A 72,089-nucleotide genomic window follows, 5' to 3' on the forward strand; every position below is an offset into this window, starting at 1 on the left:
CAATTTCTCTTAAATATGAAGAGTGGCCAAAAATTTCACCTCCTTAGGGCTCCAGTGCTACTCTCAAAGAAGGGGCTGTCCTCTTCCTTTTGGTGAAAAAGAGATTAATTGGTCATTCCTGAATTATTCTTTAAATATGTCTTCATGGTGGGACATCGTAAGTTCTGAAATCTGCTCTCTAATTCGTGATGCAATAGGGAATATGCTTTGGGGTTTTACAGCTACCTTAAGCGTGCAGAGTGCTTCCAATAGGAATTATTGGAATATCAAGTAGAATTAGATAAAGAATAAGAACATAAATTTTTTTAATTTTATTATGTTGTTAGTCGCCATACATCATTAGTTTTTGATGTGGTGATCCACGATCCATTATTTTTGTATAATACCCAGTGCTCCATGCAATACGTGCCCTCCTTAATACCCATCACTGGGCTAACCCATCCCCGCACCCCCCTCCCCTCTAAAACCCTGTTGTTTCTCAGAGTCCATAGTCTCTCATGGTTCATCTCTCCCTCCGATTTCCACCCCCCTTCATTTTTCCCTTCCTTCTCTTAATGTCCTCCATGCTATTCCTTATGTTCCACAAATAAGTGAAACCATATGATAATCGACTTTCTCTGCTTGACTTACTTCACTTAGCATAATCTCCTCCAGTCCCATCCATGTTGATGTAAAAGTTGGGAATTCATTTTTTCTGATGGCTGAGTAATATTCCATTGTATATATGGGCCACATCTTCTTTATCCATTCATCTGTTGAAGGGCATCTCAGCTCTTTCCACAGTTTGGCTATTGCGGACATTGCTGCTATGAACATTGGGGTGCATAGGGCCCTTCTTTTCACTACATCTGTGTCTTTGGGTAAATACCCAATAGTGCAATTGCTGGGTCATAGGGTAGCTCTATTTTTAATTTTTTGAGGCACCTCCACATTGTTTTCCAAAGTGGCTGTACCAACTTGCATTCCCACCAACAGTGTAAGAGGGTTCCCCCTTCTCCACAACCTCTCCAACATTTGTTGTTTCTTTCCCTGTCCATTTTTGCCATTCTAACTGGTGTAAGGTGGTATCTCAATGTGGTTTTGATTTGAATTTCCCTGATGGCTAATGATGATGAACATTTTTTCATGTGTCTGTTAGCCTTTTGTATGTTTTCTTCAGAGAAGTGTCTTTTCATGTCTTCTGCCCACTTTTTGATTTAATTATTTGTTTTTTGGGTATTGAGTTTGAAGTTCTTTATAGATCTTGGAGACCAGCCCCTTATCTGTAGTGTCATTTGCAGATATCTTCTCCCATTCTGTGGGTTGCCTCTTTGTTTTGTTGACTGTTTCTTTTGCTGTGCAGAAGCTTTTTATCTTGATGAAGTCCGAAAAGTTCATTTTTGCTTTTGTTTCACTAGCCTTTGGAGATGTATCTTGAAAGAAGTTGCTGTGGCCGATGTCAAAGAGGTTACTGCCTATGTTCTCCTCTAGGATTTTGATGGATTCCTGTCTCACATTGAAGTCTTTCATCCACTTTGAGTTTATCTTTGTGAATGGTGTTAGAGAATGGTCGAGTTTCATTCTTCTGCATGTGGCTGTCCAATTTTCCCAGCACCATTTATTGAAGAGACTTTTTTCCATTGCATGTTTTTCCCTGCTTTGTCGAAGATTATTTGACCATAAAGTTGAGGGTCCATATCTTGGTTCTCTGTTCTGTTCCATTGGCCTATGTGTCTGTTTTTGTGCCAGTACCAGGCTGTCTTGGTGATCACAGCTTTGTAATATAGCTTGAAATCGGGCAGCGTGATGCCCCCAGCTTTGTTTTTCTTTTTCAACATTTCCTTGGCGATTCGGGGTCTTTTCTGATTCCATACAAATTTTAGGATTCATGACCAAGTGAGATTTATCCCCAGGATGCAAGGGTGGTTCAACATTCGCAAATCAATCAATGTGATAGAACAGATTAATAAGAGGAGAGAGAACCATATGGTCCTCTCAGTTGATGCAGGAAAAGCATTTGACAAAATACAGCATCCTTTCCTGATTAAAACTCTTCAGAGTATAGGGATAGAGGGAACATTCCTCAAGTTCATAAAATCCATCTATGAAAAACCCACAGCGAATATCATCCTCAGTGGGGAAAAGCTGAGAGCCTTTCCCTTAAGATCAGGAACACGTCAAGGGTGCCCACTCTCACCACTGTTGTTCAACATAGTACTAGAAGCCCTAGCAACAGCAATCAGACAACAAAAAGAAATAAAAGGTATTCAAATTGGCAAAGAAGAAGTCAAACTCTCTCTTTTTGCAGACGACATGATACTTTATGTGGAAACCCCAAAAGACTCCACCCCCAAATTACTAGAACTCATCCAGCAATTCAGTAATGTGGCAGGATACAAAATCAAAGCACAGAAATCAGTTGCTTTCTTATACATTAACAATGCAACTGTAGAAAGAGAAATTAGAGAAACAATTCCATCTACAATAGCACCAAAAACCATAAGATACCTCGGAATAATCCTAACCAAAGAGGTAAAGGGTCTATACTCTAGGAACTACACAATGCTCATGAAAGAAATTGGAGAAGACACAAAAAGATAGAAAAATATTCCATGCTCATGGATCGGAAGAATAAACATTGTTAAAATGTCTGTGCTACCCAGAGCAATCTATACCTTCAATGCCATCCTGATCAAAATTCCAATGACATTTTTCAAAGTGCTGGAAAAGACAAGAACATTTTAAGGATTAAAAATATTCAAAATGTGTGCCAGCTAAGGCCCCACAAACTCATGTCAGCATTTTTTAATTTATTTATTTGACAGAGAGCACAAGCAGGGGAAGTGGCAGGCAGAGGGAGAGAGAGATGTAGGCTCTCTGCGGAGCAGGAAGCTGGATGCGGGGCTCAATCCAAGGACCCTGGGATCATGACCTGAGCTCATGGTGCCCCTCATGTCAGCATTTTAAATTTGACATTTTAACATTGATGGTGATAATGGAATGACACACATATTTACCAAGCATAATGAAAATAGCCTGGAGAGGTTATTTCATTTCATTTTTTAAAAGATTTTATTTTTAAGTAATCTCTGCACCCAACATGGAGCTTAAACTTAAAAACCCTGAGATCAAGAGTTGTTGCTCTATTGGCTGAGCCAGCCAGGTGCCCACTAGGGAGGTTATTTTAGATCTTTCTTACATAATTCATGTAAGTGATGAGAAGGTATTGATGTTTGTTTGTTTTTTTTTAAGATTTTTATTTATTTATCGAGAGAGATAGTGATAGAGAGCATGAGAGGGGGAGAGTCAGAGGGAGAGGCAGACTCCCCGCTGAGCAGGGAGCCTGATGCGGGACTCGATCCCGGGACTCCAGGATCATGACCTGAGCCGAAGGCAGTCGCTTAACCAACTGAGCCACCCAGGCGCCCCGGTATTGATGTTTAATAAGAGGTTAAGTAGTGTGACTAAGTCAATGGTATATGTTAGCATCTGAATATTTTGGATGCAAAAGAGGTAGAAAGAGAGCATATTATGCTCAAAAAAGATTTTTCAGGGATAATTCACCTTCAATAAGGAAACTTTAGGGTGTCTTAGAGACTGTTTCTTTTAGGGAAGTGCCCTGTCAAAGAAGAATTACTCTATTTGATCTTGGTATTTATAGTTACTTACTTTTTTTGATATGTAATTCCTGTGTTCTGCCATAGCAAAATGAAGGTCTTTCTCTTTTTCAACTAAGGAATATTACATAAAGAGAAGAATACTTAATCATACAAAAATCCATTTCACTTAGTTTCTTTGTTATACATTAAAAGGGAAGCTGGGGTCAATTTGAGTCATATTAAAATTAAGGTAACAAACTTAAATTTTACAAAAGAAATACAATATACAGTCAAATATACTTCCATTCAAATATGTCCAGTTCAGCCAGAGGTGTAGCAGGAGATGATGAAAAGTGGAGAAAAGAGGTAAAGGGATGGAGATAATATTGTTTGCAGTTCTCTTCTAAAATATTCTAATGAATATGAAAGAAAAATAGAAAAGGGACACAATTCAAATGCTCTCTGGCAGCTAAGTGTTCTTAGCTAAGGTGGACAAAACCTGTAGTAAGATTCTTGGAGATCCTATTTTCCAGCCAAGATTCTACTAGGCATTGTCTCTAGTGTTTCTGAAGACTTATCAAAGGGGCTTGGAGCCACAGCATTGATTATTCTTTATTCTGAAGTTATTTCTTTCATGAAGTTTCTTTCTGTTTGTTTTTGCCAGTTGGAGGGACTGTCCTAGGCCATCCATGTTTTCTCTAAAATCTTTTGAAAACAGATATAAGTATTTCTTCTTAGGTTCTCTCTGTTCCTAGATTTTATCACACACAGGATTAAAATAATCATCTGGTGCTGTCAATATTCTGTCTACAATATTCTTGAGCCATGTCTTTAAGGAAGTTTATACATTTTCCATATTCCATATTTATTCTGAAGATACTTCACCAAACATGTCACTATTATATGCGAGGCCCTTCTCTTTCCATCCTCCAATGTCAAGTTCCTCACTTGCTACTCTGGCCCCTCTAACTGTCTCCTGGCTGACATTCCAAACTCTGCCTTTGCTGGTCCCAAAGCTGCTGCCACATGTTTTTGGTTTGCAGTATCCCAATACAGGTACCTATCTCCATTTGTTACAACTGTATAAAGACTACCCTGTAACCTAGTAGTTTAAAACAATGATAATTTGTTGTTTATTCATGATTCTGGAATTCAGGCAGTGTTTCAGCAGTGATAGCCAAGTCTTCTCCATGTGGTGTTGACTAGGTTGGTCAACTGGGCGCAAATGATCTAAGATGATTTCAGCCATGTCTCACACGGCAGCTTGTGTATGACTGGGCTTCTTATTCCATGTGCTCTTTCAAACTTCAGGACCTCTCTTTTCATTTTGACCTCTCATTTTAATGAAGGCTGCCATGGGCTTCTGTACAGCTTGGTGTTCTTGGATGTCTGAGGACATGAGAACAAGTTTCAGTGACCTTAAGCTTAGAAATTCCATAATGGTGGTTCCACCACATTCTATTAATCAAAGCAGTCCCAAAGGCAGCCAAACTTCAAGGGAAGGGAGAAATAGAATGCTCCTTTTGAATATATACCCCATTGCAAAGAAGCATTCATATAGACAAGAGAGAAATTTATAATACAAAGCATTTTTGTTGCATTCCATTCTTCTAATGAAAAGGTAAAACCAGACCAGATACAAGGTAGGGGAAATGGACTCTACCTTTATGGAAATAGCTTCAAAGAAATGTAGCCATTTTTTCCAACCTACTGCAGTTAAATATAGTTTATTCTTGATTTCTTCTAAAATATTCCTTAGAAAGAATATGTAACTAAGCTATTCCACTTTATTTATAATTATTTGTCTGAAGACTTTTCATTTCGGTAGCAGTTTTCCCAGATATGAAATCTTTGGGTTATGTTTTCTTGCCTAATGGATTATTTTAGGTTTTGTTCCACTTCCATCTGTTTAATAGTGGGTAATTGGTTTTCTGGAGCAATGCATGAGAGACCAACTAGATTGCTACCCACTGGGAACTGTATAGGTTATATCTGTCCAAATCCTAGTAATGAAAAAGCCTTTTCTCTAGGATGGTTTTATTTTCTTATTTATCTTTTTTCATGTTTTCAACTTCAGTAAAATGAGCTATTTAAGTTTGAAATTTAAAGAAAAATCGTATCTGTTTTGAAAAATAAACTATCTCAATTTTACAAGATGTGATAGCACACTATCTTTTATATTCAGGTTAACAAAGAAGGAATGACTAGATAATGAGATTTTAATATTTTAGGCAAGTCATAGAGGTCTTGATACTGTATCACAACCTGTGACTTAAAATCCTTTTTTTTAATTTAATCATAAATTGCTGATAATGAAAGCTGAGGAAATCAGTAGCTTGGAAAAAAGAAAAAGAGAAAGGGAGAGAAGAAATCCAAAAAGATTTAAAGAGGCGACAAAGGAAGCAAAAGAGTTGGTTGGTACGTTTGGTATTTCACTGGCAGGTTTAGTGGCTGCAGTGGAGGCTTTTACAGGAATATTATAGGAATAGCTTGAGGTTGTTCTCTGATACCTATTTCCCCTGGGCTACCCTGCCTTATTAAAGCTTCTACTCCAGCCATGTCTCCATGATTCAGACTTGCTCGCTGCTTTCTAACATTCCAGGAGTTTCCTTCTCTTTTAGCTCCTAAATCCATGTTATTTTGAACTTAGTAATACTTAATTACTTTTAGTTATGTATGTTTTTGTTTAGTCCAAATGAAAAGTTTTAAGAAAATATCCCTGTGTAATACCAGTGCACTGCTTTCAAAAATTATTTCAGGCAATGGTCTCTTTCTAGTAACTTTAACCCTAGTTATATGAAATATAGGGTGATAAAATAGAAGTCAACTTGCTTCAGTACAGAGATTTGATGTTAAGGTACAGGACAAAAATAGATACCATCATTTTATTATTCATGTATATATATTTTTTCTTCTTTCTCTCTTTTCTTTCTTTCTTTCCTTATTAGATGGATGTTTGATCCTATGGAGAAGTCAATTATTTTATCATTTCTAGGCAAAGAGGAGTCAATTCAGCATTCAGAAATCATAACTCAAAATCAGCCTTCAAATTCTTGAAACAAAAGCCACATTACTATTAACAAAAAGAACAGATCATCATTGGAGATAATTCAATATAAAAGGAAGAACGCTTTGCATTCCACCACCTTGAGAGGCAAACTAACTTCTCAATTAAAAATTAGAATATTTTTAGATGAATAGAACCTCTGGAATACTTCTTATTAGTCATTCAACTTTATTTCTAATGAAACTATGATAGGAATCTGTTTTCCTCAAAAACTTGACACGTTACCTTGTCAAATAAGAAGATTAAAGCTCTATCTAGTCATGTGAAATGACCTATAACTTTGATGACTATGTTTCTCAGTTTGAACTGAGAAGTTGATATACACACTTAATAGAAAAATGTAGACTAAAAGTCAAATGTTCTAAACTATGTTTCTATTTGTAAAATATGTCACATATTCAGGTGTTATTGCCAGGGAAAAAGAAATTAGGTAATAAATAATTTACTAGTAAATCAGATTATTTTGCTGGAAGGAACATATAAACTGGAAGATACTGTTAATTATAGGGTATTGCTAGTTTAATTTTAACACATGAGGTAAAATTAGAGACAAATAGGCCACAAAAATTCAAAAGACAAATTTGAAATTTAGAAAACAACAACAACAGTGAACAAATAGCAAGATATCTGTTAAGCCCAGCCAACCTAGAATTCCTGTCTCTCAGGCCTACTTTTACCTTGGAGCATGTAATTAGACATTGGCTGTAAGAACTTACAACTGGCTAGAGATCACTCAAGGGAGGAAAAAAAAAAGGTTTCTGGTAAAGAAACAAAGCAAGATTTTGCTCTATAATAATTAATATCATTCCACAATGTGTCAAAACGTTTTCTTTTATTGCCAGTACTGTTGAAAGGATACCATCCCAAATACTACTATAAACCCCTCTATTTATTGTTTCTGTTGTTCTTTTTTTTACTAACCTGTTTTTAATTTCCTTTATGATATGAGAAATATCTTATAGATATTAAGATGAACTTATCTTAAATGTATAGATTGAAATTTTTTTTCCTATGCATGCATCTATGAAACTACTACACTTACCAAATTATAAAACATTTATCACATAAAAATTTCCCTTGGGCCCCTTTGCAGTAACTATTCACTATCAGAGCTAATGACTATTCTCATTTCTGTCACTAAATACCAGTTTTGTCTATTTTTAAATTTCATTTAAATAAAATCTCACAATATGTACTGTTTTGTTTTGAATGTCTTCTAATGTTTTAGAGATGTATCTATGTTGTTGCATATACTAGTTTAAAAATATTTTTAAATTTTATTACCGAATGGTATTCTACTATGAATGTACTCTAATCCTCTTTAGGATGACAGATTCTCAGATGACCTAAACTAACATAGGTGGTACTGGGGAGTGATCTGAGAAAACAGGTGATAAATGGGGATTGTGGTGGGTTTACTCACTACCTGGTTTGGGAATAGGATTCCATTAGAAGTGGTAGATGGGACACAGACAAGTCCTGCCATAATATAAATGCCTGATTACTTAAGACTTCAGTGGTGGTGGGGTGTCTGGCTGGCTCAGTCAGTGGAGCATGCAACTCTTGATCTCTTGATCTCAGTGTCATGAGTTCAAGCCCCACGTTGGGAGTAGAGCCTACTTAAAAACAAAAAGCAAACAGACAAAAACCCTAAAGATTTCAGTGATGGTGACCTGGGGAAACATCTTGTGGGAAAGCAGTACTATTACAAGTGAATGATCCAGTCATTTGAAATTTAAGGTGAGAAAAATTCCTACGAATAGTGGAGTTATTTGCTTATTGCTAAGTTGTATTGGTGCCTTGGAATAAGAAACGGAAGACCATAACAAGCAATTATAATTTAAGCATAGGGACCTAAGGAACTCTTTTATAGTTTACAAAGATGTCCTTATCTCCTGTAGTAGAAGTGCCATAGACAGGAGTAGACTGAAGATCTCACAGAGTTACACAGCTCCAACAAAATATAAATACTCAGGCAAGGCATGTGTGTTATGGTAAGGTCAAGGCAGTGGAAGGAAAAATCTAGGACCCTAAAATCTAGGATAGGTACATCTGGATAAATGCCCCTGAATACTTTGGCTCTGCAAACTCCTTGATTTTAGTAAGAGCTAGAACTTCCTCCTGCTCAAGAAGCTTCAGAGCCTTTTTTTCTGTCAGGCAGCAGATGACTCTTTAGGCCTGGCCTAAGTTCCTCTCCAGTGAGATAACTAAAGTCCCAGCATGATCCTTGGGACACACTGGGCCTGATAAAAGAGGAAAGAGATTGACACAATTTCAAGAATGAGCTTTCATGTATCAGCAGAAGCCAGGGGACTATTATTGAAAGGGAGTATTGAAGTCTCCTTTACACATTGTTCTCTTGACCTCAGTAAGCATCTTTATGATATTTGTTTTAATTCTCTGTCAGGTAAATCATATAAGTTCATTTTATTAGGGTAATTTTCTGAAGATTTATCTTGTTCCTTTTTTGGAACATTTGGCCTGGTTCTCCATTTTCTTCAATTCTCTGTGTTGGTGTTTGTACATTGGACAATGCAGGTACCTCTCCCAGTCTTCACAGATTGGTCTAGTACAGGAAGAGATCACCACCAATAAGCCTGGCCAGGGATTCTGGGCAGAGGTGGGGGAGGTCCTGCAAATTTCTCTCTCCCCAGGAAGAAGCAGGCAGCTTCTTGTCAGTGGTTTTTGTTTTCTCGCTCTGGGCTGAGCTTGGGGTAGGGTGTAGGGGAAGCTCTGGCATCTGTCAGACCAAGCTGTATCTCCATTCTCTCCCAGCTGCTTAGATTATGTGAGAAGCATCAGAGCTTCAGTATTGGTGAGAGAGAAACTAGTTCTTTAGGAAGCTCCAGAGAAGTTAGGGTGTTGGATGCATGGATCAATTCTTATACTCCCCAGGGAGAAGGTGAGAGCTGGGATTTTTTTAATGTACCCACTCTGTGCTGAGCAGTGAGGAAGCTCAGTGGTATCTACTAGCCCAGACTACTGCCTCTGTTCTCCCTCAGGCAGCTAGAAGGTGCCAAACATGTCAGAGCTCCAAAACTCATAAGACAGAATCTAGTCTTCAGGAAGCCCCTTCTGAAAAGCTGGGACACTAGACATGTGAACAAACTCCTTTCCTCCCCTTGGTGAAACTGGGAGCTAGGGGGTCGCTTCCTGGTCCTACGACACTGTGACAGAGGCAGGGTCTCTGGTGAAAGGGTATCCTGAATCTCCTTAAATGCTTCAGTGAGCCTGGTTTTGCGTTCTCCTGGGGGTGCAGGAGACTTTCATTTAGTTTCTGATTGTTCTCAAAAGGAATTTTCCCATGAATTGTGGATGAATTGGTGTGTTTGTGGGGGGGTAAGGAGGGATTTCCTACTCTGCCACATTGCTGATGTGGCTCCTAGCATTAAGTATTGATGCATGCTGCTATGTGGTTGAATCTTGAAAACATTAGGCTAAAGGAGAGAATTCAGTCACAAAAGACCACATCCTTATTCCCCTCCCCCCACACCTAGGTAACCATTAATCTACTTTGTGCCTCTAAAGATTTGCTTATTGTGGACACTTTATACAAATGGAGTCATGCAATATGTGGTCTTTTGTGCCTCCTTTCTTGTACACTGACTAATTTTTCAACAGTCATGCATGTTATAGCATCTGTCAGTACTTGATTCCTTTTTATTGCCAAATAATATTCCATTGTATAGATATACCACCTTTGGTTTATCCATTCATCAGTTGATGAATGCTGGGGTTTTTTAAATTTTTTACTTTTGTGAATAAAGCTGCTGTAACCATTCATGTTCAATCTTTTGTGTGGGCATGTGTTTTCATTTCTGTTGCATACATATTTGGAGTGAAATTGCTAGGTCACATGGTAACTGTATGTTTAACATTTTTTTAAAAAAGATTTTATTTATATTTGACAGAGAGACACACAGCGAAAGAGGGAACACAAGCAGGGGGAGTGGGAGAGGGAGAAGCAGGCTTCCTGCAGAGCAGGGAGCCCGATGCGGGGCTTGATCCCAGGACCCTAGGATCATGACCTGAGCCGAAGGCAGACGCTTAATGACTGAGCACCCAGGCGCCCCTGTATGTTTAACATTTTGAGGAACTGCTAGAATTTTCTCCAAAATGATTGCACCATTTTACATTCCACCATTAATATATGAGGTTCCAACTGCTCTGTGTTCTCATCCTTTTTGATTATAACCATCCTAGTGGATACGAAGTGGTATCTTACTGTGATTTTCATTTGTATAGCCCTACTGACTAATGATGTTAAGCATCTTTTCATGTGCTTATTGCCCATTTATATATCTTCCTTGGAGACTTTTTTACTTAGATCCCTTGCCCATTTTTTTTTAATGTGTTCTTTATGTATTCTGGACCCCTGTCTCTTATCAGATTCATGACTTACAAGTATTTTTTTCTCCCATTTCATGCATTGTCTTTTCACTTTCTCCTGACTGTCATATTTGCTGGGATGTTTTTATTTGTTTGTCTTGTGATTTTTTTTGATTGTGAGTTTTTTTGTAAAACCTTTCTGTGAGAGTTCAATGTAGCCTATTTTCAAGGAACATTTTTTTTTTCAGTGAGTATTCGTTTAATTTTGTCAAATGCCTGAGCCTACACTCTTAAGTAGCAAGTTAAAAGAAAATTCTCACACTGATGTTTGGGAACATACAAAGAATATGATGATAAGCCCAACCTTTGGGAATGACCCATTGATTTTCATCTACATCCAGAATCAAGTTTGGTTAACATTTTTTTTCTTGCTGTCTGCTTCTGCTAGCCAGGCTTTCTTCTAATATTCTCTCTCTCTCTCTCTGTCTCTTTTTCCAGAAAATATGTGCACAGAGCATGGCCTCCAGTCACTCTCTATCCCTGTTAGGGCCCAAAGCCCAATCCACAGTACTCTCCCAAATTTGTATGATCCCTAGGCAACAATATTCTGTAGGTGTTCTCAGAATGGGCAATGGTTCAGTGCTGGCTTACCCTCCTAGAATGGAGCTGAAGCTTCAAACAGCGCCGCACATGTGACTTGTTTACTTTCTCTTAAAATCTGTAATTGATTTTAAAGGTTATTTTAGATGATTCTAGCAGTTTTAGGTGTTTGGTCAGCAGAGTGGTTTAGGATTTTGAGTGTACTAAACTGAGAGACACAAAAATCTTATGTAACATTTTATCATTTGGAGTGTAATCCCATCCACCACTGGATGTATATTTTACCTTATAAATGGTTATCATTTATTTAATATAGGGTGTGTTATAATGTAAGACTGACATTTTATATTTACTGTGTAGAGATAGAGTTGAATATAATTTTCACAGCAAATATTCTGAACTTGCTTTATTTATTTTCTTCCATTTGCCTAAAATTTTTAATTTCTTCCACATTCCTTTTCTTTAATAACAAGGCTCTAATCCATATAATTCAATTACTAAAATATATGAGCAATATAAACCCTTATGTACTCTAATTTATAACATACCTCACGGTAGAAGTGCATGTATTTCTTAGTTGTAGGTCAAATTGAATAATATTCTGCTAGAATACAGCTATTTCATGTTTTCTTTCTTCATTCAATAAATATGTATGAACTGATGGGTGCCAATATGTATGCTAGATATTGGAGATACATAGAATTTATTGCTAAAGACAAAGCTGACATTAACTTATAAGTGTGCAAATAATTATTGCCATATTTTATGCAAAGGATGGAAATTGCAGCATCTGTAGATGAGTAAAATAAAGAAATCTAAACTGGCCAAGGACATATAGGAAAGGTGTTCTAAAATGTAATATTGGATGTGGGTTCTGGGTGAAGAAGTAATGGAAGATCATTCTAGGTGAAGGAAACAGCCTGGGAATAGTTCTCTATTAAGATTCCTGATACTCCGGAGAATTTGAAAGATATAAACTGAAGGGGAAGAAATCAGAAAGGGATACAAACCATGAAAGACTCTCGACTCTGGGAAACAAACTGAGGTTTTCAGAAGGGAGGGGGTGAGGGGATGGGGGGTGATGTATTAAGGAGGACAGGTGTTGTGATGAGCACTGGGTGTTATATGCAACTAATGAATTGTTGAACTCTACATCAAAAACTAAGGATGTACTATATGTTGGCTAACTGAACTTAATAAAAAAAAAATAAATGAAAGGCAAATACACAGTAAAAAAATGAACCCGGCAGTCTTAAAAAAAAAAGAAAAGAAAGTCAGTATAAATCTGGCATTATGAAAAAGTAGATAAATAAATATTGTTAAAATGTCTGTGCTACCCAGAGCAATGTACACATTGAGCAATCCCTATTAAATGCCATCGACATTTTTCACAGAGCTTGAACAAATAATCCTAAAATTTGTATGGAACCAGAAGAGACCCCTAATAGGCAGAGGAATGTTGACAAAAAACCCAAAGGTGGTGTCATCACAATGCTGGTCATCAGGCTCTATTGACAAAGCTGTAATTGTCAAGACAGTATGGTACTGGCATAAAAACAAACACATAGATCAGTGGAAGAGAATAGAGAGCCCAGAAATGGACCTTCAACTCTATGGTCAACTAATCTTTGACAAAGCAGGAAAGAATATCCAATGGAAAAAGAGTCTCTTCAACAAATGGTGTTGGGAAAACTGGACAGCCACATGAAGAAGAATGAAACTGGACCATTTTCTTACACCATACACAAAAACTCAAAATGGATGAAAGACCTAAATGTGAGACAGGAATCCATCCAAATCCTAGAGGAGAACACAGTAGCAAACTCTGTGACCTCGGCCACAGCAGCTTCTTGCTAGACACTTCTCTAAAGGCAAGGGACACAAAAGCAAATTGAACTATTAGGACTTCATCAAGGTAAAAAGCTGCACAACAATGGGAACAGTTGACAAAACTAAAAGGCGACCTACAGAATGGGAGAAGATACTTGCAAATGACATATCAGATAAAGGGCTAGTATCCAAGATCTATAAAGAACTCAAAACACCCAGAAAACAAAGAATCCAGTCAAGAAATGGGCAGGAGACATGAACTGACATTTCTCCAAAGAAGACATACAGATGGCCAACAGACACATGAAAAAAATGCTCCACATCACTTGGCATCAGGAAAATACAAATCAAAACCACAATGAGTCTGACACCAATCAAAATGGCTAAAATTAATAAGACAGGAAACAACAGAGGTTGACAAAGATGCGGAGACAGGGGAACCCTCTTACACTGTTGGTGGGGATGCAAGCCGGTGCAGCCACTCTGGAAAACAGTATGAAGGTTCCTCAAGAAGTTAAAAATAGAGGGGCGCCTGGATGGCTCAGTCGTTGGGCGTCTGCCTTCGGCTCAGGTCATGATTTCAGGTCCTGGGATCGAGCCCCGCATCGGGCTCCCTGCTCCGCGGGAGGCCTGCTTCTCCCTCTCCTACTCCCCCTGCTTGTGTTCCCTCTCTCACTGTGTCTCTCTCTCTGTCAAATAAATAAATAAAATCTTAAAAAAAAAAAAAGAAGTTAAAAATAGAGCTACCCTAGGACCCAGCAATTGCACTACTAGCTATTTACCCAAAAGATAGAAATGTAATGATCCTAAGGGGCACCTGCACCCCAGTATTCATAGCAGCAATGTCCACAATAGCCAAACTGTGGAAAGAGCCAAGATGTCCATTGACAGATGAATGGATCAACATATATATAGATATATGATGGAATGTTACTCAGCCATCCATGAAAGGATGAATATTTACCATTTACATCAACGTGGATGGAAGTGGAGGGTATTATGCTGAGGGAAATAAGTCAATAAGAGAAATACAGTTATCATATGGTTTCACTCATATGTGGAATATAAGAAACTGTGCAGAGGATCATAGGCTTACTGAAGGGGAAGTAATCAGAATGGGTGAAAAACCATGAGAGACTCCTAACTACAGGAAAAAAACTTGAGGGTTGCTGGAGGGGAGGCAGGTGGGGGGATGGAGTAATTGGGTTTGGGGCATTAAGTAGGGCACATGATGTGATGAGCACTGGGTGTTATACATCTACATCTGAAACTAATGATATTCTATATGTTGGCTAATTTAATTAAATTTAATAAATCACAACAAAAAACTCCCATCTTTATAAATTTAATCATTCTTACAGAGGCATATAAATTGAAAGACTGTCAAATTGCTCAGTATATTTCACTGCAGTCTGAAAGTACATGCAAAAAGTTCAGATGAGTTAGGTTTCCATGGTGGTTTTTCCCCCCGCTGGTTTTCAGTCTGGAAACATGCATCCAAAAATCTCCATGCAAAATAGTAAATGGGAATAAACAGGGAGAGAAGAGAGTTTATTCATTTCTCTTAACTTTAACTGTTTTTTTCCAAAAACTCATTTGAAAACAAGGTTTCATTGGTCATTGTTTAAGTCTGAAACACTTTTATGAAGAGTCTGAAGATGTTCAAATGATACCATCTACCAAGAAATTTTTCCCATTGGCAGTACAGTCCAGTGATCACATTATCCCAAGCTCTTATCAGTAGAAAAATATTTCACATAACACTATATCATACAAAGTTTTACTTGTCTAAGAAACTATTTACTAATCTATGCATCTATGTCTTTACCTTAATAATATGAAGGGTCAAACATCATCATTCTCATTCTGACCAAAATTGTGGTGAAAATCCATTCTAAAATCAGTAAATCAATTTAATAATTACTCATTTTAAAGAAGCCATCACACACTAATTAAAAAATAATTCAGAATTTTTCTAGATTCATAAAAATTATGAGCAGTGAGGAAAACAATCCCTGGAGACTTGAATAAATATAAAAATCAATGTGGTTTTCTAATGGAAGTTGCTTTTTTAAAAATCTCTTTTAAATTTTTCAAATGATAAGGTGAAAAACAGAAAATAGAAGTTACTTTTAATTTTCCAAATTAATCCTGATACACACTAATTTTATATGTACATACACACAAATACTGAAAATTTATAAAATAAAAATTTACCTTTCAAATTTCAGATTTACTCTCCTAAGGGAGAGTATCAAGGCCCTTAAACAAAGATAGCCAAAGTTGATCAGAACAATAGTACAATAACATTTGTTGAACATACATGCTTTATATGAATGACTTTCAAATAACTGCTGTGTTAGTACTATAATCATCTCCTTTTACAGATGAAGAAACTGAGGCTAAGGGATATTAAGTATCTTGCTCAAGTTTACACCACTAACAAATAGTAGAATTGGCATTTAGCGCTGATAAAAACATACCTGAGTCTAAGACTTTTACCCCCCTACACTCAGGGTGGGTCCAGGTTCTGTAGAATCTAAAGTCTGTCTAGTCTCAGGGGACTTCTTTAAGAAAATAAAAAGTCAAAATTGTGAGTAAATGGTTGTTAGGGTCCATTCCAAGACCTTGGAGGAAACACATGCAAAGAAGGGGGTCTAAAACAGGCTTCAGTATAAATCCACCATTACACTCTATCGTATTCTGAAATTTTCCTCAAATATTTTTGGAGGTATACATCATGAACAGTTCTTATTGCCATTGCATATATCCAGTTCCTTCATATATTACTAGTTACATTTTATCATTTCATCTAGACTTGATTTTTAATATTTTTCACCTGCATTTGATTATTCTGCTTAATTTTACAAGACATTTTTTTTTTAATTTTGAAAGCTCCTATGTTTGTCATTGTGAAGCTTCCCAAACACCTAAAGAAGGAGGGAATTGTTTGTCAACAAAGTCTTCTTATAGATTATCCTAATTGCAATACTCTCTCAATTGTGTCACTGGAAATTGAGACCATTTAAAGCCATCCTCAACCTGGTATGTTTCTATTAGCTGGTTTCTGTTCATCTAGAATACTTTGAAAACATTAGTTCTGGCTTTGGATGCCTTAGTGGCAAATGGCACCATCTTTACTACTGCATAGGGAGCCCATGCCCTGTCACTGTACTTACTTACCCTTGTATAAAAGAGTGTCAGCAGGGTGATGAGGACATATGGTGATAAAATAATCTACCTGGAGCTCCTAATTGAGATTTAAGTTTTATGTAATACATAGAGATTGGTTGTACATTTACTGTTCATGCTGAGCCACCAGGCAAGATAGTAGGTAGTTCCCTTTACATATGGAAGTCCTCCAGAGGCTATCTATGATCCTTTTCATTCTCAGCTGCAGCCTTACTATAATTCTAATTAATCAATCTCATTATTGACTTCCCTTGCAGAGTTGTCTGCTGATCAGTTGCACCTTTGAGGGTTTTGGCAAATGTCCTTGAGTTTTATCATTCTCCACACAAGTACTGAAGATTGATGACATTCCTTTGAAAAGCCTTGACAGTTTTATCTTGCAAAAAGTGGTTCATTAAAAAAACATATTCCCTGTTCAAGTAAATGTATTATTTGAAAGAATTATTTATGGAATTTATAAAACACAGGTTAGAAAATTTCTACATAAATGAATTTCTTGATCCTAAACATATTTGCACATGTAGCTGAAAAGTCACTCTCTTTCTCTCTCTCTCTCTCTCACACAAACAACGCATGCAAGCACACACACACACATCCTGAATTGGTCCCTTTGTATCCCTATTTCAAGTAGAATTATGCTATTATCTTGTGGATATAAACACATTTCAGGCTAGTGTTAATACTGTAGACATTTTTACCCAACGATTTCAACCATTCCTATGTTTTTAACACAATAATATCACACATTAGTAACTGTAAATGGGTTTCCTTATTTAACACATTAATAAAAAAACACACTGATGAAGAAAAAACACATTTCTCCTATCATTTGGCTTAAAATGAACAGTTATGAATTTCCTTTTCTTGACTTCTCTCTCATCATTGATAATTAGAGCATATATAATTCTTGGTGTTTTCTATTTACTCAATAATGCCAAAGAACAACTTGGTATTTATCAAATACTGTGGCTGTAACAGATATTTGCTTGTTCATAAAAGTTGGATAATATACTGAACACTGTAAGTATCATTTAGTCAATTTCAAATAATAGTTCTTTCATGTTTGCATCATTTAAAGATGATTTAAGCATAAAAGCAAGGCACAGAGGAAAATTATTTCTCGACTTTCAACACTTGCAATTCCAGTAACTACCAGCATGTGGAAGTGATAGCTTGTGTACCTTAAAGCTAATTTTTAACCTTTTTAAAACTAAAAAAAACCTATTTGTATAAAGAAATATACTTATCACATTGGCAGTGTATTACTAAGCACAGATTTCTTATTTTTACAACCAAATATTAAAAGGAAAAATAATTTAACCAAGCTGTAAATCAGTGCAATACTTTAAAATGAAACCACAGGCTCTCCATAAATTGTTCTTTTAATTTAATTCCAGTTTTAACTTCCCAGACATTAAGCTGACATAGCACCTGTATGAAACAAAATGCAGTGCTTTGAAACTCATTTCATAATATTTTCTAATTTACAGAATTCTTCAGCCTATGTATTCATAATGCATTATCAGAAGTTGTCATGGCTGTATTTCTTGGCTTACTAGATAGAAGTGAGTGGTGGAGACTCTTCTACTTATGCATTGGCTTTGGACATCATCATCATTCGTAATGAAATATGTCTAGGGTTTTCTTCAATAAAAAAGATTACACATTGTTTTAAATGTTAAGTAGGAATGATTCAGGGACAGATGTAGGAAATCACTGCCTGTCAGAAGATACTCCTATAGCAGTATAGAGTTTCTAAGGCTTATAGAAATCTTACTAATTTGCCATACTTTAGGGACAACTCCCTAAGTAACTCAGTGATTAGTTGCTTTGTTTTGTTTTTTGTTTTGTTTTGTTTTTAGAGAGAGAGGGAGGGAGAGAGAGAGCTGGGGTGAGGGGGTTGGTGAAGAGAGGGAGTGGGAGAGAGATAATCCTAAGCACACTCCGTGCTGAGCATGGAGCCAAACACGGGGCTCTATCTCATGACCCTGAGATCATGACCTGAGCAGAAAGCAAGAGTTGGAGGCTTAACCGCTTAACTAACTGAGCCAGCAAGGTGCCTCTCAGTGACAAGTTGTATATAAATGCTATTATCTTCTAGTTTCCCTTTAATACTTCCTCTTCATACTTTTTGTTCATCTTTTCCAGTGACTAGATTATTAATATTGAATCTCCTACCTGGAACAGGGACTCTTGGCATTTTTATAGAGAGTCTCTGCTTCTGGAAGAAATTGTTTCTGTCAATTTGCTTTTCCAAAATCTAACATGTATTTTAAATATATGAGAGTAGTTTTAATATTTACAATTTGATTGCAATTTGATTCAATTACGATTTGGTGAGAACTCCAGAAGTAAAAGCCTAGTCACAATGCTGTGTACACAAAAACTGTGGTATACAATGCCTAGGAAGTTAAAACTAGAGCTAGAATTTAAGACTAAAAATAATGCAAAGGAGTTGTCTTGTTGGGACTTAGAAGCCTATTTTTCAGTTTCCTCATAGCTGTCCTCACTTCTTGATTCCTTAAGGTATAAATTATTGGGTTCAGAATAGGCGTAAAGATGGTATAAAACACAGACAGGATCTTATCTATAAGGAAACTGTTTAGTGGCCACATATAGATGAAGATACATGGCCCAAAGAACATGACGACGACAATGAAATGAGCTGTGCAGGTAGAAAGGGCCTTATAAGATCCTTTTGAAAAATGATGCTTGATAGTAACCAGGACAATAACATAAGAATTGAATAAAAGCATAAAGCAGGATAAGGCAATTATGCCACTAGATGAGATCATAAAGAGGCCCAGAACATAAGTATCCACACAAGCCAGCTGGAACACCACAGGAAGGTCACAGAAAAAGCTGTCTACTTCATTGGGACCACAGAATGGTAGTGTGAGAGCAAATATGACCTGGCTCATTGAATGCATGACTCCCACAACCCAGGAAGCCACCATGAGGGCAACACACACCCAGGGACTTATGATTGAAGCATAGCGGAGAGGCTTGCATATTGCAATATACCTATCAAGGGACATGGCCATAAGTAAAATTATTTCAGTACCAGTAAAAAGGTGTAGAAAAAATATCTGGGTGATACAGCCATCAAAGGAGATGGTTTTGTGTCCAGTGAGGTAGTCTGTAATCATCTTAGGGGTGGCAAAGGAAGCAAGTGACATATCAATGATGGAAAGGTTAGTAAGCAGGAAATACATAGGAGAGTGTAGGTGAGAGTCAGCTATAACCGTGATGACTATGAGGCTATTACCAACCATTGTTGCTACATAAAACAAGGAAAACACCATGAAGAAAAACAGCTGCAGTTCCCAGGAATTAGAGAGTCCCAGCAAAACAAATTCAGAAACAGACTTATTGGCCACATCCATTGTCCTGATAGATAGGTGAAAACCTATATAAAAAAAAAAAAAAAAGAGAGAAAGTATGATTCTATTTAAACAAAAGGTACAAGAATCCACTTTCATAGACTTTGGTTTCTCTATGAAAACTTATCTTTACTATTCTTTCCATCTTCATTGGTATGTTGGTTTGAAAGATAATTTTGGATATTAGAGATCATAGCAAAATACCCCTGAAGTCATAGGTGTTGAAAATAACACTTTCTTTTTTGGTATTAAATAGCAATCAAACTGAGATTATATCATCCAGAAGGATCTACTTACCTACGTATTTGTCCATCTGTTCATCTATATAATCTTAAAGATAATAGCTAACATTAAGTAAGCACTTACTCTGGGATGACGATGTGTTAAACACACATACACACACACACACACACACACAATTTAGTCATTTAGAACTCATCCCTAAGAATATCCTTACTGAAAGAACATATAAAAGTTATATCACAGGGCACCTGGGTGGCTCAGTTGGTTAAGCAACTGCCTTCGGCTCAGGTCATGATCCTGGAGTCCCAGGGTCGAGTCCCGCATCAGGCTCCCTGCTCAGCAGGGAATCTGCTCCTCCCTCTGACCCTCCCCCCTCTCATGCTCTCTCTCTATCTCATTCTCTCTCTCAAATTAATAAATAAAAAGTCTTTTTAAAAAAAGTTATATCACATATAAGTGACGTTATAGAAAGATTTCAATGAACGGTTGCAGAGCTTGTAAATTTCCAGAGAAGATTTTTAATATATTCACAGATAAATTATCTCGTTGAACCCATCAGAAACAGAGAAAATAAGTAAGAATCCAATGTAAAAAGACTGCTTTATTACCAAGTTTACTACTATATAGTCATATAGCCCAGGGAAAGGCATTTAACTTTTCTTCATGGTTTCCTTTTGTTAAAGTATGAGTTTGTTCCTCTTACAAATATTTATAATCCTATGACTTAAAATTTTACCTTTGTCCCCTAAAGACTATATCACATCATTTTTAATGGAAAGAGCTCAAAGATTAAGTTCTTTAGTCTCTCCCTGTTTGAATTCTCCCTTCGTATCTGCCAACATATATAAACTGTTTTATTTATCTCAGCTCCAAGGAATAGGGTTAGGAGATTGGAAGTAGGAATGGCAGAGATTTAAAATCTTTCAGTAGAAATCATTTGTAAAACACTTAAGCTTACCAGATCTACAGTAGAATCAGGGCTTTAGGTTATTCAGTGTTAAGTAGGCTCTGATAGCATATAGGAGGTAATTTTAAATATAAAGAAATGACCTAGTTGAATCATTAGTTGTTTAGCAGCTCTAGATAAAATGTATGTTGTAGAACTTGGGGATTGACCAAGAAAACATCTTGCAATGGGATTCATTAAATAGCAAAGTTGGTGTTATTTGGTTCACAACAGGAATATATATTAAGAGTCTTTTGGGAATTTACAATGATTATTTTCACCTGGACCAGAGAGATTCAGGGATTGGAAGTTGGAAAAGCCACCATTTAAGAGGTAGCCAGAAATATCAAATCAATGAGTTTTGATAAGCACTTCTGATTATCTAACCCTGTTCTGGAGGCAGCAGAGAATAAAATCCAAAAATATTCACCTCTGCTTCAAGTAATTTATTATTTGTTTGGAGATACTGAATACCCATCAGTAAAATAATTAATGAAAAAATACAGACAAATAAATCTAATGTTCACACAATTCTCGGAGATCATGAGTGAATGGAATTTTAGGTAAAGGAAAATTTATAATGTGCTTAATTAATCAAGAAAATGTTCTTGCAGAAGAAATATCATGAGCTTGACCTAGAATGAAAACTAAAATCTTGATTGGTAAGAGAAAAAAATGCACATGTGGAATAAAACAGTGCAAGTTATTTGCCGGAGCAAGATAACTGATTAGCATGTTGAAAGAAAAAAAAATGCAGTTGTCCTAAAACGAAAAGCTTAATTAGAATATACTAATGTAGGGCGCCTGGGTGGCTCAGTTGGTTAAGCGACTGCCTTCGGCTCAGGTCATGATCCTGGAGTCCCAGGATCGAGTCCCGCATCGGGCTCCCTGCTCAGCGGGGGGTCTGCTTCTCCCTCTGACCCTCCCCCCCTCTCATGTGCTCTCTCTCTCTCACAAATAAATAAATAAAATCTTAAAAAAAAAAAGAATATACTAATGTAAATAAATATGTCCACAATGTAATCTCAAGTGAAAAGCAAACTGAAGAATAATGTGTATTATATGATCTTGATTTTGTAAAATCAAACAATAACAAAGCAAACTAGGCTATTAAAAATTTGTTACCTCACAAAGAGAATGGAGGGTAGGGAGATGATGCATTTTCTTATTTATATGTATTTGAATATTTTTCACTTCTTTCTATTTTGTACTCTTTTTGTGTCAAAAACTTATACACAAGTATTCATAGCAGTACTATTCACAATAGCCAAAAGGTGGAAACATCTATCAACTGATAAATGAATGAACAAATGTGGTACAGCCATGATTGCAATGGATTACTACTTAGCCATAAAATGAAATGAAGTATGAAGAGTGATACATACTATAGCATGGATGAATCTTAAAAATATCCTCAGTAAAAAAAGTCTTTTAATATATGTGTGGGTGTGTGAGTGTGAAAGAACAGAACAAAATCACAGCAAAAGAGCTTAATTATAAATGGAGAAAAGCAATATGCCTGATAAAGGTTTCAAAGTAATGGTCATAAATATTCTCACTGGACTTGAGAAAAGAGTGGAGAATCTCAGAAAAATCTTCAACAAAGAGAAAGGAAATATAAAAAAGAACAATCAGAGATGAAGAACTCAATAACTGAAATTAAAAATACACTAGAGTTGGGCGCCTGGGTGGCTCTGTTGGTTAAGTGACTGCCTTCGGCTCAGGTCATGATCCTGCAGTCCCAGGATCAAGTCCCGTATGGGGCTCCTTGCTCAGCAGGGAGTCTGCTTCTCCCTCTGACCCTCCCCCTCTCATGCGTGCTCTCTCTCTATCTCATTCTCTCTCTGAAATAAATAAAGTCTTTAAAAAAAAATACACTAGAGTGGGGCACTTGGTGACTCAGTTGGTTAAAGAGGCTGGCTCTTGATTTTGGCTCAGATCATGATCTCAGGGTCCTGGGATTGAGCCCCTCACTGGGCTCTACACTCAGCAGGGAGTCTGTTTGAGAATTCTCTCTCCCTCTGCCCCTCCCCCCCACTCATGCATGTGCTCTCTTTCAAATGAATTAATCTTAAAAAAAAAAATACACTAAAGGGAATAAATACTAGGTGAGAGGAAACAGAAGAATGAATCAGTGAGCTGGTAGAGTAACGGAACGCAACCAAGGAGAACAGCAAAAAGAAAAAGTATAATAAAAAATGAGAGTAGGTCAAGGTAATTCAACAACATTATCAAGCAAAATAACATTCACATTATGGGGATTCCAGAGGGAGAAGAAAGAGAAAAAGGGACAGAAAATTTATTTGAAGAAATAATAGCTGAAAACTTCCCTAATATGGGGAAGGAAGCAGACATCCAGATCCAGGAGGCACAGACAGCCACCAACAAAATCAACCCAAGGAGGTCCACACCAAGGAACATAATCATTAAAATGGCAAATGGACTAAGTCCTGCAGTCGAAAGATGAAACATAAAAAAATAAAATAAAAACAAGACCCATCCATATACTGCCTACAGAGACTAATTTCAGACCAAAAGACACATGCAGATTGAAAGTGAAGGGATGTAGAAACATTTATCATTCAAATGGATATGAAAAGAAAGCTGGAGTAGCAATACTTCTATCAGACAAAAGAGACTTTAAAACAAACACTGTAACAAGAGACAAAGAAGGATACTATATCATCATTAAGAGGACAATGCAATAAGAAGATATAATAATTGTAAATATTTATGTAACCCAAAATGACAGCACCCAAATACATAAAACAGTTAATAACAAAGATAAACTAATTGATAGTAATACATTAATAGTAGGGAACTTTAACACTCTACTTATATCAATGGACAGATTATCCAAACAAAATCAACAAAGAAACAGTAGCTTTGAATGATACATTGGGCCAGATGGATTTAACAGATATATTCAAAATATTCATCCTAAAACAGCAGAATAAACATTCTTTTCAAGGGTACACAGAACGTTCTCCAGAGTGGATCACATAGTAGGCCACAAAACAAAGTCTCAACAAATTCAGAAAGATGGAAATCATACCATGCATTTTTTTTCCATCCATCTTTTCTAACCACAGTGCTATGAAAGTAGAAATCAACCACAAGAAAAAATCTGGAAGGACCACAAATACATGGAGGTTAAATAATATGCTACTAAACAATAAATGGGTCAACCAAGAAATCATAGAACTCAAAAAGCACATGGAAACAAATGAAAATGAAAATACAGTGGTCCAAAACCTTTGGGACACAGCAAAGCGGTTCTAAGGGGGAAGTTTATAGCATTACAGGCCTACCTCAAAGACCAAGAAAAATCTCAAATAAACAACCTAACCTGACACCAAAAGGAGCTGGAAAAAGAACAACAAATAAAACCTAAAACCAGGAGAAGGAAGGAAATAAAGATTAGAGCAGAAATAAATGATATAGAAACTTAAAAAAAAAAAAGGAACAAATCAATGAAACCAGGAGCTGGTTCTTTGAAAAAATTAATAAAATTGATAAACCTCAGGGTGCCTGGGTGGCTCAGTTGGTTAAGCATCTGCCTTTGGCTCAGGTCCTGACCTCAGGGTCCTGGGATCAAGCCCTGCGTTGGGCTTCTTGCTCAGCAGGGAGTCTGCTTCTCCCTCTCCCTCTGCCCCTCTCTCAGTTCATGCTCTCTCTCTCAAATAAATAAATAAAATCTTTAAAAAAATTGATAAACCTCTAGCAAGACTCATCAAGAAAGAAAGAGAAAGTGCCCAAATAAACACAATCACAAATGACAGAGGAAAGCTAACAATCAACACAACAGAAATATAAACTGTAAGAGAATATTATGAAAAATCATATGCCAACAAATTAAACAACGTAGAAGAAACAGATTAATTCCTAGAAACATATAACCTCCCAAAACTGAAGCAGGAAGAAATAAAAAATTTGAAGACTGGGGGCACCTGGGTGGCTCAGATGGTTAAGCGTCTGCCTTCAGCTCAGGTCATGATCCTGGAGTCCCAGGATCGAGTCCCGCATCGGGCTCCCTGCTCAGCGAGGAGTCTGCTTCTCCTCCCTCTGACCCTCCTCCCTCTCCTGCTCTCTGTCTCTCGTTCTCTCTCTCTCAAATAAATAAATAAAATCTTTAAAAAAAAATTTGAAGAGTGATTACTAGCAAGGAGATTGAATCAGTATTCAAAAAACTTCCAACAAACTAGAGTTCAGGACCAGATGGCTTCATAGACAAATTCTACCAAATATTTAAAGAACAGTTAATACATATTTCTTCTCAAACTATTCCAAAAAAATCAAAGAGGAAGGAAAATTTCCAAATTCATTCTATGAGGCTAGTATCAACCTGATACCAAAACCAGATAAAGACACCACAAAAAAAGAGAACTACAGGCCAATATCTCTGATGAACATAGATGCAAAAAATCCTCCACAAAATATTAGCAAACCAAATCCAACAATACATTAAAAAAAAAATCATTCACCACCATCAAGTGGGATTTATTTACAGGATTGCAAGGGTAGTTCACTATTTGCAAATCAACCAATGTGATACATCAATCATATCAATAAGAGAAGGGATAAAAACCATATGATCATTTCAATAGATGTAGAAAAAGCATTTGACGAAGTACAACATTCATTCATAATAAAAGCCCTCAAAAAAGTGTGTTTAGAAGAACATACCTCAACAGAATAAAGGCCATATATGGAAAACCCACAAGTAACATCTAACTCAATTAAGGTCAGGAACAAGACAAGGATGTCCACTCCCACCACTTTTATTCAACATAGTAATGGAAGTCCTAGCCACAGCAGTCAGACAACAACAACAAATAAATATAAAGGCATCCAAATTGATATGGAAGATATAAAACTTTCACTATTTGCAGATGACATGATACTGTTTATAGAAAATCTTAAAGACTCCACCAAAAAACCCACCTAGGACTGATAAATGAATTCAGTAAGGTTGCATGATACAAAACCAATGTGCAGAAATCTGTTGCATTTTATACAGTAATAATAAAGCAGCAGAAAGAGAAATTAAGAAAACAACCCCATTTACAATTGCAGCAAAAATAATAAAATACCTAGGAATAAACCTAACCAAAAAGGTGAAAGACCTGTACTCTGAAAACTATAAAACACTGATGAAAGAAATCCAAGATGACACAAAGAAATGAAAAGACATTTCATGCTCATGGATTAGAAGAACAAATTTTTTTACAATGTCTATATTACACAGGTGGAGGAGTTAAGCTGGTGGAGGAGTAGGAGGATCCCGAGTTTGTCCCTCAAACACAGCTTAGTTATCAAATTATTCTGAACACCCAAGAAGTCAATTGGAGGTCTGAGAGAACAAAAACTGCAAGTCTGTAAGTAGAAAAGCAACCACCTTTTGGAAGGAAGGAGGTGTGGAAGTTCACTTGGGAGTATAGCTATGGATGCAGTGGTGGGGAGAGAGCCTGCTTATGGAGGCTACCACAAACTTTAGAAGCAGCGGAGCACAAAATCTGAACTTTTTAGTTGGTTGCCTTGGGGGACATGCCTGGATTAAAGGTGCTCACATGGTGAAGTGGGGCAAAATCCCAGGAGTGACAGGGTGGTCTGAGGATCCCCTGGGTTGCAGGAAGAACAGGTGACACCAAGGCGCTGTGGTGTTCCCAGGCATAGGAGCTGGGAAGCTGGCTGAGGGGAGTGGATCTTTGTGCCAACTTTTTGGTATAAACTGCGAACCACAACACAGTTGTGCAACTGCTTTCCTTGGACCAGTTGGCAAGCCTGGCAAGCCCCTACTCCAGAGAAACAGTGCAGGTCCGTGCCACAGATGTCCCTAAAAATTGGAATTTTGAAACTCATTCATGCGCCTAAGATAAAAAGGCTCAGACATGGCCAAGGTGAACATAGGGTTCATAGGGAAACCAGAAAAAACAAATAGGGTGATTGATTGCTTTTCTGTGAGGGCTCACTGAAGAGTAGGGGGCGTAAACTTTCACCTCCCAGGCTAGAGAGCAGGGCTCAGCCATTTTCATCCTGCCCATCAGTGCTGAAAGCCTTCAAGGAGGAAAACAGCACCACCTAGTCGTGGTGGGAGGCACTTACACCAAGCCCCGCCCCAGCTGTGCCCTGGAGGAGCATTTCCATTGAAAGAAGTCCACCTGAGAATCAGCCCCAGACCCCTCCGAGAGAGGACCAGCATAAACAACTCACTCACACCAAGTTTATTGATCATAGAGTGCTGGCAAAGCTTCAGTGCTAGGGGAAATAGGATTGAGCTTCCTTTTTACCTTTATTCTTTCTTCCTTTTTTTTTTTTTTTTTTTTTAAGATTTTATTTGAGAGAGAGAAAGAGAGTTGGGAGAGAGGGACAAGCAGACTCTGCACTGAGTGCAGAGCCTGATGTGGGGCTAGATCCAGGACTCTGAGATCATGACCTGAGCCAAAATCAAGAGTCAGAGGCTTAACTGACTGAGCCACACAGGTGCCCCTATTTCTTTTATTTTTATTATTTTTTTCATTTATTTTCTTATATTTTCCAGTACCTTTTTAAATTTTTTATTAATTTTTTAGATTTTTTAATATATTCTTTTCATATATTTTGGTTTTGTTTTTTTTTGGGGGGGGGGGTGAATCTAGATTCTTTTTAACAAGCAAACCAAAACACACCCAGGATCTAGATTTTGTTTGTTTTCTTGTTTTGTGTTTTTGTTTTCTTTTTCTTTTTGCTTTGTCTTGGTTTTTTGTTTGTTTCTTTTTGGTTTTGTTGTTCTTTTTTCTCTTTCTTCTTTTCTGGACAAAATGACAAGATGGAAGAATTCACCCCCAAAAAATGAACACAAGGTAGAACTCACAGCCAGGGATTTAATCAATACAGATATAAGTAAGATGTCCAAACTAGAATTTAAAACAATGATTATAAGGATACTACCTGGGCTTGAAAAAAAGCATAGAATGCACTAGAGAATACCTTGATGCAGAGATAAAAGAACTAAAATCAAGTCAAGCCAAATTAAAAATGCCATAACCGAGATGCAAACATAAATGGAGACCTTAAAAACAAGGATGGGTGAAGCAAAGGAGCAAATCAGAGATATAGAGGATAAAATTATGGAAAATAATGAAACAGAAAAGAAGAGGGAAAGAAAGGATATGGACCACAAAGGTAGACTTAGAGAACTCAGTGACTTAGTAAATCATAGTAACATTGATATCATAAGAGTACCAGAAGATGAAGAGAGAGATAAAGGAGCAGAGGTTTATTCAAGCAAATTATAGCTGAGAACTTCCCTAATCTGGGGAAGGACACAGTAATCAAAATCCAAGAAACACAGAGAACTCCCATTAAACTCAACAAAAGCCAGCCATCACCAAGGCATATCATAGTCAAATTCACAAAATATACAAGGAAATAGGCTAGGAAAGAATCCTGAAAGCAGCAAGGGAAAAAAGGCCCCTAATCTACAAGGGAAGACACAGTAGATCTGTCCAGAGACATAGCAGGCCAGAAAGGAGTGGAAGGAAATATTCAACATGTTGAATGGGAAAAATGTGCAGCCAAGAATTCTTTATCCACTAGGCAGAGGGGAAGTGGGTACAGGGATGGATTAAATAGGTGATAGGGATTAAGGAGGGCACTTGTGATGAGCACCAGGTGTTTATGAAAGTGTTGAGTCACTATACTGTACACCTGAAACTAATATTAGACTGTATGTTAACTAACTGGAATTTAAATAAAAACTTTTAAAAAATAAATAGATTCCTCCCTTGGTGTAAGGTTAAAAAAAAATAAATTAAAAATTAAAAAGATTATATAAGGTAATAATTGTAACAGTATAACATTTATAGGTATAATGTGTGTAACAATAATATCACAAAAAAGAGGAAAAGGGAATAGAGCTATATAGAAGTACTGTTTCTAGTTCTCACTGTAATAAGGTTGATATAAATCTGAAGCTGATGCTGATGAGTTAAGATATACAGTAAGACCTGGAACAACCACTAAGGAAATAATTGAAAAATAGGGGTGCCTGGGTGGCTCAGTCAGTTAAGCATCCAACTCTTGATTTTGGCTCAGATCATGATCTCAGGGTTGTGAGGTCCAGCTCTGTGTTGGGCTCTGCACTGGGCATGGACCTAAGAGTCTCTCTCCTTCTCCTTTTGCTCCTCTCCCACCTCTTTCCCTCTCTCCCCCTCTCAAAAAGAAAAAAATTAAAATCATTAAAGAAGCTTAACTACATTAAAAATATTCAATGCAAAAGAAAATAGTAAAGGTGAAGTAGAAGAATTAAAAAAACATGAGACATAGAGAAAATAAAAAGCATAATGGCAGATGTAAATCCAGTAATATTAATACCAACTTTAAATGTTAATGCATTAAATAACCCAATCAAAAGACAAATTGTCAGACTGGATAAAAAGCAAAATAAGATACAGATATATTCTGTTTAAAAGAGACACATTGTAGATTCAAAGATAGAGATTGCAAGTTAATCAATGGAAAATGATATATCAGGCAAACAACAACCACAGAAAAGCTGTAGTGAGTATACTAACATCAGACAAAATAGACTTTATTTTATTTATTTATTTATTTACTTATTTATTATCAGAAAGAGAGCACAGGCAGGGGGAGAGGCAGGCAGAGGGAGAAGCAGGCTTCCTGCTGAGCAAGGAGCCTGACGCGGGACTCAATCCCAGGACCCTGAGATCATGACCTGAGCCGAAGGCAGATGCTTAACCCACTGAGCTACCCAGGTGTCCCAGACAAAATAGACTTTAAAACAAAAATCTACTAGAGATAACAAGAGACATTTTATAATGATAAAAGGGTCAATCCATAAGGAAGATAGAACAATCATAAACTATAGGAGCCTAATATCAGAGCACCAATGTGTGTGAAGGTAAAAGTGACAACAATGAGGGGAGATATAGACAATTCAACAGTAATAGTTGGATCATAGTTGGAGACTTCAATACCTCACTTTCAAAAATGGGTAGAACAACTAGTCAGAACATCAAGGAAATAGAAGATTCGAACAATAGTATAAACCAACTAGATCTAATATCAATAGAATAGTTCACCAAACAGCAGTATATATGTTTTCAAGTGCATATGGCTCATTCTTCAGAATAGACCATATACTAGTCCATAAAACAAATATCCATAAATAGATTGAAATAGTAACAAATGTGGTCTCTGAACTTAATGGAATAATAGAAATCAATTAAAAAAAAGAAATTTGGTAAACTCACAAATATGTGGAAATTAAACAATACACTTCTAAATAACCAACTCAAAGAAGCAATCAAAGGAAAATTAGAATATCCTTTGAGGTGAATTAAAATGAAGACTCAACATACCCAAACTTATGGGATACAGCTAAAGCAGCACTGTTTACAGAGAAATTTACAGCTGTAAACACCTATATTTATAAAAAGAATAAAGATCTCAAATCTATAACCTAATCTTCCACTTTAAGACACTGGAAAAAAGACAAAACTTTTAATGCAAGCAAAAGGAAATAACAAAGATTAGAGCAGAAACTGATGAAATAGAAAATATTAAATTAATAGACAAAATGAATGAAACCAAATGTTCTTTGAAAAGATCAACATAATTGACAACCTATTACCTAGACTACAAAGAGAAAAGGAGATAAGAGTCAGATGACAAACATAAACTCAGCAAGGATTACCACTACTGACCTTACAGAACTAAAAAAGATTATAATAAATACTCTGAATAATTGTATGCTAATAAATTACGTAGGTGAAATAAATTCCTAGAAATACACAAACTACTTAAATTGACTAGAGGATAAATAATCTGAGTAGACCTTAAAAAAAAAGAAAGGGAAGATGAGAAATGTGAAATAATTGAAATGGGATCAAGAAGTGCCACTTTTCTTTGATAGATCTCCATTGGTTGATACTAGATTCTTGGTTAGCCTCTTTTTGACCACTGTATTTTTTTTTAATTAACATACAATGTATTATTTTTTTCAGAGGTACAGGTCTGTGATTCAACAGTCTTACACAATTCACAGTGCTCACCATAGCACATACCCTCCCCAAAGCCTATCAACCAGCCACCCCATCCCTCCAACCCCCCTCCACTCCAGCAACCCTCAGTTTGTTTCCTGAGATTAAGAGTCTCTTATGATTTGTCTCCTTCTCTGGTTTTATCTTGTTTCATTTTTCCTTCCCTTCCCCTATCATCCTCTGCCTTGTTTCTCAAATTCCACATATTAGTTGAGATCATGGGATAATTGTCTTTCTCTGATTGACTTAATTCACTTAGCATGATACCCTCCACTTCCATCCAAGTTGATGTAAATGGCAAGATTTCAATTATTTTGATGGCTGCATAATATTCCATTGTGTGTGTGTGTGTATATATATATATACACATATACATATACCACATCTTCTTTATCCATTCATCTGTTGATGGACATCTTGGCTCTTTCCATAGTTTGGCTATTATGGAAAATGCTGCTATAAACATTGGGGTGCACATCCCCTTTGGATCACTACATTTGTATCTTTGGAGTAAATACCCGGTAGTGCAATTGCTGGGTTGTAGAGTATCTCTATTTTCAACTTTTTGAGGAACCTCCATACTGTTCTCCAGAGTGGCTGCACCAGCTTGCATTCCCACCAACAGTATAGGAGGGTTCCCCTTTCTCCGCATTTTCACCAACATCTGTCATTTCCGCAGTTGTTAATTTTAGCCATTCTGACTGGTGTGAGGTGGTATGTCATTGAGGTTTTGATTTGGATTTCCCTGATGCTGAATGATGTTGAGCACTTTTTCATGTGTCTGGTGGACATTTGGATGTCTTCTTTGGAAAAATGTCTGTTCATGTCTTCTGCCCATTTCTTGATTGGATTATTTGTTCTTTCAGTGTTGAATTTGTTAAGTTCTTTATAGATTTTGGATACTAGCCCTTTATCTGATAGGTCATTTGCAAATATCTTCTCCCATTCTGTCAGTTGTCTTTTGGTTTTGTTGACTGTTTCCTTTGCTGTGTAAAAGCTTTTTATCTTGATGAAGTCCCAATAGTTCATTTTTACCCTCATTTCCCTTGCCTTTGGTGATGTTTCTAGGAAGAAATTGCTGCAGCTGAGGTCGAAGAGGTTGCTGCCTGTGTTCTCCTTTAGGATTTTGATGGACTCCTGTCTCACATTTAGGTCTTTCAACCATTTGGAGTCTATTTTTGTGTGTGGTGTAAGGAAATGGTCCAGTTTCATTCTTCTGCATGTGGCTGTCCAATTTTCCCAACCATTTGTTGAAGAGACTGTCTTTTTTCCATTGGACATTCTTTCCTGCTTTGTCGAAGATGAGTTGACCATAGAGTTGAGGGTCCATTTTTGGGCTCTCTATTCTGTTCCATTGATCTATGTGTCTGTTTTTGTGCCAGTACCATACTGTCTTGATGATGACAGCTTTGTAATAGAGCTGGAAGTCCGGAACTGTGATGCCACCAGCTTTGCTTTTCTTTTTCAACATTCCTCTGGCTATGCGGGGTCTTTTCTGGTTCCATACAAATTTTAGGATTATTTGTTCCATTTCTTTGAAAAAAGTGGATGGTATTTTGATAGCAACTGCTTTAAATGTGTAGATTGCTCTAGGTAGCATTGACATCTTCACAGTAGTTGTTCTTCCAGTCCATGAGCATGGAACGTTTTTCCATTTCTTTGTGTCTTCCTCAATTTCTTTCATGAGTATTTTATAGTTTTCTGAGTACAGATTCTTTGCCTCTTTGGTTAGATTTATTCCTAGGTATCTTATGGTTTTGGGTGCAATTGTAAATGGGATTGACTCCTTAATTTCTCTTTCTTCCATCTTGTTGTTGGTGTATAGGAATGCGACTGATTTCTGTGCATTGATTTTATATCCTGCCACTTGACTGAATTCCTGTATGAGTTCTAGCAGTTTTGGGGTGGAGTCTTTTGGGTTTTCCAGATAGAGTATTATATCCTCTGCAAAGAGTGAGAGTTTGACTTCTTCATTGCCGATTCGGATGCTTTTTATTTCTTTTTGTTGTCTGATTGCTGTGGCTAGGACTTCTATACTATGTTGAATAGCAGTGGTGATAGGGGACATCCCTGCCATGTTCCTGACCTTAGGGGGAAAGCTCTCAGTTTTTCCCCATTGAGAATGATATTCGCTGTGGGTTTTTCATAGATGGCTTTTATGATATTGAGGTATGTACCCTCTATGCCTATCCTCTGAAGAGTTTTGATCAAGAAAGGATGCTGTACTTTGTCAAATTCTTTTTCTGCATCTGTTGAGAGGATCACATGGTTCTTCTTCTTTCTATTATTAATGTATTGTATCACATTGATTGATTTGAGGATGTTGAACCAACCTTGCAGCCCAGGGATAAATCCCAATTGGTCATGGTGAATAATCCTTTTAATGTACTGCTGGATCTTATTGGCTAGTATTTTGGTGAGAATTTTTGCACCCATGTTCATCAAGGATATTGGTCTGTAATTCTCCTTTTTGATGGGGTCTTCTGGTTTTGGGATCAAGGTAATGGTGGCCTCATAAAATGAGTTTGGAAGTCTTTCTTCCATTCCTATTTTTTGGAACAGTTTCAGAAGAATAAGTATTAATTCTTCTTTAAATGTTTGGTAGAATTCCCCTGGGATGCCATCTGGCCATGGGCTCTTGTTTCTTGGGAGATTTTTGATGACTGCTTCAATTTCCTTAGTGGTTATAGGTCTGTTCAGGTTTTCTATTTCTTCCTGGTTCAGGTTTGGTAGTTGATACATCTCTAGGAATGCATCCAATTCATCCAGATTATCTAATATGCTGGCATATAGTTGCTCATAATATGTTCTTATAATTGTTTGTATTTCTCTGGTGTTGGTGGTGATCTCTCCTCTTTCATTCCTGATTTTATTTATTTGGGTCCTTTCTCTTTTCTTTTTGATAAGTCTGGTCAGGGTTTATCCATCTTGTTAATTCTTTCAAAGAACCAGCTCCTAGTTTCGTTGATCTGTTCTACTGTTCTTTTGGTTTCTATTTCATTGATTTCTGCTCTGATCTTTATTATTTCTCTTCTCCTGCTGGGTTTTAGCTTTATTTGCTGCTCTTTCTCCAGCTCCTTTAGGTGTAGAGTTAGGTTGTATATTTGAGACCTTTCTTGTTTCCTGAGAAAGGCTTGTATTGCTATATACTTTCCTCTCAGGACAGTCTTTGCTGCATCCAAAATATTTTGAACAGTTGTGTTTTCATTTTCATTTGTTTCCATAAATTTTTTAAATTCCTCTTTAATTTCCTGGTTGACCCATTCATTCTTCAGTAGGATGCTCTTTAGCCTCCATGTATTTGAGTTCTTTCCAACTTTCTTCTTGTGATTTGAGTTCTAGTTTCAAAGCATTGTGGTCTTAAAATATGCAGGGAATGATCCCAGTCTTTTCGTACTGGTTGAGACCTGATTTGTGACCTAGGATGTGATCTATTATGGAGAATGTTCCATGGGCACTGGAGAAGAAGAATATGTATTCTGTTGCTTTTGGATAGAATGTTCTGAATATATCTGTGAAGTCCATTTGGTCCAATGTGTCATTTAAAGTCTTTATTTCCTTCTTGATCTTTTGCTTAGATGATCTGTCCCTTTCAGTGAGGAGGGAGCAAAAGTCCCCTACTATTATTGTATTGTTGTAGATGTGTTTCTTTGCTTTTGTTATTAATTGGCTTATATAATTGGCTGCTCCCATGTTAGGGGCATAGATATTTACAATTGTTAGATCTTCTTGTTGGACAGACCCTTTAAGTAGGATATAGGGTCCTTTGTCATCTCTTATTATAGTCTTTGGTTTAAAATCAAATTTGTCTGCTATAAGGATTGCCACCCCAGCTTTCTTTTGGTGTCCATTAGCATGGTAAATTGTTTTCCACCCCCTCACTTTCAATCTAGAGGTGTCTTTGGGTCTAAAATGAGTCTCTTGCAGACAGCATATTGATGGCTCTTGTTTTTTTATACAATCTGATAGCCTGTGTCTTTTGATTGGGGCATTTAGCCCATTTACATTCAGGGTAACTATTGAAAGATGTGAATTTAGTGCCATTGTATTGCCTGTAAGGTGACTGTTACTGTATATTGTCTCTGTTCCTTTCTGGTCTATGTTACTTTTAGGCTCTCTCTTTGCTTAGAGGACCCCTTTCAAGATTTCTTGTAGGGCTGGTTTCGTGTTTGCACATTCCTTTAGTTTTTGTTTGTCCTGAAAGCTTTTTAATCTCTCCTTCTATTTTCAATGACAGCCTAGCTGGATATAGTATTCTTGGCTGCATATTTTTCTCATTTAGTGCTCTGAAGGTATCCTGCCAGTCCTTTCTGGCCTGCCAGGTCTCTGTGGATAGGTCTGTTGCCAATCTAATGTTTCTACCATAGTAGGTTAGAGATCTCTTGTCCCAAGCTGCCTTCAGGATTTTCTCTTTGTCTCTGAGACTCGTACATTTTACTATTAGATGTTGGGGTGTTGACCTCTTTATATTGATTTTGAGGGGGGTTCTCTGTGCCTCCTGGATTTTGATGCCTGTTTCCTTCCCCAAACTAGGGAAGGAAACAGGCATAGAATTTGCTATAATTTGCTCCAATATACCTTCTGTCCCTCTCTCATTCTTCTTCTGGGATCCCAATTATTCTAATATTGTTTCGTCTTATGGTATCACTTATCTCTCGAATTCTGCTCTCGTGATCCAGTACTTGTTTATCTCTCTTTTTCTCAGCTTCTTTATTTTCCATCATTTGGTCTTCTATATCACTGATTCTCTCTTCTGCCTCATTTATCCTAGCAGTTAGAGCCTCCATTTTTGATTGCATCTCATTAATAACCTTTTTGATTTTGACTTGGTTAGATTTTAGTTCTTTTATTTCTCTAGAAAGGGTTTCTCTAATATCTTCCATGCTTTTTTCAAGCCCAGCTAGCATCTTTAAAATCATCATTCTGAACTCTAGTTCCAACATCTTACTAATGTCCTTATTGATTATGTCCCTGGCAGTCGGTACTGCCTCTTCTTTTTTTTTGAGGTGATTTTTTCCATCTTGTCATTTTGTCCAGAGGAGAATAGATCAATGAGAGAAGAAAATGCTAACAGGGTAACAATGACCCCAGAAAAATATACACTACACAAATCAGAAGAGTCCTGAAACTGGGGGAAAAGAAAGAGAAAGAAAGAAGAAAGAAAAAAAAAGAAAAAGATAAAAAAAAAAAAAGAATATGCTCAAGTATGATCAGGCTGGTGAATAGATCAGTGCCACACACTAGATTTTGGGCATATATTGGTCTGTTAGAAGAAACTGCCTCACAAAATTTAAAAAAAAAAAATTATTCTGATTATGTAGAGATATTAAAAGCTTGATAACCAGTTATATATGTACAAAAATAAGGGTAAATATGATGAAGGGATGGAATATGACTGTAAAGATGAAAATTATAAAAGATTTTATAAAAGGAATTGATAAGAAGCTGGTTGAAAAAAGAAAGAAGAGAAATTTAAAACAAAAGGAGGGGGAGAGAATGTGATCAGGCAGGAGACTAGAACAAAGCTATACAGTAGAGATTTAGTGTATATTTTGGTCTGTTAGAAGAAACTGTATCCCAAAATTTTGAAGAGAGAACAACTTATATATATTCCAAAAATAAGGTTAACTACTATGAAGGGATAGAATATGACTCTAAAAATAAAAAATAAAAAAGATTTTTAAAAATAGACTTCCAGAAAATGGTCAATTTTCTGTTCAGAGAGTTGCTGCTATTCTTTTCTTTGATATCCTGTTGAGTTCGTAGGTGTTCAGAATGGTTTGATCCCTATCTAGCTGAAATCCTGGGACCAGATGAAATTTAGGTCTCCTCCTCTGCTGCCATCTTGCTCCTCCTCCTGGATTAGCATATCCTTTGAAATTAGTGTTATCTCATTTAAAATTCACTACATAAAAACTGAGTATTTTTTCTGAAACTGAGTATGTTTTATATTTCTCATTACAAATGAGGAAATTAAAATGCAAAATAATGTGGTAATGTATTCAAGATAATATAGTAAAATATTGCCCTGTGATGTGAACCCAGGCCTCCAAATCTGACATCCAGTGCTCTTGATATTATACCAGCTGCATATAATGTAGTTTCACCAAATTATTTCCTTTCACCTTATGTGTACAAGCTAAGAACAATGTAAATATTTTTAAATTTCTTGTTAATAGAGAAATATTTAATAGTCATCTAAATTTTATTGGTTATCATTCTGATTATGTAGAGATATTTAAAGCTTGATAACCACTTAACATCCTTTATATATTTAGAATGTGTCAGATATTTCTTTGCTTTTCATTTCTGTTTTCTTCCCCTACTCTATAATGATTCCAGTGAGTATTATAATATGTAAACTCTCAACCGCTCATTGATTCTATTATTTACAGTATAAATTTTTCTCCAAACAGGGAAACACAGCCCTTATCCTTAAAAATTAATGGAGGAACTGAGAGATAACATTTGTAATTCCACAAGTCAAATTAATAGATCTTACTTGACCTTGCTGTGGTCCAAGAAAACAGTTATCCCTTATGGCTTCCCTGCCCCCACAATATCCATTCAGTGTACATAAAGCACTTAAGAACAATCATAATATTTTGTGATCCATCTTTAATTCTGACCAAGCTAACTTGAGTGTTTTAATAACTCTCACTGCAACTTGAGCATCTGTTTATTCCCCAAGCAGCCGCTGGTCTTTTTCATGCCATGTAGTTTACTGAATGGATTCTTACCAAACAGACATTATAAATACAAAGGTCCCAAGGATTGTGAGCCTCCCTTACTTAGAAATTAGGCACAGTATTGATCTGAGGTCACTCTGGAGCAATTGTCATTACTTGCAAGTACTAGTTGAATATTGCAATATTAATACATGTGTGGAAAGGATCTTAAAATCATCCAGATCACCCCACTTATATTATTTATGAAGAATCAAGGTACCAGTTGATTTTGTATATTATCTTATCTTACATATCTAGGATGAGATTTTAATTCACATTTTCTGAATCTTAGGCTGCTGCTATTTCTGCTATGCCAATTTAAGTGAGAGTTGTAACATCCATTTTAATATCAGGTATGTGGGTGCAGAAACAAATCTAAAAGTTTCTGGAATGGATAAAGTCAGAAGAACAGTGTGGGATTAAAGAAGGGGTACCCAAACTTCAGGGGGGAAAAAGCCAGCAAGTACAGGTAATGGCATGTATAAATTGGTTTAGTCTTAGTTCATTTAAAATATACTAATGGCAAAGTTTTGAGAAAGAAAAAAGGAAAAAGCTTAGTTTAGTGGCAAGATGAAAGGAGTTCATCATGAACTTTAAGTAGACATCCTCTCAGTTGGCTTTCAATGTAGTTTGTAAAGTCTCAGATCTCAGTGGGAACTAGTTTACCTAAGAAGTCTAGTTTTAACTTTTGAGGCATATAGTATTATCTAACTTCTCCTAGATTCACCATTATCATCTTCTGTCTCTATATAAACCTGTCTCCTCTTTGTTCCAAGTGAACTCCTGAAACAGGAAGTGTTTTCTGCTTCAAACTGCTTTGGTGAAAGTCTATAAAATCTAGCAGTTAAAAAATATCTGATTTCAGGCAGCATGTTACTTAATGGTCTTTCTATGTAAAATATACTTGGAAATGTATGAAACCTTCAGGCTCTAGCTACATCATGTTCACCAACCTTTGAAAAATGTTTGGCCTTGGTGGTGTGGAACAAGGGTTATTTATATCTGCATAACTGAAATGAAGAACTGAAAATGAGAGGCTATTTCATTTTTATTCTGGACAATCTCCATTAGAAAATTGGAATATATTATGTTTCTCTATAGCCATTTTCTCTCCCCTTATATTCTATCCCTTTATCCTAACCACTGTAAGGAGAAAATGCCCACATTCCTTTCCACTTTTGTTTCCCACTAATCATCTATCATGATTCTCAAATGTTGTTCAGTCCTTCAGTCATCATGATGTTTTTGAAAAAGGTTACCATTCCCTTTCCCTTCAAAACTTGTTGGAAGTTAGCTGTGAATTTTTTTTTTTAGGTATTTTATAAACTGAGGAGTAAATCTTCAAATAGCTGAATTTTTGTTTCTTTCTATGAAGATTTGCATCTTCTAAGCAAATTTCTAAGTCATAAGAATTAATCTCCATTTGAATCAATTAAGATATCTGGAAGACCATGGGGAAATATTTGACCACTGTGAGCAGGGAAGTGATAAAACAGGGAACTATCTGGTAGTGGGCTGCCACTAAATTTTTTCATGCAGAAAAAATCTCACTTTGAATTTGATCACTGTATTTTTTCCTAGTTCTCCTCCCATCTGGAAATGTCAGAGATCTTCCAGAAATCAGACTGAATGGCCTGGAATAATCAGTCAGTCATAACTGAATTCATACTACAGGGTCTCTCCAGTTCTTGGGAACTCCAGATCTTCTATTTCCTGTTTTTCTCCGTAGTCTATGCAGCCACTGTATTGGGTAACCTCCTTACTGTGCTCACCATCGTGTCAGAGCCATGCCTTCACCCCCCATGTACTTTTTGCTGGGCAATCTCTCCTTCATTGACATGTCTCTGGCTTCATTTGCCACCCCCAAAATGATTGCAGATTTTCTCAGTGAGCACAAAGCCATCTCTTTTGAAGGCTGCATCATCCAGATATTTTTCCTGCATCTGTTAGGGGGTGCTGAGATTGTACTGCTGATATCTATGTCTTTTGATAGATATGTGGCTATATGTAAACCTCCATGTTACTTAACCATTATAAGCCGAAGAATGTGCATTGGGCTGGTAACACTTTCCTGGATTGTTGGCATCTTCCATAATCTGAGTCAGTTAGCATTTACTGTGAATCTGCCCTTCTGTGGACCCAATGAAGTGGACAGCTTCTTTTGTGACCTCCCCTTGGTGATCAAACTCGCCTGTGTAGACACATACATTCTGGGAGTGTTCATGATCTCAACCAGTGGTATGATTGCCCTGGGGTGTTTCATCCTCTTGGTGATTTCCTACACTATCATCCTGGTCGCTGTTTGGCAACATTCCTCTGGTGGGTCCTCCAAAGCACTCTCCACTTACAGTGCCCACTTCACTGTTGTGACCCTTTTCTTTGGCCCGTGCATTTTCATCTATGTCTGGCCTTTCACAAACTTCCCAATAGACAAAGGGCTCTCTATTTTATACCATTTTCACTCCCCTCTTGAATCCAGTGATCTATACCCTTAGAAATAAAGATGTCAAGGATTCCATGAGAAAACTTAGTAGCCATATCTTTAAGTCTAGGAAGACTGATCATACCCCTTGATTTCCTCATACAAAAATGAAATACTTGTTCTGCATTTATCCTCCTCATTCAGTTGGTCAACAAAGTGATGCTACTGCAAGAAACTGGTAAGTTCATGGAAGAACTACTTATATAATCAGTCTCAGCAGTCACGGAGTTCTGGTCATGTTAATTGTTCCTCATACAATATAACATTAACTACAGGGCACCATCAAACCTATACTCAGCATTTTACTGCACAGAGACCCGCTTTTTGGAATATTCAACTTATGTCAGATATAAACACTTATTTGAGTATTCCTTCTCCTGAGACATATGCATGTTTTAAGAGTAGATTTTCTCCTAGTCTCTTGTAATAGCCTCTAAGAAAAGAGGCAAGTGTGAAAGCACCAACACTTAGTATAGTACCCTGTACACTGAAGTTATAATGAGATTTTTTGTTGCTGACAAAGGTGCTGATGAATGGATTATTTTAGTTCAAAGGTCAGGAAAAAGTGGAAGGTTCTTGGTAAGTAAAAATATTTGGTATTTAATGTTTTTGTTGAGAATAAAAATGTACCTTATTTATATTCTGTCCCTAAGTTCCCTAGAGTGGATTTTCCAATTTTAAAACAGTATAGTTAACTCCAGAAAATTCTTGTAGTCTTGTATATATTAAAGATTAATATGTGGTATACAGCAAATTCCATCCACACTCCGATTCTGGAAGATGAAACTAAGACCCAAGGACACAGCTTTTTCAGGGTCATGCTAATTAGAGGCAGGATCTAAGTCATTCACCTACAAATAGAGATATATGTTTATTTTCTAAGCAGTAACAAGTTATTTTGGTGCTATAATGTTTGTTGTATTGTTTTTATAATCAAAAGGTATTTTATAAATAGTAATATCCTAAAGGATCTGAGCCATTTTCCCCCTGGTTAAACACAGTATTTGACTTAAGGGACCTATGAAATAGTGGTCTCTCAACATATTTGATATAGTTAGTAACTGGAGTTTTTAGAACATAGAAATCATCTAGCAGTATCTATTTACTTTGCAGATGATAGAATTGAGAATCAGGGAATAAAGTAACTTTCCCAAGTTCATACATCTATATGATGATAGAGTCTATCCTAGAATGTGCCTGTCTTCTCTCTCTCTCTCTCGTGTCCTCTCTCTCTCTCCCTCCCTCTGTCTTGCCATCTCTCTCTCAACTGAACAAGGGCTAGGTTATCTTCAAGAGCATTTGGTCATTGTCATTCTGAGAATTACACATAGAAGAAATGTTTAATGCATATAAGTGGACTAACTGTAACCACAAATAATTATCCAACTGCCTGCCATTGTCAAAGTTTGCATAATATTGTAATATTGTACAAGCTTGGGTTTAGATAAAGACAGATGAATATATAGAGATGACCAATGGGATAAATACATTGTAAAGAGTTGAAAGAAAGATAAACCAGTCATTAGGGGAATGGATGAGCTGATAAATGGCAAAGCAGATGGATGGGGAATGGATGTATAGCAAGATAGACAAATACTTAAAATCATAAATAAGTGAATAAGTATCTTACTATATTGACTCAATAGTCTGTGTATTGAATCTATACAACTGTAAATTACAACTGTCACTTGTTTAAAATTATTTGAAAAGTTATTGGATTTAGTAAAGTCAAAATGGGATATTCTTAAATGTGTTTCTTGTGATGAAGTACAACGAGTTCAGTTTAGTAATATGTTTAATGGTCACTTGAGAGATCTATCAATGAATTAACATTAGTAAAAAAAAATTATAATTTAAATACCTTTTGTTTATTTATGACTCTCTATTATAAATCTGTTCTCCCACCTTCTCAACTCTGTTGATTAGATCAAGTTTCCAAGTTGAGTCTTTCATATTTCATTTTGATCGATAGCATATGGTTGGCTGATCAGGGTAAGGAATGTTACATATTTTTTGTCAGACTACATATTTGGTAGTATATATGCATCTTAACATATATGCATCTTAACATTCACATTGCTAGAATTATACCCATATAAATGTCATGAGTTTCATTACATGAAAATTTACATGTGCTTTAAAATAATACATTATATGTTACATTATATGTTAAAAAAAAGAAGAAGATAGTAGGAAGGGAAAAATGAAGGGGGGGATATTGGGGGGGAGACGAACCATGAGAGACTATGGACTCTGAGAAACAAGCTGAGGGTTCTAGAGGGGAGGGGGTTGGGGTGATGGGTTAGCCTGGTTAAAAAAAATAATAAAATAATACATTATATGTTAAAAAAGAAGAAGAAGAAGGTAATAGGGAAAAATGAAGGGGGGTAATCGGAGGGGGAGACGAACCGTGAGAGACTATGGACTCTGAGAAACAAACTGAGGGTTCTAGAGGGGAGGGGGGTGGGGGGATGGGTTAGCCTGGTGATGGGTATTAAAGAGGGCACGTATTGAATGGAGCACTGGGTGTTATATGCAAACAGTGAATCATGGAACACTACAACAACAACAACAACAAAGATTCCAAGTATTAGGAAAACAACGTCGGGAAATTAACCCCAGAGACAAAAACTAGAGTTTGGCATAAGCATCAACCTAAGAAAATTTGAGTAAAGGACTCTCCCATTCTCCATTCTAAGCCCTCCACCTACAGGGTCCTCTCCCTCCTTGCCTCATGTTCTCTGCTGACAGTAAGTTATCTGAGCATGCTTTGTTACCTAACATTCTTATTACCATGAAAAAGAAGGCTAACACTGATTCCCAACTGTTCACTGTAAAAGATAAACCTAGCAAACAATTTCAGGAAATAACCTAATTTTATGATGCCATCTCTTCACCTCGAAGAGTCATAAACCTAATTGAAACTGTGTGTAGTGTGGTTCAGTAGAGCACTTTTGTTCTTCTCTTTTTTATTCTTTAAGTAAGTAGATGCCCTGTTCTCCATCTACCTCTGTTGAGCTTGTTTTACAAGTTGATCTCTAATTACAGTCTAATAAATGAAACCAGGAATAAATGTATATAGGGATATCAAAATACTTAATATTGTTCAAAAATTAAATGTACACATACAAAATAAAATTGAGATTTGTTTGAGACTGGATGAGCAGTGAGCCATCAGCCCCAAACAGAGTTCCTGGTACCAAAATCCCTTTAGATGTATTTCTCTCCCAGAAAAAAAAAAAAAAAAAAAAAAATCCATTGTTCCTGCTCAAAGAACTACTGTCCCCTACTCATTCTAGGAGCCACAAGGATAATCAGGAATATGGCCTTTCATTTGATGATGCTGATGATGTAGCTGGGGATTTGTGACACTTCATTATCAAAAACTTGACAAAAAGTGATTTGTTTCATGTGCCATTGTTTTCTGGTCAGTTACCGCTTTGTGCTTCCCCCCACCTTTTGTTCCAGAAAACCTATTTAGAAGGTGATGTTACAGTTTGCATTTCAAAAAATTGTAATGATTTTAGAACCAAGACATAGTAGTTTTATAACACCCCCCTTCAAGGTTTAACCTAAGCCCCACCTCTTCAGAGGAGGCTTTTTCAATTCTTTTATTAACTTCTCTCTACTTTTTTCAGAGCTAATATTTCCTGCATTATTAATTTTATACATTGCTTTAGATTGTTGCTTAACCATTTCTTAAGTCTGTGTCTTTTCCTCTTGTAATTTATAAGCATTTTAAGAACAGAAACTTTGCCCTTGCTTGTTTTTGTTGTTGTTATTCATTTGCTTGTTAATTTGTTTTTAGTATCTACCATAGTATTTGACTCAGAGCACAGTTAAAAGCAGCAATTTGGTACAATTTTTAAAGTAATTATGTTTTTCCCCCTACTATCTTTTTTTTTTAATGTATAATGTATTATTTGTTTCAGAGATACAGGTCTGTGATTCAACAGTCTTACACAATTCACAGCACTACCATGGCACATGCCCTCCCAGATGTCTATCACCCAGCCACGCCATCCCTCCCACCCCCCACCACTACAGCAACCCTCAGTTTTTTTCCTGAGATTAAGAATTCCTCTTATCAGTGGGTGCCTGGGTGGCTCAGTTGGTTAAGCGACTGCCTTCGGCTCAGGTCATGATCCTGGAGTCCCAGGATCGAGTCCCGCATCAGGCTCCCTGCTCGGCAGGGAGTCTGCTTCTCCCTCTAAACCTCCTCCCTCTCAGGCTCTCTGTCTCTCATTCTCTCTCTCTCAAATAAATAAATAAAATCTTTAAAAAAAAAAAAGAATTCCTCATATCAGTGAGATCATATGATACAGCACTGGGTGTTATATGCAAACAATGACTCATGGAACCCTATATCAAAAACTAATGATGTAATGTATGGTGATTAACATAACATAGTAAAATAAAATTAAGGGAAAAAAGTAATTATGTTTTTCTAAATGTCCTTTTGTGTTTTCTTTGTTACTATTCCACCATTCTTTGACTGTATCATAGTAATCATAGAAATGTTGAGGTAGAGAGAATTTCAGAGATAAGTAGTTGCCCCTATCAAATTCTGTCCCCTTCAAATTCTGCCATTAATTATGGGACCTTGTACAAACCTCTGATCTGATTAGATCTTCTATGAGGTCCTTTCAAGCACTATTATCATGTGTAGGGCCTTTGATTGTCAATTCATTTTATCCTGTGGTAGTTCAAGTATAAAACTTCCTAAAAGCCAAGAGAAATTGAGAAGGTCAGAATCTATAGGAAAAGGGACTCGGGTTTAATATCCTTTAAATAATCCTGGAAATCCAGGAAGGTGTGCATCCCATAAATTTTGGTATGTTGTGTTTTCATTTTCATATGTCTTGAGATATGTTCTAATATCTGGTTTTCTTTTTTTATACAATGGTTTCAAAAGTATGCTAATTTACACATATTTGTGAATTTTTCCATTTCCTTTTAGTATTGATTTCTAGTTTCATTCCATTGTGGTTGGAAAAGATGGTTGGGATGATTTCGGTCTTCTTAAATTTGTAATGACTTGTTTTGTGACCTAGCATGTGATCTCTTCTGGAGAGTGTTTCATGTACACTTGAGAAGAATGTATATTCTGGTTCTGTTGGGTGAAATATTCTGTATATGTCTGTTAGGTCCATTTGGTCTGTAGTGTTGTTCGCACCTGCTGTTTCCTTACTGATATTTAGTCTGGATCATCTGTCCATTATCATTTGGGGTATTGAAGTCTACTTTATTGTGTTGCTATCTGTTTCTCCCTTCAGATCTGTCAATGTTAGCTTTATATATTTAGGTGTTCTCATGTGCATATATATTTCTAATTGTTATATCTTCCTGTTGAATTGACCCGTTAGCATTACATAATGACCTTCTTTGCTTTTGTGACAGTTGACTTAAAATCTATTTTTTCTTATATAAGTATATTCCTCCTCTGTTTTGGTTACCATTTGAATGAAATGTATTTTTCCAGGCTTTTACTTTGAGCCTGTGTGTGTGTCCTTAAATCTAAAGCAGATACCTTATAGACAGCATATAGTTGGATCTTGCTTTTTATCCCTTCGGTGACCCTATGTCTTTTGTTTGGTGAGTTTAATCTACTTACATTTAAAATAATTATTTTTAGATAAGGACTTACTGTTGCTGTTTTGTTCATTGTTTTCTGTTTTGTAGTTTCTTTTGTTCCTCTCTTTCTCATCATCTTCATTTTCAATGTGCTGCTTTTTTGTAATGGTGTATTTTGATTTTTTTCTCTTTATCTTTTCTTGTATTGCTACAGATTTTATTCTTTGTGGATACCATGAGGCTTGCAAAAAACTTCTTTTTATAACAGTAGTCTATTTTGGACTGATAACAACTTAACTTTAATTGCATACAAAAACTACACTTTTAACCCCCCTGACACACACTTTGTAGTGTTGTTGTAACAATTTAAGTAGGTAAAATAGCCTGTCTAAAGGCCTCAAAAGAATGGAATGTGGCACATGGGAGGAACAGTAAAATTAGTGTTTAAAAAAAGGAATGCAAAATAGGGCTAAGGAGGTAAGCAAGATTCAAATGATTCATGTCCTACTATACATTGTAATAATTTGTTATTGTATATTTCCTAACCACATTAGTATTTTTTCTGTGATACATAGAATGAAGCCTGTCACATTTTAAGCTTTTAGTAATAAATGTTTGAGAATGAATACATATATCCTCTTCATCAATAGTGAAATGAGCAATGTTAAAATCAGCATCAAATCAGAAATATTTCACCCTTGGAGAGACAAGTGCTGAGCTATAAATGCCTCACTGGGGATGTCTCTTCTATAATCCTTCCTGCTCCCCTCGAGGTATTCTCTGTCACCTTTAATGTAAAGGTTTCCACCAACTTGCATGTCATCCCCCCCAGTGAAAATACACCAAGATGCCATTCAGAACTGACATCAAAAAGCCAGTAAGATTATTTCAGGGTATGGGAGGAGAAGAGATTCTGGGACATAGCTTTAAGATGCAAGGTGATGGGAAAAGAAGACAAGAGGTAAAAGGGAACCCTATTTCCAGAAATTGCTGGGCTAACTGTTCCAAGTCGCCTCACCTTATAACCTAAGATTCAGTGTTCTGGTTAAGTAAGCAAATTCAATATCATACAGGAAAGATTGTAAAGAGATAAGAAGAACGAGGATAACTTTTCTTCTGTAGCTCCAATGTAGTCTTCCAAGTGCAGACTGTATGTTTAGTACCCTGTTATCCACTGTAGAGAAAATAAGTGAGACAAAACTTTCGTCAGATCATATGAGAAGGCTATAAAAAGTTCTCACAACAGGAACTGGGTAAAAGCTGGCCCATTGCTTAGAGTCTGCTCTCAGTTATTCAGTGCTTCCTCATTCTTTCCAAGACTCTGGCCACTTTCTTTCTTTGAGTACAGTCTCTTTCTACTACTGCTAACCTAACAACTTGTTCTCTGGAAATAGTAAACCACATGCAAGTCCTGAGTTCACTAGGCATTTGTGTTTTTCTCATGTTTGCCCATGCTGTTCCTTCCCTGTGGCATACTTTGCCCCCAACTTTGCTTTCAAGTCTCAGATTCAGCACTGTCTTTGAGAAGGTTTCTCTGACTTTGCAGGCACATTTGGACATGCCTTTTCCTAAGTCTCCGTATTATCATATGCAAACTTACATCATGGCCATATGACACTGTGTTGTGATTACTTCTCTTTGTATTAGATAGAATCTCTTTAAGGGTAGGGATAACGTCTTTGTTTCCAAAGGACAGAGCATAGTCCCTCAAACACACACAAACAAACCAAAAAAATCATTTCTGGGAATATCTATACTGAGGGAGGAGATTAAGGTGGCACCTGTTTGACAAAGGCAGAAAATTCTACTTAAGATAATGTCATCTCTCTACTGACTAATACTGAACTCTTTACCTATTTCAAGAAAAGGCCAGTTCTATCCTCCTACAATTAAAAATGCATTTGGAAGAGCTAAAGTAGCTCTTCAATGTAAAATAAAATGCAGGTGACCAAAAGCAGATTTCTAATGGAGTACAGTCAAAAGAAAAATCAGGATATAGGAGAAGAAAGGCATTTTAAAAAAAAAGAAGGAGAAGGAGAAGAGAAGAAGAAAAGAAGAAGAAAGAAGAAGAAGAAGAAGAAGTATAACTGACTTTTTAATATTCCAGTTTGGCTTAAATCCTCATATAAGAATAATTTGTAGGAATATCAATGATCTAAGGAGATACAATGAATGCTATGTTTGTTGAGAGTGAACCATCAAAAGTTAGGGACAAAAGTATATTGTGTCAAGGTGAGGGTTAGAGCTGGAAGGAAAGTGACAGATGTGGTGATGGAAAAGGCATAATATACATCTTAATTTCTTTATTAAGGATCAGAAACTGCTGGGGTAATATGCATAAGTGGAGTGTACTAGTGTGCAAGACAAAACAGATGAGATCTCTGGTATTAGCCCAATCTAAAAATTCATCTACAGCTTAGAATTCTGGCCTAATGTTGGCAGGTTTGTTTTTCTTTCATTTTTTAAGAAAATCTATCAAGCTGTATTTTCTTATGAAATCTCCCATTATCTAATATTATTAAATTAGTTTGATTTCTTTATAAACTTTTGAGGAAAGACAAAACATGTTGGGAATGCAGTCTGTTGACTTGCAAACTCTGCTAAAAGAATGATGAGAAAGGCGCCTGGGTGGCTCAGTCGTTAAGCATCTGCCTTCAGCTCAGGTCATTATCCCAGGGTCCTGGGATCGAGTCGCACATCGGGCTCCCTGCTCGGCAGGAAGCCTGCTTCTCCCTCTCCCACTCCCCCTGCTTGTGTTCCCTCTCTCACTGTGTCTCTCTCTGTCAAATAAATAAATAAAATCTTAAAAAAAAAAAAAAGAATGATGAGAAAACCAGGATAGAAGTTGCTCCAAACTTGCCCCAAACCAGAAGCCTAGTAAGTAGTATAGAGCTGAGTTCAGATTAGACAACCAGGTTTCACTGGTGATATTCACAGTCCCCACTCTAAGAGTTCGTAGTCTTGTGTGTACCACAGACCCCTCTGAGCTTCAGTGAAGCTCGCAGCCTCCTCATTAGAATAATATTGCAAACACACAAACTAAAATACATAGGAGCATAAGGAAAACCAATTACACTGAATTATAGTTATCATGTGCTATGTAGACAGTTTGGGGTTTAACTGATTCCCCAGGAATGTGCTTTACCACATAAACGCCCAGATAGAAATTAGATATTTATCCTACAGCTTCAGGGATATCTTTGCCAGATGAAATGTCTGACTTGATGCTATAATTGCGTGGTTACAATTTCAGTAGTTTCTTAAACAATACTTCTACCAAGTCTCTAAATAAACTATTCCCTTATATTTTCATAAATGTGGACAAAATCTTTCTGCCTGTAGTTGTAACTTTATTAATGTGCTAAATATAAAGTGAATAGGTAATTGTCACCATTCATTTCCCAGTTAATGTTTGTAATAAATCTAGTTAAATAAGAATTTTAAGCATTTCACTACTGTCTTTTGAATGGGTAAAAGATAAAGAGAGACAAAATATGTGAACAATATTTTATCACTTTTAATCATAAATTTTACTTAAAAACATTGTGATAAAACAATTTATTAATTATTTTCCCCTTTCATTCCATCTTGGTATATATTTCTAAAATTAATAAGAAATTTCTAAAATATAATACTTCCTTTGAAAAACACAGACCTACAAAGGACATTAACTACATCAATGCACCAAAAATTAATAATGCCAATTATTAATTAATCAAATATTTTAACATTAGTTAATGTTAGGTAAATTGACACATCCTAATAGTCTTAAAATCATGTTCTTGAAGTTCAGGTAAGCATATCTATTTCCATTCCATTTACCCTGTCACTTATGTATGTCTAACACAATGGCAAAATAATAATATTATTAGTTAGCATCCATTAAAACTTTAATGAGTGCCAAGCACTGCTAATTATGTTACATGTCCTTTTGTTTAATTTTTACAACATTCCTAGTGGTTAAATACTAAGTCCACATTTTATAGATGAAAAAACAGTCTTAGAAACATTAAGAATATGTGCTCAAAGTTGCACAACAAGAAAGTGGTGAGACTGGAATTCCACCTACAACAGACTGGTCCCATCTAATTGCTAGATATATATTTCTTAAAAACAGAGGAACAGATCTTGTACATTAATGTATCACAAGCACCCAGAAAAGACCTTAAACAGAGTAGGTGCTCAATGAATAGTTATTGAACTAAAGAGTTTTCAGAAGTAGGGTTCGTATTTAAAAACAAACATGTGGAGGTTCCTCAACAAGTTAAAAATAGAACTACCCTATAATCTAGCAATTTCACTACTAGGTATTTGTACAAAGGATACAAACACAGTGATTCAAAGGGGCATATGCATCCCAATGTTTATAGCAGCAATGTCTACAATAGCCAAATATGGAAAGAGCCCAGATGTCCATTGACAGATGAATGGATAAAGAAGATGTGGTATATATATATACAATGGAATACTATTCAGCCATCACAAAATGAAATCTTGCCATTTGCAATGAGGTAGATGGAACTAGAGTGTATTATGCTAAGTGAAATAAGTCAGAGAAAGACAAATACCATATGATTTCACTCATGTGGAATTTAGGAAACAAAACTGATGAACATGGGAGAAGGGAAGGAAAATAAGATAAAAACAGAAAGGGAGACAAACCACAAGAGACTTTTTTTTTTTTTTAAAGATTTTATTTATTTATTTGAGAGAGAGAATGAGATAGAGAGCATGAGAGGGGGGAGGGTCAGAAAGAGAGGCAGACTCCCTGCTGAGCAGGGAGCCCGACGTGGGACTTGATCCCGGGACTCCAGGTTCATAACCTGAGCCGAAGGCAGTCGCTTAACCAACTGAGCCACCCAGGCGCCCCCGCAGGAGACTTTTAACTATAGGAAACAAACTGAGGGTTGCTGGAGGGGAGGTGAGTGGGGTAATGAGGTAATTGAGTAATGGGCATTAAGGAAGGCATGTGATGTAATGAGCACTGGGTATTATATGCAACTGATGAATCACTAAATTCTACCCCTGAAACTAATAATTCATTATATGTTAACTAACTTGAATTTAAATAAAATCTAAAATAAAATTAAATTAAAATTAAAAAATTGAAACAAAGATGATAATTTTTACTGAAGAATGGAATTGAGACAAAAGGACATTTTTACCTTAAATTTTTCTCATTTGTCTGATTGACCCTGAGGCAAGAAGGAAGAGTTTATGATTTGGTTTAAAATGAACTAGTATTTTAAACTAGAATATGGTTTTATACCTAACTCCAACACTACATTTCTTCATAAACTTCTGCCACATTATTTAATTTCATATATCAAATATATGGCTTAGAGATTGTGTTGAAGCATGTTGAAACTTTAAAAATCCAGAATAAATGTAAGAAGCTATTAATACCAGTAATGCCAAAGTGTCTAAATGCATCATAACAGATTGTTTCCTAAACTATTTTCATATACTTTAGTCAGTTCAAAGAGATACAGCCTATCAGTATATTGTTATTCATAAAAATCACAAAGTATCTGGCAATCTAATCTAATTTTTTCCAACTACCCTCCCTGTTAGCAATGGAAAATTGGAAAGTGTTCTTTTGTTTTTCTGCCATATGTCTTAAGAAGCCACAAAAAGACATCCTAAAACTAGAATATCAAATTTTGTGAGCTACTGGTTTCACATGAATACAGTTATTCTTTCAAGTGTAAAGGCATACTACTTACAAATAAGATGCATTTTCAGTCTGAGTCTGTGCATTTTTAGTCTATTCCATCTACTTTCCATAAAATAGTCACAACAAACAGTATTATTATTATCTTCACAATAGAAATTTAAAAGGGTAGAGAGATAAAGTGAATATCCTAGGATAACACAACTAGGAAATGACAGATCCAAAATTTAATTCTGAGGTGTATGTATTTTTAGAGAAATGATCTTTGCCCCTTACAGTGATTCAGTCTTGAACCAGCTGTATGAATTCTCTGCATCTTAGGTTCTCCATCAGCTGTTAGGGAAATGATTTGGTCAGCTGATTTCCAAAGACCATCTTGTAATAAAAAATATCTTTAACACAATCAGTGATAAACCAGAATAGAGAGAATTGTGCTATATATTTTTTAAATTAGTTTCATCTTTTCTTCCTATAGGCTACATTATATTGAAAATGAGAAACAAAACTCATACTAAGACTAATAATATTTTGGAATATTTTATTTTGGAAATGACAAACTTGTCATGAATTAAATAGTTAATTTTCCAAACATTTAGTCTTGATATTAAATGAATTCATCATATCTCTGATATTCAGCCAGGTTTTAAAAGTTAATCAGACTTGAGTGGTTTACTTTCTACAGTTTAAACTTCACAAATGGCCATTAATCAGTTATTTCCTATATTAAGTATCAAGTGTGGTAGTGATGTGTACACTTCTTAACAAACCATACTGTTAAATTTCAGATCCTCCAAACTGTTCTGTTTTGTTCAAAGTTGACTCAGAACTCAAAACAGTTGGATGTAATAAATCAGGATTGTTCAGCTTTATTCAGAAGAATCTCTTCACAATATGAATTTCCCCACAAAAATATTCCCAATGCTATGAAAAAAAACCTCACTATGCCCAACACCCTTAAAGTTCTACAAGTGGACACCATCAGAGTACCACAAGGCTGCCACTGGGTGGGAATATTCTGGGTTAGAAGACAAGAGAACAGTATTTTATCTCAGGCTTCTCTAAGTTGACTGAGGTATGTTGATAGGACTCAGGGATATATGAAGCCCTGAATTTATGTTTTGATGATATGTGCATTTTTCTATGAAAATAACCTCTAGATTTCAACAGATTTTCAAATGTATCTATAATCTCAAAAGGCTTGCAAACATCTCAATAAACTTTAGGCAAGATTTCGCATCTCTCAACCCTGGTTTCTTATTTTTGTGAGTTTAGACTAAAGGACTTGAAGATTCTAAGTTTAATTTTCCATTGCTATAAGGACTAAACTGATGATGTAAATCTCAGACAGGAGATTCATTGCACTGGGTATCGTGGAATAGTTTTCCCAAGATTCAAGTTTTGATTATTTAGTTTCTTCTTCACAGCTGTCTTCACTTCCTGATTTCTCAAGGTGTAGATAAGTGGATTCAGAAGGGGGGTGAAGATGGTATAGAAAACAGACAGAACTTTGTCAACCAGGAAGTTGGTGAAAGGCCACACATAGATAAAGATGCAGGGCCCAAAGAACATTAACACAACTATGAAATGTGCAGTGCAGGTAGAAAAAGCCTTAGATGTTCCTGTAGAGGAGTGGTCCTTGATTGTGACAAGAACAATGATATAGGAGGTGAGCAAAAGCAGAAAACTTCCAAGAGCAATCACACCACTGGTAGAGATCATGAAGATTCCAAGAACATATATATCTATACAAGCAAGCTGGATGACCAAAGGAAGGTCACAGAAGAAACTGTCTACAACATTGGGACCACAGAAGGGTAAACAGAGGGTAAAAGCTAACTGGCTCGTTGTATGCAGGAAGCCCACTGTCCAAGAGGTTACCACAAGCCCAACACACACTCTTTGGCTCATAATTGTTGAATAATGGAGAGGTTTGCATATGGCAATGTACCTGTCAAAAGACATGGAGATCAGCAGGACAATCTCAGTCCCAGTGAAGAGGTGCAAAAAGAAGATCTGGGAAATGCAGCCCTCAAAGGAGATGGTCTTACGCTCAGCAAAGAAGTCCATGATCATCTTTGGAGTGGCAAAGGAGGACAGGCACATGTCAATGAGAGACAGGTTGCTGAGGAGGAAATACATAGGGGAGTGAAGGTGTGGGGTGGATAGAACTGTGAGCAAAATCAGGCCATTGCCCAACATAGTTATCAAATAGAAAACAGAAAAGATCACAAAGAAAAAAGTCTGGAGCTCAGGAGAATCAGTAAGTCCAAGTAACACAAATTCAGACACTCTAGAATGGTTGAACCCCTCCATTGTTCTGCAGACTGCTCTGTAATGACAAAATAAGACAAAATGACATAAATAGAAAATGTGACACTTTTATAATTACATATGAAGGAGTTATGATATCAATTAATAATTCACTAGAACATTGATTACCTAAAAGCCAACTATAACTATCTCAGTAAATATTTTTCCTTTTGGAACAAACTTAACATTTGCTATCAGCACTTCAGATGGACAACTTCTTGGTTTTGACCAACATCTCAGTACATTTTGGGTTATACTTATCATATACCCACACAATAATATTCCCATTCTGAATACTGACTAAAGGAGTTATATAATCCATGTTTATAGAGTAAGATTACACTAAGTTAATGTGCCCTACTTAATAAGTCAGGTATATAAAAGTTTAAATGAAGGTTGAAATCTCCAAACTTTCTGTTAAACAACAACAATAAAAATATAATTATGTCAAATCCATTATTGTTGAATGCTGGATGTAACTAATAGTTTAACATAACAATTTCAGAAGACCCATTAAATATCCTATGAGGGTAATAAATGATTATTTTAGTGGTCTAAAAGCTACAGAAAAATCCAGTTCCATTCTTACTTCACTTGCAAATTTTCAAATTGTATTGTCACTATTGATAAGTATTATTTTTAATATGTAATATATAAATTTCTTAAGTCCATAAAACTATTGATAACTAAAAGGTATACCTGAAACATATGAGTTATTCTCGATTTTATTTTATGATCTCAAAGAACCATTTAAAAAAGAGAGAATATCCCTCCTTTACATCTCATGATATTCCAACAAAGCTATTTTTTTCGACTAGGAAAAAAATAGATTCTAGGACTGAGTTAGGAAATATACAAGATGAGTGTTGGGCATCTTGTAATACCAGAATATAAGATGCTCAAGACAAAACAAACAAAAAACCCACTTAGGTGGTAGTATTTCATAGTGACACAGGAGCCACTGGGGGAAGAAAATGACACTTTCAGGACTCAGATTCATTTTTGAAAATTGAGTTTTTTATTTGCAGCACATCGTAAGTGCTACAAATACCTTCTGTGATGTTTTTCATTTAAGCAACCTCCTGTTTTCCCATTAGAGAAAAATTTGGCTTCATCCTCATTTATTTGCACATACTCAAATTGTTCTGTCAATATTTTTTTAAAGATTTTTTATTTATTTATTTGACAGACACAGTGAGAGAGGGAACACAAGCAGGGGGAGTGGGAGAGGGAGAAGCAGGCTTCCCGCTGAGCAGGGAGCCCGATGTGGGGCTCTATCCCAGGACCCTGGGATCATGACCTGAGCCAAAGGCAGACGCTTAATGACTGAGCCACCCAGGCGCTGCTGTTCTGTCAATATTGATAAATATTTGTAAAATTTATCAGAGAACAATATTCCAGAAATCTGACAACTGAACTGTGGCCAAGTAGTTAAAAGGGGTAAGGTGTCCTTAACCTGCTGTGTGACCTTGATCATACCTGAGTAGCCTCTGTAAGATTTGACGTCTTTACCTGAGAGAATTAAATTAGATAGCCTGTATAAAGCATATCTCCTGGACAACATTCAAGAACTCTCTAGGTTTCAAAATCCAGATTTAAGAATACTGCTCAGAAATAATCAGCTTGTTTTATTTCATTAATAATAATAATAATTGCAGTAAAAATATTAAAATCTAGTTTTAGGGGCGCCTGGGTGGCTCAGTCATTAAGCGTCTGCCTTCAGGCCAGGTCATGATCTCAGGGTCCTGGGATCAAGCCCCGCATCGAGCTCCCTGCTCAGCAGGGAGCCTGCTTCTCCCTCTCCCACTCCCCCTGCTTGTGTTCCCTCTCTCGCTGTGTCTCTCTCTGTCAAATAAATAAAAAAAATAAATAAATCTAGTTTTAAATCAGGGATTTAGAAACAGATATGTGCTTATAAAATCATTTCATCTTTTTGAAGTTAAATTACTTAATTCCAAATGAAAATTATGAGTACCTTGATGTTTTAAAAATCTCAGCCTCACTCATTTGAATATTCTATTTTCCTAACTTAATAATGTAATTAATAATGAGAATGCAAACTATTATACCTAATACACACACACACAGACATATATGTATATATGATGAATATATTGTGTATTCATTATAAGTGAATAAAGAGTTGTCAGGTTTTTTCTCCTTTCATTTCCAGAAAGGTATCTCTAATACCTATTTAATGAAATCATCCATCTTTATGTCTTCAAGTTATATATATTTTTTCCTTACTACCCTTTCATTATATTTGCTTTATGGAATTATTAAATGACTTGTTTTTGCCACCTGATGAACACAAACCATGACTGCTTCTCAAGATCCTTAATATTATTTCCAGCTTTTAACCTACCAGCTATACATCAGGAATCAAAAACACTACATCCTTCAAGATTCAGAAGCCTACTGAAATCACCATGGTCCTTAGTAAGCATCAGAAGCCAGGAGTATGGATATATGTTTTTCCCAGTCCTGGTATAAAAGCCTCTAGAAAGCAGCAACATTTAGGAGCTGAGGGATTGGATACTCCCGTCTACTTGCAGTGCGAGTTATTAAAATGTTGAGCTGACTTTTCCCAAAGTTGCGAGGATTGTGGAGTGTGTCTTTGCTATTTAAAGTGAGGATACACACTCATGATGAAGCAGTGTTCATTAGAGAAAGAGCACAACTGGGACTAGCCTTAGGAGAAGGACACCTTTGAGCAGTCTGAAGGAGCATTTAAGTAGCAAAAAATTGCTCCTTTGAATATGGAAATATTCCCACCTTTATACCCCAGTGTTCAATGTCTCAAAGTTGGAAAATTACTCTTGGTAGGCAAAGGTAATTTGTCACCAAAAGAAATCTTGATTACTGGAAGAATCATATAATGGAATAATCATGCATTAAAGTTTTTTTTTAATTTTATTATGTTAATCACCATACATTACATCATTAGTTTTTGATATAGTGTTCCATGATTCATTGTTTGCGTATAACACCCAGTGCTCCATTCAGTATGTACCCTCCTTAATACCCATCACCAGGCTAACCCATCCCCCCACCCGCCTCCCCTCTAGAACCCTCAGTTTGTTTCTCAGAGTCCATAGTCTCTCATGGTTCATCTCCCCCTCCGATTTCCCCCCCCTTCATTTTATCCTTCCTACTATCTTCTTTTTTTTTTTTAACATATAATGTATTATTTGTTTCAGAGGTACAGGTCTGTGATTCAACAGTCTTATACAATTCACAGCACTCACCATAGCACATACCCTCCCCAATGTCTATCACCCAGCCACCCCATCCCTCCCACCCCCCACCACTCCAGCAACCCTGTTTGTTTCCTGAGATTAAGAATTCCTCATATCACTGAGATCATATGATACATGTCTTTCTCTGATTGACTTATTTCGCTCAGCATAATACCCTCTAGTTCCATCCACGTCATTGCAAATGGCAAGATTTCATTCCTTTTGATGCCTGCATAATATTCCATCGTATATACCACATAGAAGCCTTGGTTCTTTTGACTGCCACAGCAAAGAAATGAAAGTAAAATGAAACGAAAGTAAAGTGGAGCAAAGTTTTATTAAAGTACACTTCAAGGGAGGAGCAGGCCAATCAAGAGAGACAAAGGCCCTAGAAACTCTGGGGTGTGAGTTTATATCAATTTTTTTCTTTTGGTTGGGTCTTAGGGTCGCAACAACTGAGTGACAGGAGTGGATTATATAATAATTAGCCAACTATGCCTTTCCTTTCCCAAGATGTATTCAAAATGCCTGCACAGGGTAGGAAACTACATTTATTTCTATTCTAGAGACATAGGTCAAATAAGGACATGAGGCTGCTTCCTGCCCAAGTGCAATAAGCACAACAAATTTAACTCCGCTTCTGCTGGGATGTTGTAACTGCAAATCAACTGCTAGATGGGTAGAATGGGGTGTTCCCCAGGCACTCCTCTGTTGGGGCTCTCGGTCAGAACATCTGTAGTCCATCTTCTATTGCTCTTGCCTAGCTTCCTACCTAACAAGTACCATACTGTTTTGATTACTACCACTTTGTAGTATATATTGAAGTCTGGGATTGTAATACCTCTAGCTTTGTTATTTTTTTTTAAATTTTATTTTATTATGATATGTTAGTCACCATGCAATACATCATTAGTTTTTGATGTAGTGGTCCACGATTCATTGTTTTTGTATAACACTCAGTGCTCCATGCGGTATGTACCCTCCTTAATACCCATCACCGGGCTAACCCATCCCCACACCCCCCTCTTCTCTAAAACTCTCAGTTTGTTTCTCAGAGTCCATAGTCTCTCATGGTTCATCTCTCCCTCCAATTTCCACCCCCCTTCATTTTTCCCTTCCTTCTCCTAATGTCCTCCATGCTATTCCTTATGTTCCACAAATAAGTGAAACCATATGATAATTGACTTTCTCTGCTGGACTTACTTCACTGAGCAAAATCTCCTCCAGTCCCATCCATGTTGATGTAAAAGTTGGGTATTCATCCTTTCTGATGGCTGAGTAATATTCCATTGTATATATGGACCACATCTTCTTGATCCATTCATCTGTTGAAGAGCATCTTGGCTCTTTCCACAGTTTGGCTATTGCAGACATTGCTGCTATGAACATTGGGGTGCATAGGGCCCTTCTTTTCACAACACCAGTATCTTTGGGGTAAATACCCAATAGTGCAATTGCTGGGTCATAGGGTAGCTCTAATTTTAATTTTTTGAGGCACCTCCACATTGTTTTCCAAAGTGGCTGTACCAACTTGCATTCCCACCAACAGTGTAAGAGGGTTCCCCTTTCTCCACAACCTCTCCAACATTTGTTGTTTCTTGCCTTGTCAGTTTTTGCCTTTCTAACTGGTGTAAGGTGGTAACTCAATGTGGTTTTGTTTTGAATTTCCCTAAAGGCTAATGATGATGAACATTTTTTCATGTGTCTGTTAGTCATCTGTATATCTTCTTTGGAGAAGTGTCTGTTCATGTCTTCTGCCCGTTTTTTGACTTGATTATTTGTTTTTTGGGTGTTGAGTTTGAAGTTCTTTATAGATCTTGGAGACCAGCCCCTTATCTGTAGTGTCATTTGCAGATATCTTCTCCCATTCTGTGGGTTGCCTCTTTGTTTTGTTGACTGTTTCCTTTGCTGTGCAGAAGCTTTTTATATTGATGAAATCCCAAAAGTTCATTTTTGCTTTTGTTTCACTAGCCTTTGGAGATGTATCTTGAAAGAAGTTGCTGTGGCCGATGTCAAAGAGGTTACTGCCTATGTTCTCCTCTAGGACTCCTGTCTCATGTTGAGGTCTTTCATCCATTTTGAGTTTATCTTTGTGAATGGTGTTAGAGAATGTTTGAGTTTCATTCTTCTGCATGTGGCTGTCCAATTTTCCCAGCACCATTTATTGAAGAGACTTTTTTCCATTGCATATTTTTTCCTGCTTTGTCGAAGATTAGTTGACAATAGAGTTGAGGGTCCATATCTGGGTTCTCTATTCTGTTCCATTGGTCTATGTGTCTGTTTTTGTGCCAGTACCAGGCTGTCTTGGTGATCACAGCTTTGTAATATAGCTTGAAATTGGGCAACATGATGCCCCCGGCTTTGTTTTTCTTTTTCAACATTTCCTTGGAGATTTGGAGTCTTTTCTGATTCCATACAAATTTTAGGATTGTTTGTTCCAGCACTTTGAAAAATGTCATTGGAATTTTGATCGGGATGGCATTGAAGGTATAGATTGTTCTGGGTAGCATAGATATTTTAACAATGTTTATTCTTCCGATCCATGAGCATGGAATGTTTTTCCATCTCTTTGTGTCTTCTTCAATTTCTTCCATGAATGTTCTGTAGTTCCTAGAGTATAGATCCTTTACCTCTCTGGTTAGGTTTATTCCAAGGTATCTTATGGGTTTTGGTGCTATTTAAATGGAATCGTTTCTCTAATTTCTCTTTCTACAGTTGCATTGTTAGTGTATAAGAGAAGCAACTGATTTCTGTGCATTGATTTTGTATCCTGCCACATTACTGAATTGCTGTATGAGTTCTAGTAATTTGGGGGTGGAGTCTTTTGGATTTTCCACATAAAGTATCCTGTCATCTGTGAAGAGAGGGAGTTTGACTTCTTCTTTGCCAATTTGAATTCCTTTTATTTCTTTTTGTTGTGTGATTGCTGTTGCTAAGACTTCTAGTACTATGTTGAATAATAGTGGCAAGAGTGGGCATCTTTGTCGTGTTCCTGATCTTAAGGGAAAGGCTTTCAGCTTTTCCCCATTGAGGATGATATTTGCTGTGGGTTTTTCATAAATGGATTTTATGAACTTGAGGAATGTTCCCTCTATCCCTATACTCTGAAGAGTTTTAATCAGGAAAGATGCTGTATTTTGTCAAATGCTTTTCCTCCATCAATTGAGAGGACCATATGGTTCTTTTCTCTCCTCTTATTAATGTGTTCTATCACATTGATTGATTTGCGAATGTTGAACCACCCTTGCATCCCAGGGATAAATCCTACTTGGTCGTGGTGGATGATCCTTTTAATGTATTGTTGGATCCTATTAGCTAGGATTTTGTTGGGAATTTTGGAATCCATATTCATCAGGGATATCGGTCTGAAATCCTCCTTTTTGATGGGGTCTTTGCCTGGTTTGGGGATTAAGGTAATGCTGGCCTCATAGAATGAGTCTGGAAGCTTTCCTTCTGTTTCTGTTTTTGAAACAGCTTCAGTAGAATAGGTATTATTTCTCCTTTGAATGTTTGGTAGAATTCCCCAGGGAATCCATCAGGCCCTGGACTCTTGTTTTTTGGGAGGTTTTTGATCACTGCCTCAATCTCGTTACTGGTTTTGTCAGTTTCTTGTTTCCGTCTTGGTAGTTTATAGGTTTCCAGGAAGGCATCCATTTCATACAGGTTGCTCAATTTATTGGCATATAGTTGTTGATAATAATTTCTAAAAATTGTTTCTATTTCCTTGGTGTTAGTGGTGATCTCTCCCCTTTCATTCATAATTTTATTAATTTGGGTCATTTCTCTTTTCTTTTGGATAAGTCTGGCCTGTGGTTTATTGAACTTATTAATTCTTTCAAGGAACCAACTTCTAGTTTCGTTGATCTGATCTACTGTGTTTCTGGTTTCTAATTCATTGATCTCTGCTCTGATCTTTATTATTTCTCTTCTAATGCATGCCTCGGGCATCGTTTGTTGCTTTTTCTCTAGTTCTTTAAGATATAAATTTAGTTGGTGAATTCAAGATTTTTCTACTTGTTTAAGTTCTTCTTTGATTTCTTGGTTGACCCAAACATTCTTGAGCAGAGTGGTCCTTAGCTTCCAAGTGTTTGAATTTCTGCCAAATTTTTTCTTGTGATTGAGTTCCAGTTTTAGAGCATTGTGGTCTGAGAATATGCAGGGAATAATCTCAATCTTTTGGTATCAGTTGAGACCTGATTTGTGACCCAGTATATGGTCTATTCTGGAGAAAGTTCCATGTGCGCTTGAGAAGAATGAGTATTCTGTTGTTTTAGGGTGGAATGTTCTGTAAATGTCTATGAGGTCCATCTGGTCCAATGTATCATTCAAAGCTCTTGTTTCCTTGTTGATTTTCTGCTTAGATGATCTGTCCATTGCTGAGAGTGGAGTATTGAGGTCTCCTACAATAAACATATTGTTATCAATATGACTCTTTATTTTGGTTAACAGTTGGCTTATGTAGATGGCTGCTCCCATGTTGGGGGCATAGATATTTACAATTGTTAGATCTTCTTATTGGATAGACCCTTTAAGAATGATATAGTGTCCTTCTGTGTCTCTTATTACAGACTTTAGTTTAAAATCTAATTTGTCTGATATAAGAATTGCTACCCCAGCTTTCTTTTGAGGTCCATTGGCATCAAAGATGGATCTCTATCCCTTCACTTTCAGTCTGGATGTATCTTTAGTTTCCAAATGAGTCTCTAATAGACAGCATATGTTATTCTTTTTTAAGACTGCTTTGGCTATTTCAGGTCCTTTGTGGTTCAATACAAATTTTAGTATTTTTTGTTTTAGTTCCGTGAAAAATGCTTAGTATTTTGATAGAGATTGCATTGCATCTATAGATTGCTTTGCAGAGTATGGATATTGTAATATTAATTCTTCCAATCTATGACCATGGAATATCTTTCCATTTGTTCTTCAATTCTTTCATCAGTGTTTTATTGTTTTTGGAGTACAGATCTTTCACCTCCTTGGTTAAGTTTATTCCTAAGTATTTTATTCTTTTTGGTCCAATTGTAAATGGGATTGTTTTCTTAATGTTTCTTTCTGCTACTTCATTGTTAGTGTATAGAAATGTTACAGATTTCTGTGTATTAATTTTGTATCCTGAGAATTTGCTGAATTTTAGTTTTAGTACTTTTTGGTAGAATCTTTAGGGTTTTCTCTATATAATACCATATCATCTGCCAGTAATGACGGTTTTACCTCTTCCTTACCAATTTGGATACCTTTTGTTTCTTATCTGATTGTTGCATCTAGGATTTCCAAGATAAATTGGATAAAAGTGGTAAGAGTGGACATTCTTGTCTTGTTCCTGATCTTAGAAGTAAAGCTCTCAGTTTCTCACCATTATGATGGTTAGCTGTGGCTTTTTCAGTATGGCCTTTATTATATTGAGGTATGTTCCTATAAACCTGCTTTGTTGAGGGTTTTTATCATGAATGGATATTGTACTTTGTCAGTGCTTTTTCTGTGTCTATTGAAATGATCATGTGATTTTTATCCTTTCCCTTGTTAATGCAATGTATCACGTTGATTGATTTGTAAATGTTGAACCATACTTGCTTCCTGGGAATAAATCCCACTTGATCCTGGTGAATGATTTTTTGATATACTGTTGGTTCGGTTTGCTAATATTTTGTTAAAGATTTCTGCATCTATGTTCATCAGAGATATTGGCCAGCAGGGTTTTTTTGTTTTGGGTTTTGGTTTTGGCTTTTTGGTTTTTTGCAGTGTCTTTGTCAGGTTTTGGTATTGGATAATGCTGGCCTCATAGAATGAATTTGGAACGTTTCTTTCCTCTTCTATTTTTTGGAATAGTTTCAGGAGAATGGATATTAACTCTTCTTTAAATGTTTACTAGAATTCATCTGTGAAGCCATCTGGTACTGGACTTTTGTTTCTTGGGAGTTTTTTGATTACTGATTCAATTTCATTGCTGGTAATTGGTCTGTTCAAGTTTTCTATTTCTTCCTCATTCAGTTTTGGAAGGTTTTATGTTTCTAGGAATATGTCCATTTCTTCTAGGTTATCTAGTTTGTTGGCATATGATTTTTTATAATATTCTATTATAACCCTTTGTTTTTCATGGTGTTCGTTATCTCTCCTCCTTCATTTCTGATTTTGAGTCCTCTCTCTATTAATGAGTCTGGCTAAAGGTTTATCAGTTTGGTTTATTTCTTTCAAAGAATCATCTCCCAGTTTCATTGATTTTTTTTCTGTTGTTTTTGTAGTCATTATTTCATTTATTTCTGCTCTAATCATTATTATTTCCCTCCTTCTACTGGCCTTTGGCTTTGTTTACTCTTCTTTTTCTAGATACTTTAGGTATAAGGTTAGGTTGTTTGAGATTTTTCTTATTTCTTGAGTTAGGCCTATATTGCTGTAAACTTGCCTCTTAAAACAGCTTTTGCCACATGCCAAAGAATTTAGATGGTTGTGTTTTCATTTTGATTTGTCTCCATGTGTTTTTTTTTATTTCCTCTTTGATTTCTTGGGTGACCCATCCATTATTTAGATGTATGTTATTTAGCTTCCATTTATTTGTTTTGTTTCCAAATGTTCTCTTTAACTGATTTCTAGTTTCTTACCACTGTCGTCAGAAAAGATTTTAATATTTCAATCTTTTTTAATTTATGGAGATTTGTTTTATAGGCTAACATGTGCTCTATCTTGGAGAATATTCCATGTGCACTGGAATGCTTTTTGGGGATGGAATGCCGTTTGGGGGTGGAGTGGTCTGTATATGTCCGTTTGGCTTTGGGTGACACAAGACTAGATAGACTTGTTTCCTTGTTGATTTTCTGTCTGAATGATCTATCCCATTGATGTAAGTAAGGTGTTAAAGTCCTCTACTATTATTGTATTAGCATAAGTTTCTCCCTTTATCTCTATTAATAGTTGCTTTATGTATTTAGGTGCTCCCATGTGGGATGCATAGATATTTACAATTTTTCTATCCTCTTGTTGGAATGTTTCCTTTATCTCTTTGTCCACTGTCTCCATGTCCTTTGTCTCTCACTACAGTCTTTACTTTAAAGTCTGTTTTGTTGGTTATAAGTATTGCTACCTCAGCTTTCTTTTCACTTCCATTTGCATAATAAATGTTTTTCCATCCCTTTACTTTTTTTAATTTTTAATTTAAATTCAATTTAATTAACATATACTTATTATTAGTTTCAGCAGTACAATTTAGTGATTCATCAGTTGCATACAACACCCAGTGCTCATTACTTCAAGGGCCATCCTTAATGCCCATCCCCTTTTAATCTGCATGTGTCTTTAGGTCTGCAGTGAATCTCTTGTAGGTAGCATATAGATGGGTCTTGCTTTTTTATCCATTCTGTCACCCTTTGTCTTTTGATGCAGCATTTAGTTCATTTACATTTGGAGAATTATTGATAGGTATGTACTTATTGTCATAAGCCCTTGTTACTTGTTTTCTGGTTGTTTTTGTAATTGTTCTCTGTACCTTCTTCTCTTGTTCTCTTTCTTTGTGGTTTGATGGCTTTCTTTATTATTATGCTTGGATTTCATTCTCTTTTTTGGGTGTATGTCTATTACAAGTTTTGATTTGTGATTACTGTTAGGTTCATATATATCATCTTAGGCATACAGCCATCTGTATTAAGTTGATGGTTGCTTAATTTTAATTACATTCTAAAAACACTAAATTTTAACTCCCCCACTATTTATGTATATAATGTAAATTTTTATATCCTTTCATGAATCTCTAATATACTAATATACATCAATATAATTGATTTTTACTGCTTTTGTGTTTTAACCTCCTTACTGATTTTATACATGATTAATCTACTACCTTTATTCTGTGTTTGCATTTACCTGTGAAATTTTTTCCTTTCATACTTTTTTTTACTGCTAGTTATGGACTTTCCTTTCCATTAAAAGAATTCTCCTTAACATTTCTTGTAAGGCTGCTTGAGTAGTGATGAAATCCTTTAACTTTTCTTTGTCTGGGAAACTCTTTCTCTCTCTTTCTATTCTGAATGTTAGCTTTCCTGGGTAGAGTATTCTTGGCTGTACGCTTTTTCCTTTTCACACTTTGGATATCTGATGTCACTCCCTTCTGGCCTGCCAAGTTTCTGCTGAAAAATCAGTTGAAGCCTTACAGAGTTTCCCTTGTATTTAACTGTTCTCTTTTCTCTTTAAAATTCTTTATCACTTCACTTCTTGCCATTTTAATTATTATGTGTCTTCATGTGGACCTTCTTGGGTTGATTTTGTTGGGAGCTCTCTGTGCCTCCTGAATCTGAGGTCTGTCTCCTTCACTAGATTAGGGAACTATTCAGCTATTATTTCTTCCAGTATATTTCCTGGGATCCTTATAATGTGAATGATAGTATGCTTGATGATGTCACTGAGTTTCGTTAACCTATTCTCATTTTTATTATTCTTTTTTCTTTTTAGTTTGATTGCTTTCATTACCCTAGCTTCTAGCTTGTTGGTCCTTTCTTCTGCCTCCTCTAATCTGCTATTGGTTCCCTTTAGTGTGTTTTATTTCAGTTATTGAGTTCTTCATCTCCAACTAATTCTTTTTTACATTTGTGATCTTTGTTGAAGGTCTCGTTGAGATTCTCCACTCTTTTCTCAAGGCTAGTGAGTATCTTTTTGACCATTACTTTGAGGTCTTTATCAGACATATTCCTTATCTCCATTTCACTAAGCTCTTTCTTTCTGTTTTTGTTCTGTTCTTTCATTTGGGACATAATCCTGTCTCCTTATTTTGTCTAACTCTCTCTGTTTAGGAAGGTCAGCTGTGTTTCCTGATCTTGAATGTAGTGGCCTTATGAAGAGGTCATGTGGTGCCTGCCCTGTAGTGCAGTGCTACCTGATCATCAGAACCAGGCTCTCCAGGGGTGTCTCCTGTGTGGATCCATACATCCTAGTGTTTTGGCTGAGCCATGTTTGCTTTCAGTTCAGTTGTCTGCAGTGGCCCACTTTTCTGGCTGTGGAGGCATAGGTCAGGGTTTGGTCCCTGTGCTGTTGAGAGTTCCGAGGCCTCTGTAGGCTTGTAGTTGGGCAGTGTCAGCAGTCAGGCTAACTGTCTGCAATAAGTCTGTCTGTCACAGTTGCTTGCATACTAAACTGCAGGGCACTCTCCCTGTGTTGCCTCCTAAGAGATTATTGTTGGTTGGCAGGGCTGGCATTCAGAACACAACTCTAGACACTTTGATTTTAGGACTTCTGATCTCCAGAATTGTAAGAGATAATTTTATATTGCTTTAAGCCCCTAAGTCTGTGGTAATTTGTTATAGCAGCAATAGGACTCATATATTTATTTTATACTTTAGGTTATAATCCATTACTACTACATTTATTTTATTTTCGAAATTGTTCAGCTTTCTCAATTGGGAGCTCCCTCAGTTGGTTCCTATATCACTTTGACATATTCCCCAACAGTGTGGGGTTTTTTTATTTGTATGCTTTGTTTTGAGCATTTTATATTCTGGTACTATAAGATATCCAGCACTCACTTTGTATATTTCCTGGACCACTACTAGAATCTAAGAAGCCCTGGTCCTTTTTCTTATAGAATGGTATTAGAAACCATTGTAATAAATACTAGGTGTGTTTATTGCCACTGGGGTGTCATTGCTCTAGGCCCTCTCAGATAACAGAGCAAAGGAATGTGTGCCTGTACACCAGCCTTCACATACACACATATCTATAAATCTGTCTGTAACAGTCTGTATCTATATTGAGCTAAACATGAATTTATACTGATATCTCCAGCTTTAATCCATTATCTCTTGGATCATTCTAACCTCTTCACTTTATCTACAAACTCCCACTCCAACACTGAGAAGCTTGGCTACCATCATCCATTTACTTAATTATTCAATTCCAGTAGACATGTATATAGCAGTGTCAAAATTATTAACCCATACCCAATGGGAGAAAACTCTATCAACTAGAATATCGTGCTTAGTCCTTTTGCCATTAGTCTTACAGAGTCCACTAATTTCCAAAGCTACTTAGCTGAGCCCTCTTTCCCCATCTCCTTAAATAAGTCATTTCATACATTTGTTACCTTTGGGGGGGGGGTCACAGTCTATATTCTATCCTGGGATCTTTTAACCTCCTGAATGATTTTTTAATTTGCCTAAATTAAAGTTTATTCTTGTGCTCTAAAGTTCTGTGGGTTTTGATAAATCCATAGTGTCATATATCCATCACTGCAGTATTACATAGAAAAATTTCACATGCTAAAATATCTCTTTTGCTTTACTTATTCAACCCTCCCCACTTCCTTGTCCACCTTTGGCAATGTACTGATTTTTTTTCTCTCTCTCTATAGTTCTGCCTTTCCCAAAATTTAATACATTTGAAATTATCTAGTATGTAGCCTTTTCAGACTGGCTTATTTCACTTAGCAATATGCATCTAAGATTCACCCATGTATAAATACCTTAATAGCTCATTTCCTTATATTGCAAAGAATGTTCCATTGTATGAATGCACCACAGTCTGTTTATCTGTTCACCCACTGAAGGACATTGTGATTGCTTCCAGTTTTGGCTTTTATCAATGAAACTGATAAACATGCAGAAGCATGTTTTTGTTTGGACATGTTTTCAAATAAGTTACATAAATACCTAGGAATGTGATTGCCAGGTCATATGGTAAGAATATGTTTAGCTTTGTAAGAAATTGCCAAAGGCGTGCAAAGTACAATTTTGTGTTTCCACAAGCAATAAATAAGTGTTCTTACTCCACTTCATCAGCAGCATTTAGTATTGTCAGGATCTCTGCACTTTAGCTCTTCCAGTAGGTATGTAGTAGTATCTCATTGCTTTAATTTGTAATTAAGTTACAAATTTAATGGGATGAATAGGCAGAGACAGGGGATTTTTAGGGCATTAAAACTATTCTGTGTGATACTATATTGGTGGATATATGCAAAGCATTTGTTAAAATCCATACAACTATACACAAAATGTGAGCCCTAATATAAACTAGGGACCTTATTTAAAAATAATGTATCAATATTGGTTCATCGGTTGTTAACAAATATACTACACTAATGCAGGGGAACATATGTATGTAATGTATGTATAGTGGGGGGCAAAGAGTGTATGGGAACTCTGTATTCCTGCTCAACTTTTCTGTAAACCTAAAAAACACACAGGAAAAGTCTATTAATTTTTAAGTATAAACAACTTTTGAGGAGTTTTGCTGTAAAGAGGAGAAATGAGATAATATTTAGAGGGGAAAAGGCAATGAAGTTTTATTTAATATGAAAAAATGTGGTTATACACTAAGAAAAAAACTCAATTGGGAAGAAAAAGTTAATGGTAAAGAGAGAAAAAAGAATTACCAGAATAATTGCCTTTATTAGCAAAGAGAGGATGGATTCTGATGCATAGATGGAGGAGTTGATTTTTGTAGGAGCAGTATCAGGTGACCCAGTTTCAGGAGAGATGAAAGGGAACATGGTCCCAGATACAGGTATATGGGTAGTTGTAGTGGTAGAGATTGAGGAAGTTTCTTCTCCTTTTTTTTTAGTGATATAGGAAGCAACATGATAAGCTGAGAGTGAAGATGGAGGAAATATTTGAGGAATGAGAACATTTTTATAGCCTGAATATTTTTACCAAGCACATGATTTATATTCATAAACATTTTAACTTATTATTTTTAAAAATAAAATATAAAACTAACATAACATAATAAAATAAAAAACAATCCTAGACTTCTTTGCACTTTTGGTTACAGATTTTTTTTGGATGCTGTGCCTATTCAGTGTATTCATAAGTGACTTTATGGGGCAGAGAGGCAGTAGCAGAAGAAGATTCTATTTTGGTAGAGGAGATCTGATAGGTACACAGTGCTCTGGATCATTCTTTTGACCCTAGTCCTGTGGTTAATGTGGTGGTATTTTTCAAACAGGGGGCAAAGATTGTAGCAAGAATGGTTTCCTTAACAGCCTAGGTCTCCCGTGTTATTCTGGGAGACATCTCTGGATGCCCAACCTATAGTTTGTTTTTCTAGACCTTTCAACTATTTTGTAAACACATAATTCTCTATATTAAATCATACTGTGTGGGATTCACAGTGCCTGGATAGATAAAATCTGACTTGTATATGCTTCTCTGGATGAGACGAACTGAAAAGCAAAGGAGGAACACCCGGAACCCTGGGCCTCCTTTGAAGTGTCTTGGTTGAAAGCAGCCAGATTCTTACTGGGGCTCAAGGTTCTCATCTGGGGAGTAAATGTTTACATTTTTAAGAAAAACAGGCACGGGTGATGGTCATATACTTACTTCACGAACTCCTTGCTTTGTATGCACTTAAGGAGCACTGATTGCCCCTATCACGCATTTGCCCCATATATTATTGTCCTAATCATTAAAGCTACCCATTCCCTCTTGTTTTGCACTTGCTCTTGGTGTATTGATAAAACTCACAAGCAGAGACAAAGCTTGGCTCAGGGCCTTTGGACACTAGAGCGTCTAGTCCCCAGGCCCTCTCCTTTCTCCTACTAAGGTGTCTGGAGTAATCTTTTCATTTGCTGTCTCAGGGTTTGCTCGCCAAACCCCAATACTGTGTTTAAAATAACTAGGATAGTTTCTGCTACCTGCAGTAGATTCATTACTGGCCCACCAAGGAATTATTATACTCAGTGTGAAATCAACTGAGGGTGAGATCAACAAACAGCTAAGAGTCATAGAAAAATGTTTCCATGACCTTTTCATATGAAAATAACCAGCTTTGGGGGATTCTGGTCCAAGATGGCCATAGGAAGACCTTGAACTCACCTCTTCCATAAACACATCAAATTCACATTTAATTATAGAGCAGTTTCTCCTGAAAAAGAACTGGGGGCTGACTGAACAGCTTTTGCACAAAAGAGAGGACAGCAAAAGAAAATGGCAGGAGAGACAGAGGCAGGGTAATGAAGGGAATGCCCATCCCTGAAACTGTGAACTACAGTGGGAGGGATAATAATGAGGGACTGTGAACAGATTCTTCTGCCCTGGGGCATAGGAAAAAAAGCGTGATTTGAAAGAACTAGTATATAAAAGATCCAACCCTGAAACTCTGCTAAATGGCCAGAGGCACTGCTGGAAATCTCTCAGCATTAGAGGATCTGGTGAGTGCCATGGTTTACACTCCCCCACCACCTCCAGAGTGCAGACCAGTGCAGGATTTAGAGGCCATACTGGCCTGCTGCCTCAGCAACCCCAGGTCACCTAGCCCACACCAGTCCTGGACACTCAGGGGCAGAGAATAAAAGCACAGTTTAAAAGCAACTAGTGTATAAAAAACCTGGCCCTAGAACTCCACCAAACAGCAGGGCCGGGGGGCAGGGGGACTGCTGGAACTCTGCAAGTCAGAGGGGCTGGTGAGAGCCATCCTTTGAACTCCGCCTCTGCCTTAATAATTCGAACTGGAGCAGGGTCTAAGTACCCTAAGCACTTAGCAAGCACTGCGTCCCCTAGCCCATACCAGCCCCAACTGTCCCACCAAGGTGGCCACAGGTTAGTACACACTAACATCCCTGATCAGCACTCACTACAGCTCCAGCCTTTGCACCAAGGTAACACAGGGACAAAGCACCCTAGAACACTCCATGTCTACACCACTTTGGCCTCAGCCAGCTTGCTAGGGCATCCCTGGTGCAGGATGCTCTAGGACCTCCCAGCTGATGATGCCACTTTGGCCCCAGTGGCCCTGCCAAGGTGCCCCCTGTGTAGAGTACCCCAGGACCCCCAGCTAGTGCCTAGCATCCCACCAGGACACCCCCTGCACTGAGCACCCAGGGATGCCCTGGCTCACATCGACTTCAACTGTCCTGTCAGGGTACACTTTGAAAAGCCCAGGGAACACACTGGCCCATACCCATTCCAGCTTTAGCTGTCCTGCCAGTGCAGAGTGCTGCTGGACCCCCAGCCTGCACTCTACCTCGGCTCCAGCCACCCCACTGGGGCACCTTTGTGTAGAAAGTACTGGAACATCTTAGTTTACACTCCCTTCAGCTTCAACTGTCCTGCCAAGGTGCCCTATATGCATAGAGCACCAGGATACCCCCACTTGCACCCACTTCATTTTCAGTTATCCTGGCAGTGCATCTTCTGTGTGGAGAGCCCAGGGACCGTAGCAGCCCATGTCCACTTCAGCTTAGTAATCCTACCAGGGCACCCTCTGCATGGAGAGCACTGGGGTCTCCAGGCTTGCACCCAATTCAACTTCAACTGTCCTGCCATAGTGCTATCTGCATGGAGAGCCCTAGGACCTCCCAGCCTGCACACTGCCTTAGCTCTAGCTGCTCTGCTAAAGAGCACAGAGCACCCCAGGACACCCTAGCTTACACCTACTTCAATTTCAGCTGTCAGGGTGCCCTCTGCACATAGAACCCTAGGACTCCCTGGCTTGCACCCACCTCACCTTTATCTGCCTTGCCAGGGTGTCCCCAGGACCCCTACCCTCCAACCACCCAGCCTGCACCCACTTCAGTTTTAGCTTTCCTGCCAGAGCACCTGCTGCATGGAGAGCCCAGGTACCATTAACACTGGCCTGCACCTACTTTAGCTTTAACTGTGTTCCCAGGGCTTACTTACAGTACATAGCCCTGAGACCCCTCAGCTTTCACCCCCTTCAGCTTCTGCTGTCCTTCCGGGGCACCAACTCTCTGGAGAGTCTCAGGGCCACTCTAGCCCAAGCCTACTTCAACACTGGCCATCCCACCAGAGCAGACCCAGCACAGAATGCCCCCCAGCCCCCAGCCCATACCAGCCACAGCTCCTGCCATCCAGTGAAAGTCACCACACACACACAATCTACATAGGGTACAACCATACATAAGACCATTCCTTTAAGATTGAAAGATTTAGCGGTTCT

At 36.9% G+C, this 72,089-nt stretch overlaps 3 protein-coding genes across 3 annotated transcripts; 1 reads left to right on the forward strand and 2 right to left on the reverse strand.

Annotated features, from left to right (window-relative positions):
* Positions 1 to 19,031: 19,031 nt before the first annotated feature.
* On the reverse strand, positions 19,032 to 19,982 carry LOC123842782 (olfactory receptor 4K2). Its single transcript, XM_045871993.1, has one exon. It carries the CDS (start codon positions 19,980 to 19,982, stop codon positions 19,032 to 19,034), a length of 951 nt encoding a protein of 316 aa, XP_045727949.1.
* A 19,586-nt stretch (positions 19,983 to 39,568) lies between these two features.
* Positions 39,569 to 40,513, forward strand: LOC123841785 (olfactory receptor 4K3-like). The gene is given in 3 exon segments (XM_045871291.1): positions 39,569 to 39,734; positions 39,737 to 40,382; positions 40,384 to 40,513. Coding segments are annotated over 3 exon segments (942 nt in total).
* A 12,509-nt stretch (positions 40,514 to 53,022) lies between these two features.
* On the reverse strand, positions 53,023 to 53,982 carry LOC123841319 (olfactory receptor 4K2-like). The gene has a single exon (XM_045870935.2). The coding sequence runs from the start codon at positions 53,980 to 53,982 to the stop codon at positions 53,023 to 53,025; it is 960 nt and encodes a 319-aa protein (XP_045726891.2).
* Positions 53,983 to 72,089: the final 18,107 nt, after the last annotated feature.

The sequence above is a fragment of the Mirounga angustirostris genome, unplaced genomic scaffold (assembly GCF_029215605.1).
Source record: "Mirounga angustirostris isolate CCGP_5_RB_7025 unplaced genomic scaffold, mMirAng1.0.hap1 SCAF_9, whole genome shotgun sequence".
Lineage (NCBI taxonomy): Eukaryota > Metazoa > Chordata > Mammalia > Carnivora > Phocidae > Mirounga > Mirounga angustirostris.

Excerpts from the sequence above, each read along its gene's own strand:
- LOC123842782 (XM_045871993.1), bottom strand. The coding sequence starts at position 19,982 with ATGGATGTGGCCAATAAGTCTGTTTCTGAATTTGTTTTGCTGGGACTC.
- LOC123841319 (XM_045870935.2), bottom strand. The coding sequence starts at position 53,982 with ATGGAGGGGTTCAACCATTCTAGAGTGTCTGAATTTGTGTTACTTGGA.